The sequence below is a fragment of the Vulpes lagopus genome, chromosome 2 (assembly GCF_018345385.1).
Source record: "Vulpes lagopus strain Blue_001 chromosome 2, ASM1834538v1, whole genome shotgun sequence".
In the NCBI taxonomy this organism is placed as follows: Eukaryota; Metazoa; Chordata; class Mammalia; order Carnivora; family Canidae; genus Vulpes; species Vulpes lagopus.
In genome coordinates this window covers 16,956,674-17,028,762 of record NC_054825.1, presented here as the reverse complement: position 1 = coordinate 17,028,762, position 72,089 = coordinate 16,956,674, and positions in this window count along the sequence as shown.

Here is a 72,089-nt window from a genome sequence, read left to right as displayed (position 1 = left end):
GAGAGCTTGTTAGAAATGCAGAATCTTGGGCCCTAGCCAAGACCTACTGAATTGAAATTTCCATTTTAGCCAGGTCACCACTATGTGATGTGTATGCTCACTCAATTTTGAGAAATAGTGCTCTGGAGTGGTGCTTTTCAGTCTTTGAGATTCATTACAACCATCCAGGGGTAGTGGTGGTGGGATTAAAAATCCCAATGCCCAGGCCATGCCCTATGATCTTAATTAAATCAGAATCTCTGGGGTAATGCCCAGGCATCAGCATTTTTAAAAGCTCTCCTTATTCCAATATGCAGCCAAGGTTGAGAATCACTGATCTAGGAGCTAATAGTCTGATGGGGTGGAGAGACATGTCAACAGATTGAAGTGCATGGTGCTAGCTGAGTTTGAAAGAACATAGCCCAGGTGGAGGACATTAAACTGTCAATGGGGACCAGTTGTTGGGAGCTATGGGAGCTCAGAGCCTCCACTAAGGCAGGTGTTACCTTGGGCAAGTCATTCCCCATGCACACCATGAACCCCATGCCCAGGGTGGTCTCAGTTTCTTTGTCTGTTAAGAGAAGATCTTCAAACTGCCTTCTCTCTCAAACCATCTGAGTAGCCCATAGCATGGCTTAATGAGGGTTTGGTGCATGAATGAACAAATGAATGAATGATCTTATACTATGTGAAGCCAGTGGTGTAGACAACAGATGCACTAAGAGTTCAAGAACAAGGAGTCACTCATCAGTAATACATTCATGAAAGAAATAGGATTTTACTGACGCTCTGGGGCAAGCCTTCCAACAGAGGAAGAAAATACATCCATTTCCTTTTCTTCCTGTTGGGGAAGGGACCCTCCTCGGGCTCAGTGCCTCTAAGGCGATGTATCTATTTTGAACATTTCCCACCTTGATTTATAATGAACACAGGTCCCTATTTCAACATAGCTGTATGTCATTAGCAGCCATTTTTAGAGATCAGCAGGTAGGGGCTTCTCTCCCTTATGGGGCTGGAGGAAAAAAGGTTCCACAACTTTCCACAGCCCCTGCCTCCTGGTGCTCTATGCGGAGCAGGAGCCCAGTTCCTCTGTAACCCCCCACACATTAAAGCTCTTCACTTCTTAAAACAGATGATGGCTTTAAACGCCAGAATGAAGGGTTGGAAATGGACTTAACCTCATCAAACACTTCCATATCTGATCTTACCTTCCGAGCTGTGGATCCTGGCCAACATGAAAGAGTTCCATTTGCAGGCTGACTTTCAATGTGAGTTTTTTTTCCTCTCTGAGTTTTGCCTGTCATGCCAGGTCGGGGAGCAGGGTAGAGATGTGGCTGGTGCTTGGTGGTAGATGGCCTTGTTCTGGTATTTGGGGAGCTAGAGAGATGGAACATGTCCCCCCACCCTCACCCCACAAGGCCTAGTTGGAGGATTTTTGCCAGTTTCCCTGGGAAAGCTATACCTTGGCAATGAGCTGAATGGAGAGAAGACATTTTCTTTTATCCGAGGCCAGCATCTGCGACTCCTTCTTATGTTTGGGGAACTCTCTGCCCTAGGAGTCCTTGGAGGGGGTAGCGGTGAAAGGGGACTGTGCCCACTCCTCAGTCTTCTCGCAGCTAGGTCAAGGGCACGTGACTGGTTTAGTCAATCAGACTCACCTGTCGGGAAACCCCAGTGGTAACTGTAGGGTGCTGTGGCCAAGTGGCAGCACCCTACTCCTCTTCCCCTTTCTTCTTCTTCCTGTCCCTCTCCGGGGTGGGCGTGTGTTGTTGTTTACCTCCAGATGCACCTGGCTCAAAACTGGTTTTGTGTCCCTTGTCTCAGGTGACCCAAGTTGGCACAAAGCCCCAGAGACACTTAGATCTTAGGATGAGACAGGTGGGACCGGGATTAGGGTGAGGCCAGGAAGGCATGGAACTGAGCTGGCAGGGCCTTGCTTGCTCTCTAACAAAGTTTTCCTTTTATCCTGTGAGCAACGGGAAGCCACTGGAAGGTTTTAAATGAGGGGGGTTGTGAGTGCAATCAGATTTTGTGATCAATCTGAATTTTAAGATCATTAGTGTTTCTGTTGGAGAATGGATACATGGAAACAGGAAAGCCAACGTAGTGATTTAAGTGAGCAGTGAGGTTGTCTAGATGAGGGTGGGGACACCTCCATCTCCTGGGTGCCTTTGCTCCATTGCCTACTTCCAGACTCTTCCTTCAGACTCCCAGCTCCCCCTGCTGCCCGAGGGCATGTGTATCTACCAAGGACAAATGCCCTAACCCACAGGTGGGGGTAAAATTTGAGCCCTCAGCCTCTAGTAGGAGGAATTTTGAGGGTGGAGACCCACTGTGTCCTGATAATACAGAAACAAACAAAAAAGTAACACCTGACAAAATATTGTAGTCTTGAAATTTTAAGCTCTTCAACTACAAGGGGCTTTGAATGCCTTTGAGTCCAGATGCCCGAGTGAGGCTTGGTTCTCCCGTGCCACGCTCCGACACGTGGGTGTCGAGTATAAACAGGTTTGACGATGGGAGCCTCACTTTCTCCCCAGACCACTGATCTCCTCTTGGGCAATTCACATGGATTTTCTCCTTTCTTTTGGACTCTGCCCTGCTGTTCCCGCTGTCCAGCACCAACCCTTCTGTAGCTGCCTATCTGGGCCGGGGGGCTAAGTTCTTTTGGTGGGGCTGACCCCAGGATGGACCTGAGGGTTTGGTGCATCCACTGTGCATTCACTGGAGGGAAGCCAGCCTCAGTACTGGGTGAGAATTAGCTGTAGTCCTGCTGTCAGGCTGAGGAGGACGCCAAGTCGCAGGGCACTGCTCTCATTCTCCAAGTGGTGCCTCCCAAGGTGCCTGACCTTCTCTTCTCCCAGGAGAAAGGACCGACCAGAGTGAATGTGAAGCAGAGGGGAGCATGGCTGGAAATGACCTTGGGCTGGGGGTCCCCATAGGAAGCCATCAGCCCGTCAAATCACCTTCCTCTTTGGCTTTGATCTCTCCTGAAATCCAGGTCAAAGCCAGGCCTCAGGCATCTTTCCCGAAAAGCTGTGGCTGATGCACCTTTGCCCGCGTTCCCGGGGCCTCTGGACAGCGTCGGGTCCTCCTGGGTCCCCGCGCTCCTGCAGTGTGGCGGGGAGCTGCCCGCTGGCACAGAGGCCGAGCAATTAAGAAACTGCATTTTTCTCCTCCTCGCTTCCCTAATTGTTATTTTTGTCGCCGCTTTCAAACCATCCCTGGTTTTCATTTCATCTTGCCCCAGCCTGGTGCGCCCGGCAGAAAAAGCCAGCTTGCTCAGTGGGAGGCAATTTTCCCAGCGTGTCCAGCGATAATTCCAACACGACTGCTTTGTACATATAATTATAAAACCAGGGGCCACCAAAGTGCACCTATAGAGCAGAGTCTTGACTGTTCTTGGTTCTGTTTTAATTATTAAGCCTTAAAGCAAAAACTAGGTTTCAAAGAAAACTTTCTGTACAGTCCTCAATAGAGTTAAAGGAGGAACATTTTAAGCTGATGAGCTGACACTTGTAGAAGCAAATATATTAAATAAATCATGATTCGTTTTGGGGGCAAAGTCTGACTTACATCAACTCTGGAAAAAATGGATCTTAATGAGTGACAGTTGGGTGTATCCTGTCACTTCCTGAGGTAATGGCCGCAAGCTGACATTGCTCAGTGGGTGTCTCATACTTCTGAACAAAAGTTTTTTGGAGTGAGATAGACAAGATAGAAATCCCAAGGTGACTGGGAGGAATGTCTAATGAGTGGAAAGACATATTTACTGGCAGCCTGTATGTAAGCTGTGACAGTTGACAGAACTGGATTGTAACAAATATAGTTGATGAAGAAAAGGCTGACAGACTGCAGAGGGGGCCGTGGTGGCGGCGGGGGGGGGGGGGGCGTCCAAAGCCCTGCCTTACCTGAACCCTGTTAATGGTAAGTTGGATACAAAGCTCAGAGTCATGAAAGGGAGCCAGGATCTTGCACTGATGTCTAAACACAGCAATGTGTCGAGCTTGCAGGAGGCGGTAATAGGTTCAGATGTGTTGACCTTTTTGCCCATCGCTTTGGAAGCTGGTATTTCCAGTGGCACCTGGGACCAGAAGATGACCCCAGCTCTAGGGACATATGTGAGCTCTGGGACCCGGGGACCCCACCCTACCCCTGTCTGACTTTGGGTGGGTCTGGGGTCCTCCGTTGACGGATGCCTCACCTGGGCAGCTACCGTGACCAAGAGCCACTGGGCTCCGGCCCCCGTGGGCACCGGTGAGGCTCATGTGGCGGTGGTGGGAGACTGAACAATGAAACCCTCCTGTGACCGTCCATTCTCGAGTGCCTCTTACCTCCTTCATTCTGTGCCTCTCATCCCCTCTTACTCAGTTTCTCCTCTGCCCCCCGCCCCCACCCTGTCCCCAGCACAAAAGGAGTGATTGGCCTCGAAAAGGCAGAGCTGACTGGCATATTAAATGGTGACACTTTGTAACTGACTGGTCAGGGCTTCAACAATCGGCTTGCCAATGAGCTCTGCACTTCTTCCCCCAGGCAAATGTCACACTGAAACTAAACAGGATCTTTTTTCATCCTACATGCTGTTTTCTATGCCACATATTATTTTATAGTTGAAAATAGGCTAACTCTTTAAAATGCACGGAGCCTGCTGTACTTTCATCGTGGGCTCATTTTGGAGGAGAGGCTGGCTGGGAGGGGGTGGGGGGAGCAGAGACAGTGTGTTGAGTGGCGATGAAGGTTTGGTCAACATCTGGACCTTGACACTTTTTTTTTGAAGGAGTGAATAAATGAACATAAAAATTAAAACATTTTAAGAATTGGAAAGAAATGGATGGAAGTGATGAGAGCAAAGGCGACTAATGAGCCAGGAATGTTACCCATCAAGATAGGAAGCTGATTTGTCATTGTCACCAGTTTCTTATTTCGATTGACCAGGTCAAGTATTCCTTAGCTGCAGGTTGATTTTCTATCTGCTCTGTGATTTGAAAAATGGGATCCTTTCCTGGTTGATTCCTCAGATCTGAGTGGAGGGGCAGTGCCCGGACCTTGATGCCCCCCCAATTAAATGGAAAACCCTTTTTAATAGTCTGGGTTAACACGACCCACTTTCTCCAGGTTGGTTCTTGTTAATCTGATCCACTGTCTTGGAAAGAGAGCTTGGGTAAGACAAAGCTAAGTGGAGTCCTTCTAGGGGCCATGAGATATGGGCTGCCCCAGTGTCAAGAATCCTGACCTCACTGACTTAATTCAGTTCAGTGGGTTAGTACTTCCATTATGATGGGCCAACGATTCCTGAAAATGTTCCCTATATGGCTGGCTCAGTCAACTGGGGTGGTAGATGGAAGGGTATTATAACTCATCCAGAAGCTAGGCCTTCCTAATAACCGGACAGTGATTTTTAGAATAAGATTTTGAGCATGGGGGCAAGTGGAAGACCGAGCAGAGGGTCTTGAGGCTCAAGAAAGAGGAGGCACTTGGGCTGAGTTGAGGCAGTTCCATTTTGGGGAGTGATGAGACACAACAGTTCCTCTCTTCTACCCCAGAGGCATAGCTCTATTATTATATATTTGTACATTTCTTAACTTGAGCAAGTTACCTTTTCTTTCTGAACTAGCAGCATCATCATCTGTAGAGTCAAGTCAGTCTAGGTAACTTTTCATGTTCTTCCTAATCCAAATCTTTTGGATTTCATGACCCACCTGAGCAGGTTCCAGGGCCCTCTGCCAGGACATTTTCCTTCAGTTGGTAACATCTTCAGGGCCAGCTAATTAGCCTGGGGCTCCAAAGCCAAGAGACCAGACTCAAAAGAATTGAGGGACGAGCACCCAACAATATCCACCCAAAGCCAAGCCTACTGGCCTTGGCTCTCTAGAGCTAACACCTACCCACAGATGTGTTTCTGATGCTGATGGCTGGTGCTTGGCAGGCTCAGGAGGCTCCTGGTGAGAAGGACCACACGGGGAGGTCTCCAGGAATGGGTGTGGCCTCACTTTTCTCCTGCAGAGAGGATCTCCTTACTGCCTCACTATGGGAGCTGGAGGGACCTGGGGAGGGGCCACACAGTTGTGTTTGGTTCTATCTTTCCTAAAATAGGACAGGAAAACCTTTTCTCAAGGCGCCTCTGGCTCAGTGATTTTTCTCTTCTTCAAAAATCATTTTTCTGTGAAGACCTCACTGTCCATATTCATCATCGCTAGCCCCAGTGCTGGGGTGGAGTGTGCAGGCTGGCATGGCACTGGGAGGCTTGACCTCTGGCCTCTCCTTGGCTGATAACTGTCTGTGCCGAGATGTCTTAGGGCATTATATAGGTTTCAGCTTTCTCTTGTGTACATTTATGAGACAAACCTGAAGCTTTCTGTTGGAAATGGTAGAGGGACCCCTCTGTCTCCCATCAGCCTCTTCAAGACATCACTCCAGGGTCCCCCAGCTTATGGGGGGACATGACTTTGAATGGCAGTGAAGGCCCCTGGCTACATCTGACTTCCCCTCGCCATCTGCCTGAACTTATTCTGAGTGCAGGGCAAGAAGGGATGATCTCTGAGTTCACACCCTCAGCAGGTGGACAGCGTTTTTCCTGTAGGCTGAGGGGTCTGCAGTGGGCTGGATGCAGCATGGTGGGATCTTTCCTTTCCTTGAAGCTTCAGGTTATTGATCACTTGGAAAGCACTGGATTTCTCCTTCCATCCTAGATAAGCACATTCTTGCCATCCTGGCTGCATGAGGTTGTCCCTTCTGCTGATTCGTGGAGACATAAAGGATTAGCCCTTTGCTGTGCTGGCCTTTGTATTCCCCAAGGTGCAGTGGACGGAGAGCAGGAGCAAGAGGAGGTCTGTGCCCAGGCCCCTGGTCTGGGGAAAACCCTGCATGCTGGGGAATAGCATCCCTTGCTTTGGAAAGCAGAGGGGTTGTGTCGCTGCTACGACAGTTCACCTAGAGAATGCTGGAGGTTGAGGGAATCCTGGACCTCAGAGTTGCCCTTCCTTGTACAAGTGATCTGAATCCTCTTTAGAAATGTTGCCGGCTGCAAAGTGGGAGCAAGGCAGCGCAGAAGTGTGAGGCGGCACTCGGCTCCTTCCAGCAAATGAGAGCCACTCCAGCAGGTGGAATTACTCGTAGCTGAGAGTTAAGCCATCCAGAATGCTTGCTACAATCCATGCCCTTTGCCAAGCGCTTCATGCAGTTTTTCTCACTTAATATAGCAACTCTCTGAGATGCATCTCTTATTACTCGTGTTTTATAGATGAGGAAATTAAGAAGAATGCTAAGAAAAGTGGTCAGGAACACGTAAATAGTGAGAAATGGAATCAGAACTGGAAGCTGAAGTTTCACAACTCCCTGGGAACCAATCTGTTGTCCCTTCTGAGCTATGACATCTTTGGTGCAGCCACAGGCCAAGGAGATGGATTGCACTGGCTTCTTGTCTTACTCGGATACTTGCTAGATGTGCCACCCTAGATACACCGATTCCTGCCATGTGCAGTTGTTCTGAAGGCATATGAAATGCTAAACGTTCATGTGCAGTACACACCAGCCATCCTATAATAACAGTGCTGGACATTTGGGGTGCTCTGTGTCAGGTGGGTCCCAACTCCTCCATGCACATCATTGCATCTAAAGGTCACAATTGTTCTGCAAATAGCTCACTTTATCCCCTTTCTCCTAATAAGAGAAATTAAGTTCAGGGGGTCAGGGAATTCACCTGAGATTGCACGGCCAACAGCAGAAGCAGCTATGAAGCCAGGCGGCCTCCCAACCACCAAGCTCAACTTCTTCCTCTTTTTACATTATGTTGTTGGTCCGACACATATCTATGGAATATCGTTTACATATCCAGTGGTGTGTTAGGCACAGAGGCTATAGTGGTGAGCAAAAAATCAGATGTGGTTTCTGTTCTCTTCAACTTCTATTCCAGGTGGGAAGATAGACTATAATTCAATGTGTGTAAATATATGATAAATGTAGAAATGCAACCGTAGAAAGAGTTTATGGAGGAAAGGAGCATGGTGCTCTGTGAGCCTACGGACTTCACCCAGTTGGATGGCAAGGAGGACTTCCTGGAGGAAGTGGCAATTCAGCCGAGATACAAGGGATGGGTAGGAGTGAGGTAAGTAGATGGTGGTGTCAATGGTGGGGATGGGGTGTGCAGGAGCCATTCTGCACAGAGAGAATTGCAAGTGTGGAGCCTCCTGGCAGGAGGAAACGCAGAAAGGTGTGCAGAGCATGGTGGAAGGCAGACCTGGCTATACTATTTGCAGGGCTCCGGGCAAAATGAAAATGTGGGTCTCTTATTAAAAAACCATTAAGAATTGCAAAGCAGTGGGGCATCTGGGTGGCTCTGTGTTTGAGCGTCTGCCTTTGGCTCAGGTGTGATCCTGGGGTCCTGGGATCGAGTCCCACATTGGGCTCCCGACAGGGAGCCTGCTTCCTCCTCTGCCTGTGTATCTGCCTCTCTCTCTCTGTGTCTCTCATGAATAAATAAATAAAATATTTTTAAAAAATTGCAAAGCAGTGAGAACGTGGGACCCTATGTGGCTGCAGATAACACATTATCACATGCCCATGAAGCTAGCCCCAGCCAGAGAGAAGGCTGGGGAGGGAGCTGGAACAGGTCATAGGGCCCTGAAAGCCCAGTTTAGGATTCTGTCTTTATAGATCTGTTTCCAGAGGGTCCCTGCTGGGTAGAGAAGCATTTGGGGGGAGACAGCTGGGTGGACTCCTATGAGGGGGTGAGAGGCCCCGCAATCTAGGGAGGCCTGGAGGCTCAGGCGGGTCCTCCACCTTCCCAGGCCTGGCCTGGTTTTCCCCGGTATGGGAAAGGGACTGTGACACCCACCCACATGACTACCAGAATTTGTGGGCAGAGAACTCGGCCTGGGAGCCTTTTCATGGCCAATTTGCATGGGCCTCACACAAAGGCTCCACGAGAGAGGCTGCTGGATGAGCGTGACTCCCTCCAGTGTCCAAAGCCAAGGAGGTGGGGGCAGGTTGTGTGTGGGAGTTTCTGAAAAGCTTTTTAAAAAAGGGGGACCCCAGAGCTTAGGACATTGAAAACTGAAGCCCCTTTCGCTTTTGTGTTCGATTTCAATGAATATATATATATATGTATGTATGTATTTATCCAAAATAAAGTAAAAGCGGCCAGAACTGTCTCTTCTGAGCCACAGAGAACTTTTCTGAACGCCCAAATCAATGCCTCTGCCCCCTCCCTCCCCCAGCCCGGGGTGTTGCATGCAGACAGACATTTTACTGTAACAATTATAATAGCTCGGCTGGAAATTACCGTCTGGCTAGGCAGCTGAATCTATGCCCGGATCCGGCTTCAAACACAGGTATCAGGGGCAAATTAGCAGCCGACATCAAGTTTTGGATTTTATAGAAAGTGCCAGGTTGGGAGGAGAGAAGCGTAACTGTACCTGCAGCTGAGGGTGAAGGTTAATACTCCGGGCCTTGGTTGCCCCGTCCGGGGCTCCCCTACCCCACGCAGCACCTCGCAAGATCACCAGGCACCCCGAAGCTCCTTCCAGTCTCTCTCTTTAGAGAACCACCCCACAGCATCCACGCTGTCTTCGAGCGCCCGGCTGCGGGGGAGCCGTCCTTCCCCTCCCCGTGTCCCTCTCGCGTCCTCCTGGGGGCCTGGGGTCTGCGCAGCCCAAGGTCCCCCCACTGCCCCCCAGGGGTCCCCCCACTCCATCTCCCGGGGCTTCTCGGTTTAGGTTAATTACACGGAGGACGAGGCATCGACGCCTCCTCCCCGGGCCGGTTGGCAAACTCGACCAGACTCAAAATGAACCTCTTTGATTCCATCTGCAAAATTAGATCAGATTTGATAAAGTAAAGATGTACCCTTTGAAGTATTCCCTATCAACATAAGTGCTAAGAACACTTGAGTGAAGGAATTTGAGCAGTTTTGAAAGCAGCAGCACAGGAACTTCAATGAGGATTGCAGCTAAGGGCATGCCCAGAAGGCACGGGCCTAACTGCATCTATCCTGCAGGCAATAAGCAATTGCTAAAGATTCCAGACTTCTCAAAGTTCAGAGTTCAACACGGAAAAACTTTGTTGAACTTGTGATAGGCTGGGCTCTGCGGTTTGCATTCTGTTTCCAGAGGCTCTGAGAGTCCCGGCAGTTTTTTTTTATTTTTTTATTTTTTATTTTTTTTTCTGTTTCTGTGCGGCCTCCGCTCGGCAGGAGCGAGGCTCTTTCTTTCCCTTTCGCTTCCAGGCCCAGGAATGAATTAAACCATCAGCTGCTTTCCTGGGGGATGGTCCCTCCAGAGCCACAGGGCAGGACATCAGTGGGTGAAAAGTGTCTGTTTATCCAAATGAAAGCCAGGAGATCTGTGTCAAAGCCCCGCTCCGCCACCGTCTAGCTGTGTAACCTTGATGGAGTCCTTCAGTGTGTCCAAAGCCTTAGCGCCTTCATCTGTCCGACATCCCACCTGCCACCAGTGACCAAGTCCCTTCCACGTGCCAATAATACCTTTCTCTTTCACTGAGCGACACCCAAACTGCGTTTTTGGAGCGCAGGGTTGGTGCTGGGGAGAAGATGCTAAGCCGATCACCGTGTGGTCCCTTCTGGGCTGGCAGGGGACCGGAGAGACCTGATCGAGGGCTGGAATAGAAAGTGTCCGGTGTGGAACAGGTGCATGCACAAAGCGCTATGGGATCTCAGAGGAGGGAGCAATTCATTCCACCAGCGGGGCGCCAAGGAAAGGCACAGGGCCGAGAAAAGAGGTTCAGAGCTGCTGAGCTAATGAACAAGAAAGCGTTTCGCTGTGTGTGGAGGGTTATAAAAGGTAAGCTCTTATTCTGATTTCAGGTGTTACGAAACAGCATGCCATCTGGATTCTTCTCTCTTAGCTTGGACTGGATTGACGGTAACTTGGGAAACTCAAAAGAGCGAGAGGAGGCAGTGAGGGCTGGCATCAAATAACCGATGTGGAGAGGAATTTTTTTTTTTTTATTAAAAAAAGAATGAAAGCGTGTCGTGAGAGAGGGCAGTGGGAGGGACCTCAGACTGACTTGGTGCCATGGACGCATGGGGAGGGGTGCGTGCTGCCTCCTGGAGGTCTCATCTGCCTTGGGGTGAGCTGGAGGTCCTATTGTTGGGAAACCCAGGGAGGCCCAGTAAGCACACCTTTTCCACCTGTATTATTTGGAATAAGACTAGTGAGAATAGGCATCCTTGACTGGTCCTGATCTCAGGTGGAAAGCATTCAGACTTCCACTGCTAAACATGATGGTAGTTGGGGGTGCGTTGTAGATGCTGTTTATCAAGCTGAGGAGCTTTGCTGAGAAATTTTTACCACGATTGGGTGTTGGATTTTGTCAAATACCTTTTCTGCATCAATTAATATCACTTGATTTTTTTCTTCTTTAGTCTGTAGATACAGTGGATTGATTTTTGAATGTTGAACCAGCCTTGCATACCTGGAATAAATTCCACTTGGTCGTAGTATCTAATTCTTTTTATACATTGCTGGATTCGATATGCTAATACTTGGTTGAGGATGTTTGGTCTAAGCACAAGGGGGATATTTGTAGTTTATTTGTCCTGTCTTTATCTGGTTTTAGCATCAGGATAATATTAGCCTCATAAAATGAGTTAGGAAATATTCCATATTCTTCCATTTTCTAGAAGAGATTCTGAAAACTTGGTATTGATATGGTGGTTTAATACACCATAAAGGCAAAGCTGGCTTTTTAAAGTTAATTTTCTATACCCAACTCAGAAGTAGTTTTTCTTTTTAAGACTTATTTATTTGAGAGAGAGAGAGTGTGTGCAGAGGGAGAGGGGGAAGGAGAGCAGCAGACTCCCCACTGAGTGCAAAACCTCACGTGGGGCTCGATCTCAGGATCCTGAGATCACAACCTGAGCCAAAATCAAGAATCAGACCCTCAACAAGCTGAGGCACCCAGGCTCCCTCAGAAGTAGTTTTTGTTTAAGTGTGGTTGGGAAGATAGCTTAGTATCCCACTCTGAACCCATGGAAAACCCAGACTAGGTTCCAGCTCACTCTAGAAGCTATTTTAATCTGATCCCCCTGAATATGATTTCTCCTTTACTGTGCACCCCCTTTGGGGTTGTCAGTCCTCACCCACTCCTTGATTCACTCAGTGCACGTGGGGCACGTGCTGCACAGGGCTCACCATGCAACATGTGCCACCTACCCAACCAGCTCCATTGGGTTTCCACCCTCTGTCCCCCCACCCCCAAACCTCACTTCCCCTCTCTCCTTTCTCTCCCTTTTGTCCTTCACCTCAGGCAGAGTTGAGTTTGGAGTCTTCCTCTGCACGGGGCATAACATCATGGCAGCAGCCCCTTCCTTTCTGGTCTTCCCACCATTCCTCCTCCACGGCCAGCACTCATGCTAATGTGTCTGGCATCCTTTTTCTTTCCTATCACTGCTGTAACAAATTAGCACAAATAAGGTGGCTTAAAACAACACAAATTTATTATCTTACCATTCTGGAAGTCAGAAGCTCAAAATGGGTCTCCCTGGACTAAACTCATTTGTTGGCAGGGCCGTGTTCCTTCTGGGGGCTCAAGGGAAGAATCTGTTTTCTTGCCTTTTCCAGCTTCTAGAAGCTGCCTGCATTCTTTGGCTCCCAGCCCTCTTCTATCCTCAAAGCCAGGATTGGCCGGTCTTGTCTCACCTGTATGCCTCATACAATCACTCCCCTGCTGCGTCTTTCACTTGCAAGGGCCTCGGTGATTACCTTGGGACCACCTGGATAATCCATGAGCTGCTCAGCTCCAGGTCAGCTGATTGGCAACCTTCATTCCCTTTTGACATAGAACATGACATAGTCACAGATTCTAGGGATTTGGATGTGGACATCTTTGGGGGTCATAGTTCACTGAGATACATATATTAGGTACCTGGGCATCATTACAAAATACACAATGTTGTTTTGAGTCTGCAAGTAGTCTTTGTTTATATGAATGGAACTGGGCTGTGGATCTCTTTCTGACTCTTACATTTTACTCCCTAACTATGTTTTTAGGTTCTATCCATATATGGATAGAACAATACCCCTGACTCCTATAATGTATTCCAAAATAGACAACCCCCCTAATCTCCTGACTCATTTCTAAGTGATGGACACCTAGATTGCTTCCCACCCCCCACTGTTAAAGACAATGTTGTGATGAATAGCCCATGTCTGTCCCCTCAAGGACCTCCTTGCATTTTCTTAGTTTTCATTAGGTAGTGTTGGAGCACTCCGCACAGAGGCTTCCCTGTCTATACCACCACCAGCAGTGCACTTTGTGCCTGTTTCAGCTTTGGGCTGCTAGCCCCCACCATTTCCCAGCTGCAAAGCAGCCAGAAAGGGGACGGAAAGCAACATTAACTCAGCATGTACTATGTAACCTGCTAGATGGTGCTGTGTTGGATGTGTTATGTAATTATCACCTTTCTTTCTAAGATGATCTCACAGGCTTGATATAATTGGACCCATTTCAGAGATGGAAAAACTAAAGCTGAAAAGGAGTAACTTCTTTGCCCAAGGTCTCACATTTAGTAAGGGCTAGAGCCAGAATTTGAATCCAAGTTGGGCTAAGCATCCTTTCTTTGGGCTCTTGTCATGTCCTGGACACATCTTGCTCTCCACATGCACACAGTAATTCCAAGATCAATGCTTTGTCTGGGAGAGGGGTTAAGGGCATGGGCTTTGGAGCCAGACTTCAGTGCAGATGCTGGTTTGGTCACTTATTAGCTATGTGATTTGGAGTAAGGAGCCTCACTACTTTGTCTCAGTTTTTCTCATCTGGAGATGGGAAAAATGTCCTTTAATTATGTTTGCAAACCACTCAGCCATGCGTGGTGCATCAGAGGTTAAGTAAATGGTAGGTACTATTGCAGTATCACCTGTGTCTCCCCATCTACTCCCACCCTCCCAACCCTGACTCTATGCTTCTCACAGATAAAAACTGTGCTTCATTCACCATAGCAGCTCATACAATGGCTGGCTCACCAGTCACTGTTGAAGTACTCAGCTCCAAAGTTCATTCTAAGTGGAGTTGAAGATTTCCACAGCCCTTAATGTGAAGGGTCTTGGGTCTCCAGGATGCTTACAATGTAAGGGGAGATGAGAGTCTCTGACCCCTCTTCCTTTCATGATCTTTCTAGACCTCACTCCTGTCTTTTTTATAGTATTTATTGCTTCTGGTTCCCATCTCTTGCTCCTGTCTATCTTGTCTCTTAAATCCCTCTTTCTCCCTTTGGGAGCACCAAGGTGCTGTTCCATCTGTGTCGTACAGGTTTCCTGCATTGGTGGTGGGGTAGGGGTCACGTTGCCATCGGCACTGCTTTTCCTCCTCTGCACAAGTCATAGCTTGCCTGTCCTTGAGGAAATCCTGCACCTGTGTGATTTCCTTGAATGCTTAATAAAAATTCGGTGATTAGAGAACCTCAGGCAGCACTTTCTTAAAGAGTCATTAAACAATCATTACAGATGGAAATAGCTACAACCGGCCTCTGCGAGAGGGAGCGTGGGGCTCCTCACAACATAATCCTTTTTCAAGTCAGAACGAATGTGTAATCAAAGCACAAAAGGGAACAGTTTCAAAGTTCTGAGCCTTCTTAGGCAAAACTATAATACATCAACCAGCCTAAACTGGTGTCCAAGATGTTCAGTGAGAATTGACACATAATGTAGTGTTCTAAGTAATTCACCACTTAAGTCGGGAGTTTGTTTTGTTTCTCTCTCTCTCCTTTTAGGGATGTCCTCACAACCTTTCAAGTTTGGGCACTGTTGTCTGTCTTAGCTAAGTTGGAGAAGCTCTGACTGAGATGGGCTATAACTTGATATTTGAAGTAGGTCCTCAGGAGTCTTTCTTAAGGCTGCTGGAGTTCGAAAGCTCGATCCCACATTTAAGAGCCGTGTGACCTCAGCAAAGTCCCCTAATCATTATGATCCTCAGTTTCTGCATTGTGAAAGTGCAGATGATAACAGCATCTGCTGCATAAGAAGCATTTAGTGTTAATGGAATTACTCACCCTTGTTTTTTGGTGTGGGTGCTCCTGGAGTGGAAAGCGTGTCATCTCTGTAAAGGCTTTTGTAGACCAAGACATCAACTCTCCATATTCCACCTGTTACCATGCTGTAGGGTGCATAAGAATCAAAGGGGCTTGTTTAAAATGCAGATCCATGGAGTCTACCAGGAGTGATTCTCATTCTGAAAGGAGTGGCACCCAGAAACCCATCATTTTAAGAAGCACCTGGGTGACCCTAGTGCAGATGGTTCAAAGACTATAGTTCCCAAACACGTGAATTAGATACCCATAAGGAGACCTACGACTATGGTCAGTTTATATCTTAATGTGAATAACTCAATCAGATTGCTTTCCTATCAATGCCTCTAATCAGCCATTCTTGAAGGAATAGCAGTTTTAGGACCTTGGTAGGAGAAAGGAGTGAACCTGGTCACCTGGATGTACCTGCAGAACCTAAATTCTAGATGCTGCTCCCTGGATAGCCAGAGGCAACAGCAGGCAGAGAGACAGAGAGGGGCATATGCTGGTGGATGTGAAAGATAAAGCATAGCTAAGTGGTAATGAATGGTTCCCAGGACCTGCATTGTGGCAAAAACCACCATTTATGCCACTACAAATCTTTCTGAGTCCTTTCAATTATGATGGCTGATTCCTACCAGTGAGAGTAAGTCCTCTCTAAGTTTGTTTTATGGTTTCTCAGACTTACACAAGGGGACTTCTTTTTTTTTTTTTTTAGATTTATTTTTAAAAATTTTTTGTATATTTTTTTTATTGTAGTTCGATTTGCCCATATATAGCATAACACCCAGTGCTCAACCCGTCAAGTGCCCCCCTCAGTGCCCGTCACCCAGTCACCCCAATGCCCCACCCACCTCCCTTTCCACTACTCCTTGTTCATTTTCCAGAGCTGGGTGTCTCTCATGTTCGGTATCCCTCACTGATATTTCCCACTCATTTTCTCTCCTTTCTCCTTTATTCCCTTTCACTATTTTTTATATTCCTCAAATGAATGAGTCCATATAATGTTTGTCCTTCTCCGACTGACTTACTTCACTCGGCATAATACCCTCCAGTTCCATCCATGTCAAAGCAAATGGTGGGTATTCGTCGTTTCTAATGGCTGAGTAATATTCCATTGTATACATAGACCATAGACCACATCTTCTTTATCCATTCATCTTTCTTTTTTTTTTTTTTTTTTTTTTTTATATCCATTCATCTTTCGATGGACACCGAGGCTCCTTCCACAGTTTGGCTATTGTGGACATTGCTGCTTATAAACATTGGGGTGCAGGTGTCCTGCTGTTTCACTGCATCAGTATCTTTGGGGTAAATCCCCAGCAGTGCAATTGCTGGGTTGTAGGGCAGGTCTATTTTTAAGTCTTTGAGGAACCTCCACACAGTTTTCCAGAGTGGCTGCACCAGTTCACATTCCACAAGGGGACTTCTTAAGCAAAGTTACCATTTGGCTTATCTTTTGTGGTCTGTCTTCCTGTCTTCCTTCTTAATATTGGGGCTACAATCCCCAGGATCTCTCTGGCTTTGGAAAGTCAAGTAATTTATAAGTTTAATATGAGGCCATTCACAGGAAAGCTCTGCCTTGGTGGACCTCTTGGCATGATGCTCTACGGAAAGGAAGTGAGGGCAGTGATATGGGCAGGGAAAGTCCCAGACCCTTAAGTTTAGGAAAATATTTGTCTTAAACATTAGACATGCAAAGGCATGTATTTTCTCACAAGTGAAAGGGAATATTTAATTTTACCTATAAAATTACACAATGCAATGTATATGTAATAAAACTAAGTTTATGCCTTAGATGAGTTTAGCTGATTCAGGGTATTGATTGGACAAGATCTGATATCTGAGAAAATTTCTATTTGAGAGCTGAGAGTAGGGCTGAGGTGGTTTGATCAGTAGTAAGAAAAGATATGGTTTACTCCACTATCCTATTTCTTAGCTACAGGAATCAATTTCATTTCCTTAACATTTGCATTTCTGATTTTAAAAGCAATATACACTCCTTATGGAAAACTTTGGGTGTAGCCTTCAAATATTTGTTCTAATCAACACACACACACACACACACACACACACACATACACTCACTCATGTATAGTCACATACAAAGATTTTTATAAAACTGAAATAATATTGGATAAATTGTTTTGTAGCCTGACTTTGTTTTATCTGCAATTATACTAGGAAGGACTTCCTCATTTTAAAAATCAATCAATTAATTAATTAATTAATTTTGAAAGACTTTATTTATTTGAGAGAGAGAGAATATGTGTGTGCATGAGCCAGGGGTTGGGGCAGAGGGAGAGGAAAAAGCAGACTCCCCACTGAGCAGGGAGCCTGCCGCAGGGCTTGATCCCAGGACCCCGAGATCATGACCTGAGCTAAAGGCAGACACTTAACTGACTGAGCCACCCGAGTGCCCCCAAAGTTTCTTATTTTAATGCAAAATTTTAATTCCCTATTTTGATGGCTATATTGCAATATATCATTATTTTTTCATCCCCCCACCCCATGAATCCTCATTATTAGGCACTTAAGCTATTTTTATTTTTCCCTACTACACAGAATTCCTGTGATGAAAATTTACACACATATATCTTTGTACACATTTCTGATTAGTTCCTTAGGGGTAAATTCCTTAGAATTACTGAGTCAAGTGATGCCTTTTGAAGAGATTTAGTGTATGTTTGTCAAACTGCCATTCAGAAAAGTTGTTCCACTTCTCAGCTTCCTGTCACCACTATATATTGCTATTGGTTTTATTTCAATAAATCTTGAACTTCTTTCGACAACTCACATTGCTACCTTATCATTTTCTACCCAATCTCCAAATGGTTGTGAGCTATAGTTTGGATAAAATGATATGTTGTGTCAATTTTCTGAGGTGTAGGCAGGACATCTTATGTGGGAATTATTCATTTTATTGACCTGGAGGATAAGCATTTAGAGTAAGAATCATCCTGCCCCTGCCATGATGAAGAATTAGAACACATCCATCATCTCCTGGTACCCCCTGGAGACCGGTCAGGTTAAGCCATCCATAACTGGGGTGGGAAGCCCTTTACTTACAGAAGGATGAACATTCATTCAGACAGTGCCGAAAATAACCCTCACATCTCTAAACAGATGGGGACAGATGCTCAGACGGGGTTTTGAGTGGGGTCAAGTAGGGTCTGACAAGGGTTGTAGAGTTTGCTCATCTTCACAGAAGTTCCTCTATTTCCAGACTTTGGAATTGCTTGGAGAAAGGATATTTGTGGCATCCCACAGTCCCCGCAGGCACCTGCACTGAAGCCCTCTCTGAACTGATGACTCTTGGGTGCCATGGTGACCCCAGCACCAGTGCGCTGTGAAAAGGATGAAAACTCAGAATAAGCTTTCCAGGAGTGGACGTGAGCCAAAGCCTGCTGCAGCTGCTAGTGGTCTATGTCCGTGTGGGACACACAGGGCTGTCCTGTGGCGGCCTTCTTGAGAATACCTTGTTGTTCCTCTCTGACTGAAGCCAGGAGCAGCAGTTTAGAGCAAAGGTTCCGCCACCTTCCCCTCTGAGTCAGGAGACATGAAAGTTGTGAGTTCTTATTGGATGTATTCCTGAGGCTCTGGTTGTTGAGATCAGTAGCCTGGGAGTTCAAATCAGCACCTGGTCAGCAGGGCAGAAAGCAGCAAGACAGACAAGGGGTTGGAAGAAAGTTCCAGAGTACAGGAGGCAAGGAAAATGTCTGCTCCAAGCCAGAGAGCAGTCAGAGCTGACCTCAATTGGGAGCTAGGAGGCCTGGGTTCCAGTCCTAGCTCTGGCACCATGGCACCATCTACCTGTATGACCTCAGGTAAATCATGGAACCCTTGGGGCCTCATAATCCCCAGTGTCCAACAGAGGACATTGTTGGCCAATGGAAGGATCCTTATAGCTTTGGTTGTTCAAGGAGGATAAGGAGGTTTGGGGGAAGATGCAGAGCAAGAGGAAATGAGATCTTTAGAGCAATGCTTCCCAACTCTTTTCATGTGTTGATGCTTACATGAAAATACTACTACCAACTGTCCTTCTGGAGTAAATGGGGGAGGCTTCCCTGAGCTGGAGGCACCACCCTGGGGGCTCCGGCTGCCTTGAAGGCTGAGGATACTGCTAGCTCAGGCACCCCCAAGGGGATGCTTTGCCACAGAGGACCCGAGTCCTGACAATATGGCGCACACCTCATTCCAAATAAACAGACTCTACTGAACATGAGATAAGGGTGAGATAACCCGACCAATGCTCTGCCTTCACTTGTGGTGACTTCTTTGATGAAGATTTCTTGGGAAATCTCAAATTCTAGCAGATTTTAAAAATAAAGTCCCTGCTTGCTGTTGCCACCTGTTGGTGGGGGTGGGGTGGGGTGGCCAGGAATTGAAGTCCTTTGGGGAGGGGAAAAGCACGGCTGCTAGGGAGGAGGGGAGGCCAAAGTCCATGGATCTTACCAACTTGATCAGCGCTTTCATCCCGAAGGCACCCCTGTCTCCTCTCCTTGCCTCCGGTCTTGGGGGGCCAGTTCTTGAAGCCACTGGCTTGATTGAAGTGTGGACAGGACATCTTGAGGATGAAGGAATCAAGCATTCCATTTGGGGGTCCTGCCTGTCTCTCAGGCTTTTCCTATTTTGCAATAACAGCCTTTTTAGTGCGCCTTATTTGTTTTTCCCATCCACCCTAAGCAACGATGAGGTAACTGGGCCAAGATAATTGCTGCGCACCTGCAAGACTCAGGCCTGGTGCCATGAGCATGGTGGAGCGAGCCTAAGACTCCTGGCCGCACGGATCAGCTGGCCGTCCTGCCCCCGCCTCCTGCACACCTGCAGAGGCCTGTCACTTGGGACAGGAGGGCCTATTAGGGCTCTTGTAATTGAGATGGGGTGAGGGAGTTTACAACGGCTCCGGAGTGGGAGAGAGGGAGCCGGCTTAGATGACAGGAAACCGTCTCCTCTGCTCCGTGCAGCAGATTGAGAAAGGTGGCCTGGGTAATAATGGGGTTAGCTAATCCTGATAGTAATAAGGGTAGGAGAGTCCATCATCATAATCACGGCTAATGGATTCCAGATGGAGAAATATAATTGTTCTCATTAACATGGTTACACGTACACACACACACACACACACACACACGCATACCCATGCACGCACACTCAGACCCATTCCACCCACGTACCTGACTTTGATAAGCACTGTCAGATAAGAATAGCCCACACCACAAAGCTAGATGGAGGGCATTGTCAATTATTCCTTCCCTGTTTCCCCCTCCACAACATCCGTGCATACGTAATGGTTTCATTAACCTCGAGACTTCTGCAGATGAGTTGAAAACCCAGGCTTACACGGCCAATTAATTGGCCGTACATTTTGCACAGAGTATGGAACTACGTTTCCCTTCCTCTTAAATACTGCCTGACTTTTCGGCTGTATTTCATAAGTGTTAATGTAATGTTGCTGAAAGGAAATATGACCAAAAGCAGGAAACATTCCCCCCCGCCTCTCTGGGATGCAGCTGTTCATTTGGTTTGGGCTGTTAATTCAAACCACTCCCAGGTGCCTATTTCATATTATCTCTTGTTTAGAACAAAATAAAATGAGACTGTCAAAACCTTTCTGCCTCGCTCAGCGCTGGGCTCCACAGTGCCGTAAAGAGACCCGTTGCAAGGAGGCCACTGCTAAAACTTGGCCGTTCCTCGGACGGGGGTGCAGATGTGCCAGGTGAAAGCTTGACCTGCAACCGATCCACCTTCCCCAGAAAGGTCCTGTCGGAGTCCTGCTCAGGATGCATTCCTCCCGCTGGGGCTTAGCCCTCGCCCTCCCTTGCCAGGAGCACCATTCCCACTCCGTGTCCTACTCTCTTCCAAAGCCTCCTCCCCGAATCTCTCCCTGAGCACTCTGCTTTTCCAGGTTAGATGTATAGTAGGTGCTCAATAAACAGGAGGCATTATTAATATTCCTACTTCATGAAGCAAGTCAGTTGTTCAGTGCTCATAAAAGATTTAATAGAGTAAGAACTCTCACGGGGACTTGCCCATGATTTGCGGAATGCCACCTGCTTCCCTAAGGTGGGCATTTCTGTCTGCTGTTTGCCTTTGGCCACTCTGCCCTCGTGTCAGAAGCAGACTCATACAGGGAATCAGACATGGGGAGGACAGGCAGCTTTGCTTGGAGTCTCAGGGTCTTTCCCGGGAGAAAGATGTGTGGCTCTTAGGATCTAAGCTGTTAGGATGTTCAATGTCTGCTTCCTTTTTAGTCAAAGTGATGTCTCCTTTCCAGCACACAAGAAGAATGGCTCCCATCGGTGGTTTTTCACAACTGAGGTTTCTGGGAGTTGAGGTTAGGTAAGTACCAGGTACTCCTCTTTGTGAGAAATAGTCCTTCTTACTGAGTGAATTAGAGTCTCGATTCCAGGCTCGAATCCACTCGTGGCCTCTGGTGGTGGGAATATGGACATGTCATGGTCCTGCCAAACCTTGGTCAGCTGTTGTTTGACAGGAAGGAGGTGGATCCAGTGTCTTTCTTTGGTGGCTTTCTGGAAAGGCCACACCACAACATGCTTCATACAGGCCCCTGGATCTCTCTCTCTTTCTCTGGAAGACTTTCTCTGGAAGACTTCTACTGGAAGTCCCTGGCTTCCGTAAGAGACTGCAAGCCAGGGGAGGGTGAGGCCAATGTGGCCACGACAACATTTCATAAATGAGGGAGATTTCTGGAAAACAGGATATCGATAAGTGGTTGCCTGAAAATGTTAAGTGAGATGCCCTTTTATTATCACTGTTGTCATTTTTAAGCATCCTTAAAAGGCTCTGGCCATCTCAGACTGGTGTCTGTGTTGTTCTCTAAACTGCTCAGAGACTAAGAGCATCCGTGCTCTGGAGAAGAAAGCATCGCACCATGTGTTAAGAGAGCACGTTTTGTATTTTGAGCCACTTTTTCTGTAGCCTGGGGCCTGATTGATTTTAGGTTCAGCCTAACATCTTGGCCTGAGATCCTGTGGAGAGTTGGAGAGACTTAAAGAAACAATTCAGACCCAAAGCCCTTGTTTTTTGCGAATTGACCTTCCATCTGTTGACAATCAAATATTGAACCTATTAAGAGTGGCAAGTCCCCAAGCTGGGAGGAAGGAAGGAATTTCCCAGAGTCCCCGGAGACAAAGGACCTTTTGACTACACCTGGGGGTGAAGGGTGACCAGCCCAGGTCAGAGTCAGCCTGGATCAGATGTGCGGGAGCAGCTGGTGGGATGGGAGTGGGGGTCTGCCTCGCTGAGTTCTGATTTGCCAATGAGGGGACAAGGAGCAGGAGAGCCTAGAGAGCTGATTAGCCAGGAGAGACTCCAGAGTGCAGGCCCGGGGTCCCTTGCCTGGGCTCCTTGTGCCCCTGAACTGTGCTTTCCCATAGTCTGTGCTTGTGACTGCCCCCCTCCCCTTCCCCCCGCCAGACCTTCAGCTCCTTAACAGCGAGCAGAAGCTGTGTCTCCCTCATCTTTGAATGGCCTGGTATGTAGCAAGAATTCATGGAGTAAATAAGTGTAGAAATCCAGAAAAGGGGTTTCTTAAAGTAGGGCCATAGCTCTCTGCTACGGCATCTTCACGTGAATGGGGAAGGTCACCCCCTGCACAAACAGAAGCCTCTGGGCTCACAGGTTGAGGTGAAGCACCTCCTCTCTTGTCTGAGTGCACTCATACAAGGTACGTTTTGAACAAAAGCACACGGTGGCCATCCTTATGATTTAGAAATTGGGGCTGATGTCCCGGGCCTGAGTCTTTGGGACACCTGGCCACGGTGGGCTGGTGGATGCCTCTCTCTCAGTGGGGTCAGGAAATGGCCAGAAGGCAGCATCTTAGCCCAGTGCAGTGACCCCAACCTTAAGGTTTGCATGTGGGCTGTGTCCCCAATAGGCTTGTCTGACTTCCAGCTCTTTCTTTCTGCCCCAACCATCTTCTGCCTGTTCTCTTAGCCAGGGCTCTCCTCGATGTCTCTTTAGCTGGTGAGTTCAGCAGTAGTCTTTCGGTTCACACAGACCTGGGTTGGAGTCCTGGTTCTGCCCCTTGCCTACTGTGAGCTCCTCTGAGGATATTTAATCTCACCAAAGCAAGTCACCTCAGCCACACAGCGGGGACTTGGCGAGACTGTGTGAAGTGGTGTGTCCACAGAGCCCAGGACCATGTGGGGCACAGCAGTCTTTTCTGGAGGCGTGGAGGAAGGCCCTGCCCACTCCAGCTTGACCCTCATGACCACGTCTGTCTTCCATCCTGCCTACTGCAGACCCCCGTACAGATACCACTTATATTTTTGCTTCTAGATGGCTCAGAGCTAGAGCCCTGGGAACAAACGGACCCAGCATGGACTGCAGGCCCATCATGCTATGGGCTTCGTGCTGGGTGCCTCCTACACATGAATGGTCTCATTTTAATCTTCACAAGAACCTCTAGCCAGCTGAGAATACTGATGGATGGCTATTGCACTAGTGATTGGACGAATGGGTGGTAATTGTCAGTGACATATCTTTTTTTTAAGATTTTATTTATTTGTTCATGAGAGAGAGAGAGAGAGAGAGAGAGAGGCAGAGACACAGGCAGAGGGAGGGAGAAGCAGGCTCCATGCAGGGAGCGTGACATGGGACTTGATCCCGGGACGCCAGGATCATGCCCTGGGCCAAAGGCAGGCGCCAAACCACTGAGCCACTCAGGGATCCCCTCTTTTTTTTTTTTTTTTTTTATTTTTTCAGTATCTAGACAGATAGCCCCTGTCTTCTGCATTGTTCTAAAGGATCCTTGTCCTTTTGCCATATCTCTTCCTGTCTTATCCTCAGGGTGTCCATCCAGAATAAGCCACAACCGTAAGGATTCGGTGAGAGAACCATATTAATTTCCCTGTTGACTTGAGGGAAGTAAAAATACAAAGCTCAGAGCAGAACAAATAGATTCTGTGAATTTCTCAACTCAAGCCCATAATCCTAGCATAGGAATAATAATCCGTATATTTATATTCTTAGCTTTCCAGAGAGACAGTGGGACCAGGTCGAGGGAATGTACAATTCTCGTTTCTTCTCATAGGAGTTACATTCTTGTCAACCAGGCAAAAGGAAGATAATCCTATAGTCTAGCTATGAAGAAGAATGACAAGCGGTTTGGGCAAAACTTAGTTTCTATTTCTATCCTGCCCAGCTCTTTGTATGATTTATATCAGCCATTGAGTGACCCTTCCTGCTTCAGCTTATTCAGCCAAAAAAATGGGGTTCTATTCTCTGCTAAGCTGGCTTCAAGGTTAGGATTTTTGAGGAATTTTGCCTTGCATCAGTGGCTCCTGTGTGGTGCACTAGGAATATGTGCAAAGGAGGGAAGAGGAGCTGGCAAGCCAGCAGCTCTCGTTTTCTCTGATACCAGCCTCACACCTGATCTTCCATTTCTTGACTCTAGAGTTCTCAGGAAGCATGCTAGGGATTTCATTCCAGAAAGCTCCCTGTGGAAGCCCACCCCAGGGAATCAATCTGCTATTTCTCCACTTGCTGAATGGAAATAAGAGCAATCCCTCTCCTGCTTCCTTTTTATATGGTGATGGAGAATGAAATGAGCTGGTAAAAGGGAAAGTGCTTTTAGAACAGGAGAGCCGCCCTCACCAACCGAGAGTAGTGGCAACGCCAGTCGCTTATTCCACTAACGTGCCCTTTGCTTATAGGTAACTCGTTTGGCATTGAAAGTATTGTGGTCCTGTTTATTTGGCTTGTATTTTGTGATTGATTTCTCAATTTAACATGGGTCGATGGATCAGGAGCGTCCCACTGTTTGAAACATCCAGTGTTACTGTTTCTGAAAACCCTAGTCTCTAGTACTTTGCAATATTGGTCCAAGTTCACTATCAGCAAGAGTATCTGATGACATCAGGGGGAAGACAACCTTTTCACCAAGGTGGGATGTAGGTAGGGAAGAGGAGACAAAGGAGAGGAGGATGAAAGTGCCAAGTATTGTAGTTTATCCATGAGTCAGGCCAGGGATGAATTAATCATGACATGCTCGAAGAAACCAAACAAACAACTCCCCCCTCCCCAACACACACACCAAACAAGAGGGCCTGGCTTTCATTTAACAGTCAATCAAGTGGTGAAAAAACATTAGGCCTCCTTATGATGAAGAAACCAAATATTTCATGTAGTCGGATCTGCATTGAGTCAAGGAGAAGAGGCAGCGTAATGACCGGGCTTGAGCATGACCATTTGGCTTGTAGCAATCATCAGAGCCTAGGCCTGCAGCGAGAAAGTGTCCAGAGCAATCATCAGAACCTAGGCCTGCAGCGAGAAAGCGTCCAGGGATGAGCAGGGAGCCACACACGCACAGCCTCATGCTCCGTGCAATGTAAACAGCCAGTCCATCTGGGCACCTCATGTTCTTGTACCTTAGAGCAGGGAAGAAACAAGGCTTGCTGAAAGATGAGCTAAGCCTGGGGAGTGAGTTGGAAGGAGCTGAGGATGATGAAAATGTTTGGATAGAGCAGTGTCTCCTCCAGCATGGGGGAAACGGGGCTGGGTGGGTTGGATACCTTCATTGACGTGAGGTTTGCATTCTAGAAACAGAGTGCTCAGGATCTGCTCTGGCCGTGGAGGGGTAGGGTGATGGCTGGCAGTAACAGCAGGAGCTGCATGTGGGGAGTTTATTGCTGGTTGGAAGAGCTGTTTGGCCACCGCAGGCAAAGTGTGAGAGTGGTTTTTTTCTGCTTAGCACATAAGCTTTCTCCTCTTCTCTCTTTTGGTGTCACAAACTGTCTTCCGTGCCCTGAAGTCTGCATCAGTTCTAATACTGCCTCTTCCTGGCCATGATTGGTTACGTAGTTAGCATATGGCTCAAGCAGGGCCAATTGGATCCTTCCCTGAGACAAACATATGGATGCTGGGAGCAGGAAACGGGCCCTCCCTCTGGTCCGATAGCTCAGCTTTGAAGCTGTAGTTTTGGAGTTTCTGGTGGCTAGCATTTTCTATGTCATGGAGAAAGCCTGTCCGCCACAGGAAAGAACTAGGTTATCATCCAGAGAGAAGCAGAGTTGGGAGGTAGAGAAAGAGCCTGATGACTTCACTTGATCCCCTGGATCCAGTCACGATTGAGGCCAGATGCACCCTTATGTTCCTAGTTAAATGAGTCAAAAAACTCTTTTTGTTTGTGTGAGCTCATTTGAGCTGGGTTTCTGTCACCTGCACCTGGCTAGTCTGGAAGACGACAGTGTGGGAGTAGGGTTAGGGGCGAAGGTGGGATCGAGCAAGTGAGAGGTCAAAGAGGAAGAGGAAAGGAAGCAGAAGACAACATGACCCAACGGCCCTCATTAGGAAGTGGGGAGCTACTCGGGTTTTCCGAGGCTCCATGAAACCTGACCTCTGAGAGAGGACGCTCGGTGTCTAAAGGCAGATCTGCTTTCTTTGGAGAGTCTGTTTCATGGCTCCTGGAATGCACATGTCCACGTACATTCAAGTCCCCTCCCTGCTCCCTCCAGGCCACTCCTTGGCTGACCAATAAGACCCTTCAGGAATGTCATTAGTTATGATGCTGATGTTAAGCTTGGGGTTTGGACAAACTGTGATTCCTAACTTTAACCCTTATCAGCAGAACAGCCTTGGGCAGATTACTTATGTTCTCTATCCTCAGTTTCTTCGTCTCTAAGATGGACCTAATGAGTATATCCAATTCACAGCATTGTGGGGAGGATCCCATCACCCAGTGCCCATGGAGAGCTGTGCACGATGCCTGGTGCCCAGTCATGGGAAACAGCCAGGAGTAATACCTATTCAATATATCATGAGGGGAAATGGTAAAATCGACTATGAGATACCCAGACTGAGGATGAAAACTGAGCAATTTAAAGCATGAAGATGACTCAGCGACCTAGGAGACCTACATTAGGACATTGTGAAGATTTTTTTAAGTGACATAATTCAATAAAAAGTCTACTTTAAAAAAAAGCCTTAGAGTTTATATAATCAAAATAATTGAAAGCAGGGATGTGAGGAGACATTTGTACAACCGCGTTCCTAGTGGCATTGTTCTTCACAATAGCTCAGAGGGGGCTGCAACCCAGGTGTCTACCCAGGGGTGAACAGATAATCACAACATGGTAAAAAGGAAGGAAATTTGGGCACATGGTACAATGTGGATGAATCTTGAAGATATTATGCTAAGTGATATAAGCCAGTCACAAAGGGCAAATACTGTATGATTCCACTCATGTATGGTGCTGAGAGCGATCAGTTTCATAGAAACAGATAGAACAGTGATGGTTGCCAGGGGCTGGGGGAAAGGGGAGGGGGAGTTGTTGCTTAATGGGTACAGAGTTTGTTTTGCAAGATGAAAAAAAAGTTCTGTGGATGGATGATGGTGCTGGTAGCACAACATTGTGAATGTACTGAATGCCACTGAGCTATACACTTAAAAATGGCTAAAATGGTATATTTTATGTTATGTATATTTTACCATCATTTTTAAAAAGGAAGTCAGAGTCATGTGTATAGTAAAAATGCATTTTCATTGTAACAAAAGAAAGTAAGTTTTGTATATGTGTTAAGCAAAGCAAAAAGCCTGCATGACTCATACCAAGTGGTTACAGGGCTTCTCTGTGGGGGTGAGTGGGACTTGGGGGGGGGAGCAGTGTTACTGTAGACACTTTAGTATTGTCTAAATTGTTACCACGACCAAATATCGTTCTTGCCATTTCAATGAATAATATTAAATTGTAATCTATTTGTGTTTGACACTTTCAAAGTGCCTTTTAGAATATGAAATGCTGCAGCTGCTTTGGAAAAAAAGTTTGGCAGTTCCTCAAATGGCTAAACACTAAGTTACCTTATAATCCAGCAGTTTCACTCTTAGATATATACTGAAAACATATGCTTGCACAAACCTCATAGGTTCACGTTCATAGCAGCATTATTCATAATAGCCCCCCAAATGGAAACAACCCAAATGTCCATCAACCGATGAACGAATAAACTGGCGGTATATCTACACAATGGACTATTATTCAGTAAAAAAAAGGAATGAAGTCATGCTCTGAGCTGTAGCATGGATGAACCTTGCAAACCTTATGCTGAGTGAAAGAAGCCAGACACGAAAAAGACCACCTATTGAAGGATCGCGTTTTTATGAAACGTCCAAAGTGGACAGGTCCTCAGAGGCCGAATGTTGATCAGGGCTAGAGGTGACCGATAAAGGGTGTGCACTTTTACAAATCACAGTGATGAAAACCTTCTAAAATCGACTCAGGTGGCAGATGCACAGCTCGGTCAATATCCTAAAAGCCATGGAGTTGTTCACTTGGCATGGTTGAATTAGATGGTATGGGAATTCTATCTCAGGAAAGCTGCTGTAAAACCAAACCAAACAAACCAAAACAAAGTCTTTTTGTAAGTTATAAAACTAGTCATTGACATCAAGCTTGGGAGGCAGATATTAAAATGAGGAAATAGACCTAAAAAAGCTGAGATCCCTTGAGAAGGAGAAGAATTACTCAAGTCTGGCAGGATAATCGTGGGGTTTTTTTTCTTCTTTTTATAATTCCCACCAGTAAAATGTCCCACAAAAGATGAGATCAAAAGGACATGTGAAGAAGGAACCCAAATGTTCCTCATCTAGGGAATAACCTGACAAACCGTGATACACCCATCAAGAGGACTAGTACTCACCAATCAAAGGACACAAACAACTGATATGCACAACAACCTGGATGAGTCTCAAGTGCATTAGGCTGAGTGAGAGAAGCCAGACTCCAAGGCTAGATACCGTATGATTTCATTTATACGACATTCTGGAAAAGGCAAGAACTGTAGGGACATAAAACAGATCAGGGGTTAGGAGTGAGGGAAAGGTTTGATTTTCAGAGGCACACGAGGGAACATTCTGGAATGGTGGAAATGTTCTATACTTTGATTATGATAAAGACTACGCATCAGTAAGCATTTATCAGAACTTGTGCAACTGTACACTAAGAACAGTGGATTTCACCGTGTTTAGTAAGTTATAACTGGGGGGGAGGGTAGGACACGAAGAACACTTGGGTGTTCAGGTGGGTGGACAGGCAACTGAGAAGAGGCATCTGGCCAAGGAGTGGGGGCTGTCACTGTCGAGTGACCCTCATGTGACACAGCGGTCAGTGAGGTTTCCCTGCCTTTTGGAGACGCGGACTTGCAACCCCCTGCAAAACAGTTAGATGAGGTCTGCTCTCGGGGCTCATGTGCCTCCAGCGTGTGCATACACATGGCCTGTTTGCCTCACATCTGCCTACAGATGTTTACTGGTTTCCCCAGAACCTATTCTCACCAGGCGGGCCTCCCGGGGGGCTTGGCTGACTTCACAGAGGTGGGGGGTGGTGCCCCAGGAAGACCTGAGCTTGGGTCTGCCCTCGGGCCCCTTCCATTTCAGCGCCCAACCCTTCCCCTATGTTTGCTGCTGGGGGCTCCAGATTCTTTCCCTTTGTTGCACAGAGCAGCTGAGCTTCCCCCTACCCCCCCACTCCTCTCCGGAGAAGTGCTCCAGCTGATCCCGGCACTCAGCAGAACAAGGGGCCTTCTTTTCATTAAGAATCTCTTTGGTATTATAAATAGCAACCTATCCCCCTCTTTCCCTATTATACTTGGTATTTGGGATCCAGACATCAGCCAGGATGAGCACAGCCCATGGCTTTCTGAGCACGCTGAGAGGACCCAGCCCTGGCTCCCGGCCTCCGCCAGCTCCAGGGGCAGGTTCCCCAGATGCTGAGCCATCTTTCCACCCCCGGAGCCATGATGATGACAACGACGACGACGACGACGACGGTCACTTGCCAAGGCCGATGGTCCCTTGCTAACGCTGCACGCATGGAAAGGCAGGTCCCAGCCTGAGCTCGGGGACACTCCCGTTTTGCCCCTGCCTTCAAGAACCTGCCTTCACAATTCATTACAGCAATTTGCATTTGGTATTTCCCCTTGTCCAGGCTTTTCTTTAGGCTCACCGCCTCCCCTTTCACTTCCTCCATTTGTCATCTCTGTCAGAAAACAGGCCCTGATTGTTTCAGGCCCAAAGCCTCAGCCCGGAGCAGCCCCAGCCAGCTCCCCATCCTGGGGCTCCTGCCCAGCCCGGCTGCGGGGACCCCAAGAGCCACCTGGGGAAGGGCCTGCTGCTGCCCCAAAGAGGCCGCTCCCTCTTGGACATCAAGTCCTCCAAGTCGGGGCCTTCTTCCCCCTTTGTCCCTGGGCGAGGGTGGCACAGTTTCCTCTTTCCACGGCGGCTCTCTGGCTGGCAGATCAATGAATGCAGGCCCAGCCCGCAGGCTGCCCAAGCTGGGGTGCTGTCCGCAGTCCCCGTGGCGGGCCCCGGGAGGGCCAGTCGCAAGCAACAGAAGCCCCAGTTGAGTTACCAGCCGTGGTGGCAGCAGCTCCGATCGGACCCATCCACTGTGGGAATGGACTTCCACCTCCAGCTCCTCTTCTCCCACCCCCAGAGCCTCCCACCCTCAGAGCTGCCTGAGCAGCCAGCTCTGAGGCTCCCTGATGCTTCTAGATATAAAGAACCAGTTATGGCAAGCCATAAACACCCAGGATCTAGCACGGCCCCCGTTAAGGCTGTAGCCTGGGGCTGTGACGGGTGGCAGCAGAGAGCGCGGCCCCCCTTGTTACAGATGGCCCGACTCTACCACCCTGCTCGGTGATAAAACTGTGGGCAAGAGCAGGACCAGTTGGGTGTCTTGAGGAGGCTGTTTCTTTTCTTCCCTTCAGTGAGGCTCTTAACAAACTGGTGTAGGACTTGCCCCAAATGGGTGCCTGGTGGGCCTGGGGATATTTGCTTTGGAAATGCCCCGCACGACAGGGTCTGTGAAAACCCCTCAGCAGCAGAGGTCCCCAGCACCCAGCCAGGTGTCCAGGGAGCCGCTTGTTCTCTGGAGGGTAACCACCAGCTCGGGGGTTTTCGGAGAGGACTTGGCAGCCGTGACTGGGGTATTGGGAGCAAATATTAATCCCGTGAGCCACTCTCCCAGACAGAGTGGAGTCAACACTCCCTGTTTACGAGGACTTCCGCGACCCGAAGACTGGTTCATGTACCAAATTCTCATGTGCTGCTTCCTGGCCTGCAGAATTCCTAGCTTGTTGGGTTGGGTGCTCTTCTGTATAGGGACCTGTGCCATGTTGCCCAGCTTAGATGGTCAGCTCTAGGGGGGCAGATGGCTAAGGCCCAGCCCAGCATAGTACTATGCTAGGCGTTTCCAAGGAAGTGGGATGGATTTGCAGAGTCCAGAAGCATTTTGATCACACAGTCATATATGTACATTTACACACACATACCCCCCAACATACACACATACATCATAGATATTTCCATTATACCTCTGCCATGTTGATGTTCCTTAGATAATCTTTTTTGACTTTTTAGGACCACGTGACTGTTTCAGGGAAGAAAACAGCCAGGCCTCCCCGCCCCCCAGTCAGATGATCTTATTTAATTCTTTCAACTTTAAATTCTTATTTTGTCTCATATCAATATGACCACACCTGTTCCATTTTTATCATTCCTTTAATTTTTAACCTTTGTGTCATTTGTTTCCAGTTTGAATCACAGACAGCATCAAGCTGGATTTCAAAAATCTGAAATTCTTGGACTCTCCATAAAAAAATTTTGTCCGTTCACGTTTATTGAGATCAAGCATATGTTTAGACTTCTTTCTGACACTTAATTTCATGTTTTCAACTATCCATAAGTTGATGTTCGTCATTTGCTTTTGTGTGTGTTAGGATAGGATTTTTGAGTTTGGTTCAACTTATTTTTTCCCCCCTAAAGTTTAGAAATGTCTTGTCTTCTGGGGGTAGGAAGACCCCTACCTAAGAAGACTGGGAGCCATGAGACAGGGCTTGATTCTTAGTGTGCTCATGAACTACTTGTATTACTTTGGGTAAGTTACTTCCCCTGTTTGGACTTCTGGTGCCTCTACCACAATGAGATAGTGGGATGAAATGATTTTGAAGGCCTTATCCATCCAAGTGTTCATGTGGTATGATTTGTGGAGCTCTAGAGGGACCTTTGGTCTGTCCAAGGAATGTGTACCTTCAACACAAGAGGGATCATCTCCACCCCCACCCTTTAGTGAGGCATCTAGCTCTCAGGTAAACTCAGACTTGAACCTCATTGGCATACCTCATTTTCCCAAGGGCATGTCAGGCTCAGTTCATCACTCGTCTGGGTTGGTCACGAGTAGGATATTTGTAATTCAGCATTGCCTTTGTAACAATCCTCAGTCTTTAGCATGTTTTATTATATGATAGAAGCATTTGTTGTCCACCAACTACAGTGTACTCCTTATATTTCCTTACAGTTAGGCTAGTCAGGTGACTCAGCCTGGCCAACGGATTGTGGGCCAAAGTGACTTCTCATTAGGAAAAATGTTTCACTTTTGGGTCAAAGCATTTTAGAGCTAGTACCTGATTCCCTACTAGTCTCTTTTCCTGCAGTGACCAAAGAGACATACAGATGGTAGAGCTCCTCAGTCTGGGTCCCTGAGTGACTGTGTGGACCAGAGTTCTCTACTGACCTCCTTTGGACATGTAGCATTAGCAAGAGATAAACTTATGTTAAGCCACTGAGGTTTTTTGTTTTAAAATTAAATGTTTATTTATTTATTTTTAGAGGAGGGAGGGGCAGAGAGAGAAAGAGGAATCTTAAGCAGGCTCCACGCTCAGCATGGAGTCTGATGCAGGGCTCCATCTCACAACCCTGAGATCATGACTTGAATCAAAATCAATAGTTGGATGCTTAACCAACTGAGCCACCCAGGCGCCCGCCCCCCTCTTTTAAATCACAGGTACCATAGCCCATTCTAACTAATACATATCACAAGTATATCGAGGCTGTTATTAAGCATGTTAATAATTTCTGTCTTCTCAACTTGTATATAAAAGGTTCGAGGACAGAGAATGACCAAACTATTTGACCCATTCCTTTACCCTGGCACTGGTAGCTTAAGTTGCCAGAACCCTATGACAAACTTGTAAACTTCTCCCACTTGAGAAATGTACAGAGCATTAGCTGGAGGCACTTCTCCTCCTGTGTCTCCTGTTTGCGAAATATTCATTCACTTTTCATTGCACATGGGATAAGGTTCAGAGCATGCTCTGGCCCTGCCTCCTGCTCCAGGTCATTTCTCACTGCTCTCCGCCATGCTTTCTGCTTTATCACATTTGTCCTCTCAGTTCCTCACACATGCTAGGCTTGTTCCATCCCAGGACATTTGCACAAGCTGTTCTCTGTGCCTATCATGCTATATCCACAACTTTTCTTCTGGGTAATTCCTAACCATTTTTCAGGTTTTAGCTTTCTTAGGGAGTATATTTTTTATTTCAAATATAATTAGCATAAAATGTTATATTAGTTTCAGGTGCACAATATAATAATTCAACAATTCTATACAGTTCTCAGTGCTCATCAGGGTAAGTGTACTCTTAATTCCCTTTATTTCACCTGTCCCTCCACTCTCTTCCCCTCTGGCCCCTAGGGAATATTTTTAATGTCCTCCCTCATGCTAGGTTATATGGTTCTACAACATTCTCTTCCTCATGTCACTCTCGTGGTATAATTTCAAATGTAATTAAATAATGAGCTGTGCAATTATTTGCTTAGTGTCTGCCTCTCCACTGAATTCAAAACTCCAAGGGATTAGAGGTTATGTTCATCTGGTGCTTAGCACAGCTTCTGGCACAGAGAGGGCATAAAGGATGATGATGATGATGAATGGTCAGTCCTTAGGATGTCAAACATTTCCCCCAAACTTCAGTTTGTAGGAGAAGCACCTCATAGACTTTAAGTAAATAAAAGATAGATAAATAAGTAAATAAATAATATATATTTATTATATATAACATATTTATTCACATATAAATATATGTCCTTTAAATTGTGGTAAAATATACATAACATGCAATTTGCCATTTTAACCATTTTCAAGTGTACAGTTCAGTGGCATTAAGTACATTCTCGTGGTTGTGCAACTATCACCACCATCCATCCACAGAACATTTTCCATCTTGCAAAGCTGAAATTCTATACCCTTAAACAATAACTTCCCATTTCTTCCTTCCCTTGATCCTAGCAACCATCATTCTACTTTCTATCTCTATGAATTTTTCTGCTCCTGGAGGAAACACAATTTTCTCTAGGAAATTAAAACACAAATTCCTGGCCCTGATTCCCCAGATTTCAGATTCAGTCAATCTGGGGTACAGCCTGAGAATCTGCATTGCTAACAAGCTCCCAGCTGATGCTGATTCTTAGAGCCAGAGACAATACTTTGTGAACATGGCTCTGGAGAATCCCAGGGTAAATATATCTTCTGTAGCCCCTGAACACACTAGGAGTTCAGAAAATGCTGATGATAGATGGGTTGATTACACTCAACTGCCCATGGAGGGACAAGTGAGCTCCTTCAGTTAAGGCATAGGATCTCAAATCTGCTCATTGTATTCTCCTGGGAGACCTTTTAAAAATTATGAATTATCTGTGCCTCTTTGTAGACAAATAAACTAGAATCTCAGGAAGTGAGGTCCAGGCATTAGTGTTTATTGACACTTCCCAGGTGATTCTGTTGTGAAGCTAGGATTGAGAATCACTAGGCTAAGGAAAGAGGTTGGGGAAGGATGATCAGAAGAGGCAGTTGGAGGGGATACCTACGTGGCTCAGTCAGTTAAGTATGTGACTCTTGGTTTCAGCTCAGGTCATGATCTCAGGGTTGTGAGATAGAGCCCTGTGTCAGACTTCACACTCATCATAGAGCCTACTTGAGTTTGTCTCCTTCTGCCCCTACCCCTGCTCACACTCTACCTCTAAAACAAATAAATAAATCTTAAAAATAAAAAAAGAAGAGGTGGTTGGAAATTAGAAAATTAGAAAGACAAACACCTTCCAACACCAGAGGAGGGGAGACATACCTTCTGAGTGTAAAAACCCATTCTCTAGGGACCAATAATGTTTTCAGAGATCTAGAGTAATGGGAAGAGCTATCAATACAGGAGCCGACCTCTTTCCAGCCAACTGTCCTCAGTGCTGTTATTTTGGGACATCACCTCACATTTCCACAAGTGTACAAAATCATCTTCCGTGTACACTGCAGCTCTCTCTTACATTTGCTCGGATGCACAGCTGTGGCCGTATAGTTTTCTCAGCAATTTTGGACTAAAGGTCTTTTCTTTATTTATTGGCTTAAAGGAGGGAAACTCTTGGTTAATATGCCGCCCACCTCACTAAATTAAACCTGGCTAAGTCTTCATTCTGCAAAGAAATCTGTTTACCAAGATCCTCCTACTCTGGACCATCAAATCCTGGCAACATTAGTGATAGGTCAGTGCTACTCAAAGTGTGGTCTGTGGACCAGTGTCAAACATAACGTGGTAGAGTTTCAACACAAGATAGATACAGAATTTGAGACTCAATATTTACACACATGTATGGCAATCTGACAATGAAGTGGCATCTCAGTGTGTGATCAGAAGGCTTGTCTTAGTGAACAGAGAACTGACCAATTCAGGTATTGTTGCCTTGGGTGACAAGTTGCATGTGGTGGGAGCTGGCAATATGTGCTGTGGGGTAGGGCCATATATTGGTCTACGATTAAACTCAACTGCTCTTTCTCATTTGTGTATTCCAACAGGACTATCTATTCTGTGATTTTTTTTTTTTTTTGGCATTTTCTTGATGACTACTAAAGTGGAGCTCCTTTGCTTATGTTTATTGGCCTTTTGTGTATCTTATTTCTTAAAAGTGGCTGTTCAAGTGTTTTGCCCATTTTTCTATTGGGTTCCTATTGGATTTTTAATCTTTTTCTTATTGAAGAGTAGGAGTCATTTCAATATTCTGGATATGGTACTTTTGTTGGATATATGGAACAAAAAAAATAGATGGAATAGGTGGAATTAAAAATTTAAAATAAGGGATGCCTGGGTGGCTCATGGTATGATCCTGGGGTCCCAGGACCGAGTCCCACATTAGGGTCCCTGTATAGAGCCTGCTTCTCCCTCTGCCTATGTCTCTGCCTCTCTCTCAGTGTCTCTCATGAATAAACAAAATCTTTAAAATAAAAAAAAAATTAAAATAAGATTCTTCACACAGTTTGAGAAGCAAGACCATGGGGATTTACCCTGTGGTCCTATTCATGAACAATGAATGCCTACAATGCCTTGCAAATTTATTTTTAAGAGATTAAAGAGAAGAGTTAGAATTTACATATAATATCCTTAGTCAGGACTATTAAAGGTGCAAGAAAAAAACTGCCCGATTCAAGTAGTTTTTTTTTTAAATAAATTTATTTTTTATTGGTGTTCAATTTGCCAACATATAGAATAACACCCAGTGCTCATCCCATCAAGTAGTTTAAGCAAGAAAAAGGATAGGTCAGCTGACAAAACTGAGATGAACTAAGGCATAACTAGAGCCAGGTATTTAAGGGGGAGTGTCTCTCTCTCTCTCTCTCTCTCTCTAACTCTTACCCTACATTCTCTATGCTGATTTCATTCTCTGGCATATTCTTTCTTTCTGTTGGAGAGACTGGCCCTAAGAAACGACACTTACATAGTTCTTACTTGTCCTAGTTTGAGGGACACCTTCTGTCTCCCAGAGTCCATATAAATTTCCCCGAAGGATCTTGGTGGGCCATGTTTGGATTATAAGCCCACCAAGGGACCAGCCAGAATTACCTCATGGGGTGGGGGAACAGAACTGTGAGCCTGAGATTCCTACCAGAAAATATTTGGACTCAAGTACAAGGACTCAGTACCCAAAGGAAGAAAAGAATGCAGAATAGATCCACAAAAAGAGATGTTCACTACCTCAACTTCAAAGGCAAAGGGGAAGGGATCCATGTGTGGCTCAGCAGTTTAGCTCCTGCCTTTGGCCTGGGGCACGATCCTGGGGTCCCAGGATCGGGTCCCATGTTGGGCTCCCGGTGTGGAGCCTCCTTCTCCCTCTTCCTGTGTCTCTGCCCCCCCCCCCTCTGTGTCTATCATAAAAACAAATAAATAAATAAATCTTCAAAGGCAAAGGGGAATCATGGAAAACACAGGAATGAGGCTTAGTGATATGTGTGTATATGTTTGCAGAGGTGGAAGGAGGTGTAATGTGAAAAGTGTATCTGGCATCACTGGGTGCTAGGATCAACAAGTGACTGGTGGCAGGGAAAAACATTAGGTGAATATACATTTCAAAATGCGGTTCTCCATGACTCTCTCATTCACTTATTCATCTACTTAGTTACCCAATAAATACCTGTTGAGCACCAATCTTTTTGCCAAATCTTCCCTCATAATGGTATTATTGTGATACATGAGACAGCATTGTCCCTGACGTCATGGAACTAATAGTTCAGTGATTAAATACAGCAAAATAATTCTTTTCTAAAAAAAGGTAATGTAGCCTTATCACTATGCAAGACATGAGCACAACCAGTGGGCTGGGCCATGCTAAGCATTCAGAAGATAGCAGTTTCTATCATGAGTGATCTCTTCCATCAGAGACTAGGGAGGAGATAATCCCTGCTAATAGTTGTGGAATTTATCTCTGAGCTTCCTGGCAGCTTAGGGAAAAAGGGAAATCTGTTGAACTATCTCACTCTCATTGTCTGGTGCCAATTCATCATGGAAAGGTAAGCGTTTCCTTGGGTTCAGTATTTGGAAAAATTTATTAAATGTGCCTATATAAACATATATTGAACAACATCATAAGATCATCTTCCCTAACCTGACAGAAAGAACAGGAACTTCACACAAGTATTTCACACAGCAGCATTTCATGCCTTGTCCCCATCAATTCTCTCAAATCAGCTTCAAACAACATGGAATCAGAATGACATCACATTCCTGGACATAAATGCTCTTCGGGAAAACTTTTTAAAACTTCTTTCTGTTGCTTCTATATCCTCTTGTATATAGTGGAAACCTATGTTTCCACTGGCATATCCTCATGTCCCTGAATTCTGAATATTTATTGACATGTCTGTTTTCTTCACCTTCCCTCTCCATTAGATTTCCATTTCTTAAGGGCAGGTCCTGTGCCTTTTAAAATACTGTATTTCCAGTATCTATCATTATGACCAGCCTGAGAGGGTGGATGTGGTGGGAGTGGGTGGAAGGAAAGAAGGAAGGAAAGAAGGAAGGAAGGGAGGAAAATAGGAGGAAGGAAGGGGGGGAGGAAGGAAAGGAGGGAGGAGAGAAGGAAGGAAGGGAGGGAGGAAGGGAGGAAGAAGGGAGGGAGGAAGGAGGAAAGAAGGAAGATGGAAGAAAGAAAGGAGGAAGGAGGAAGGGAAGGAGGCAGGGAGGGAGATGGAAGGACGGGAGAGAGAGAGGGAAGGAAAAACAGCAGGAAGGAGAAAGTGAGAGAGGAAGAAGGAAGAGAGAGAAGGAAGTTGTCTCTCCAAGGAGGGGAAGGAGCAACTCATCAGAGCTCCCCAGACCAGGCTGAAAGAGGCCAGTTGGGTCTAATAGAGCACAGGAAGTAAGTAACACAAGGGGACTAGTAGGAAGGCTGGGCAGGAAAGTGTAAAGACTAAATTAAAAATTGTTCTGTTTTAACAAAACTTTAAGAATTTGGCATATTCAAGACAAAATCAATACCCAGTGGGGATTTCCATCATTCAGTTATGATAAAGAGCTAAGGAAGTGATACTTGTAGCACACGTTTTATTGTCTCCCCAAGAGCTGTGGGGATCCCTGGGATCTGCTGCTCCAGATGGGCAAGGCCAGCTGTGGGGTGGTGATCCCAGTGGTCTTGTCCCCAGCAGATGTGGACAGTGTGTGTTCGGGTGGGCGAGGTGAGCACCAGGGCCTTCCCAGTTCTCCGCTGCCCTTGGCCTGCTCTGATTTTGATGGTCCCACCTTACGGCCCATCAAAAATATTAAAAGCAGTCACATTATAGCAAAATTTATTTTTTGCTATAAAGGAACTTCAAAAGATTCTTATGATTTTGCTTTTGATATGATACGGCTCCAAGTAACTCATTTATTTTGTAATTAGTCATGGTTTCTCAGGTTTTGAAGCTAATTGTGCATGGCAAAGCAAGAAAACCTAACCTACAAATTGCATTCAAATGCTGTAAAATTTGAATGCATTCTACACTTAACAAGTAATGACATTTGTATATATCAATTAAGCATTTACTTGTCTTTAGTCTGCACTTTGCTTTTAGGGGCTTGGAGCCAATGATAGATCTCAAGCATCTGTGTGAGCCCTTGCAAAGAATGTGGGCCCCAGGCACCGTGCCTGGAGCAGCTCATGGGTAAAATGGCCTCATATATGAGGCTGGACGAACCTCTCTTTAGATGCCAGTGATTTGTTATTAAAAGGACACAGTCATTTTGCTTTGAATTCAGGACTCACAAACACCTCCCCTTCAGCTCAGGGCCTCATTAAAATGAGGGAGTGGTAAGTTTTATACCCAACCGTCTAGTTCTAGAAGAGCTCTGCTGTGAGGATACCAGACTTAACATTGTAGACCAGAGTCCACATCCCAGCTGTTCTCCTGGTAACTGAGACTCATGAAAGAATCCTTATAACACCATGGGGTCTTAGTTTCCTCATCTGTGAAATGGGGCCAATGACAGGAGCCCATCATCACTCCTAGGGCTGTGTGGAGTTTCCAGGGTAGATAATCTACAGTAAAATTATTTCTCGAAGAACACCAGCTCTTAAGACAGCTTAGGACAGTCACTCTGAAACCTGGCTTCATTTTCAAATCACTGCAGGGGCTTTTAGAAAGTACTGAAGTCTGAGTCCCACCTGACACCCATTAAATTGGAATTGCTGGGGATCGAGAGCAATAGTTGTATGTTAAAGGCAACCCCTTCTGATGACGCTAATGTGTAGCTGATGTTGAAGACAGAGGTGCCCAGTGGGGACACATTTGTGTCCGTGGAGGCAGCAGCTGTGCCCTAACCAGGCTCATCCTTTGGCATGAGTTTGGCTTGCTCTGGCCACCCAGCTTCTTGGCAGTTGGTTCTGTGGATCTGGGAGAGACCGTCGGGCTCACGGACCCACGTGCTTTCCTGGCACACCTCCAGGCTTTGCATCCCGGGCTTGCAGTTGCAAGGAGCCATGTGGGTGAATTGGGGCCCCTGGATGTGGGCAGGCCTGAGACACCCCACTTCCTGCCCTTCCCCGAAGTCTTGGTTTCCTAGGGCTGCTGTAACACATGACCACAAATGAGTGGCTGAAACAATGGAAGTGAATTTTCCCACAGTTCCCGAGACCAGAAATCAGAAACCAAGGTGTCAGCAGAGTTGGTTCCTCCTGGAGGCTCTGAGGGAGAATCTGTTCTTTGCTTCTTTTCTGGTGTCTGGTGGCTCCAGAAATCCTTGGCATCCTTTGGCTTCTAGATGCATCACTCCAATTTCTGCTTCCATCTTTCTATGACTTCCTTGTGTCTGTCTTAAATCTCCCTCTTTTCTATTATAAGGATACCAATTTTCACATTTAGTGCCTACCCTAAATCCAGGATAATTTCATTCCAAGAACCTTCATTGTGCCTGCAAGATCTTGTTTGCAAACACAGTCCCATTCACAGGTGCTGGGGGTTAGGACTTGGACACAACTTTTCGGAGCTCGGGGAGGACATACCAACCTACTACACCCAATGAACAAAACAAAACAAAGAAGCCCTCCATAGGTCATCCTCCAGCTGTCTCTCCCCACCAGGAGAGCACCGGGAGGTCTTGGAGGAGGGCAGGCACGCAAGATGGAAGGAGCCTGACCCCTGCATGACCACTGAGCTGGGATTCATAGGAGGAAGTTGTATGTACTAAGCCATTGCGATTTCCAGTTGTTTGTTACAGCAGTTAGCCCTTCCAGACCAACAGGCACATTTTGACAGTCTTCCAACAGATTTATTTTCTGCCCAAGCCAGCCGATGAAACAAAGTACATCTATAGACACTAAGCTTCCGCAGTTTGAAACCGGGAATCCCTACTACTGCATTCTCCCCCCTGCCTCTCCTGCATCCTCTGGCCAAAGGCTGCTCCCTGTTAGAGCGGGAAGACACCTTGGAGACCATCTCTTCCAAAGCTCTTGCCTCAGTGATGAGAACATTGAGACCCAGAGCCAACCAAGGTTCAGTAGTGAAGGGAGGACCCAGCCTCACACTCTGTGTTAGTCTCTAGGGGCCGCTGTAACAAACTATGTGGCTTAAAACAACAGAAACTGGTTCCCAGCTCTGGAGACCAGGTGTGAATCCAAGTGCTGGCAGGGCCATGCTCCCTGTGAAGGCTCTGAGGGAGAAGCCTTCCTGGCCGCTGCCAGTGGTTGGTGGCACCAGGTATCTGTTGGCTTATAGCCCCATCGGTCCAATCTGCCTCTGTCCCCACATGGCCTGGGCTCCTCCTCTCTGTATCTCCTTTTTGTATTTTCTCCTCTTCTTATAAGGATACTTGTCATTGGATTTAGGGTCCACACCCAGTGAATCCAGGATGATCTCATCTTGACCTTAACTTATTCATATCTGCCCAGACCCTTTTCCCAAATGAGATCACATTCACTGATATGGGGGGTTAAGACTTGGACATATCTTTTGGGGGGCTACAACTCAGCCCATTACTCAGCCTAGAGACAGATGTGCTTGCAACCATCGTCTTCTTAGCACTTTCTCTAATTCTCTTGATTCTCATCAATGTACTAAGTGTGGGAAATAACGAAAGACTCCACTGGAATTGCATTAATATTTCCATCAGGATGGAAATACCTAAATCAGGCTTTGGTGCCTGGCTTACAAGAAACCCACATTCTCATTGGCCATGAGTTAATCTTGCATTTACTGACTTCCCACCACGCAGGTGCTATTGTAGGTGTGATTTCACTTGGCTCTCGAAACCACCAGCAGGAGGGCTGCCACTGCCACTATTTTTACATGCAGGAAGATTAAGAATGAAATTGTTTGACCAGAGCAGTCCGGGTGGCTCAGCGGTTTAGCAGCACCTTCAGCCCAGGGTATGATCTGGGAGACCTGGGATTGAGTCCCATGTCGGGCTCCCTGCATGGAGCCTGCTTCTCCCTCTGCCTGTGTCTCTGCTTCTCTCTCTCTCTCTCTCTCTGTCTCTCATGAATAAATAAATAAAATCTTAAAAAAAATTGTTTGACCAACTGACCCTAAGACAACAGTTCGACTGCAAGTTTATTTGGATAGTGCTTCCAGAAAGAACTGGGAAGAGAGAGGAGCTGCGAGATGAGGAGGGGAAGGAGCCAACACGAGGTGCACTGATGGGCAGGTTAGTGGTGCAGGCAGCTGGGCTTCCGTCCAAACGGGGACCTCTGAGTGACGGTGTAGAGCCCACGTCAGATGGAGAAGCTCTACTCTATATCCACTGACTTCCATCTGATACTGGTCTCAAGCTATTTCCAAAATGCTCACTCCCTGGCTCTTCCAGCCCCGCTGCTAATGGGCAGAGTAAGCTCTGGTGGCTGGAGAAACCCTCACACAACGAGTTGCAGGTTCTTTTAATAGGAAGCCATAGGTGCCAAGGGAATGGACAAGGGCCGGGGGCAAGGGTGGCACGCAAATGCTCTTTGCCTTCAAAGCCTTTGCTCCTTCCTCCATGTTCATCAAACCCACTTGGGGACAGACGTGTGGCCTCATGCCTGCCCCACTGTTGGCTCTGCAGTAAGTTCTTGCTGAAATCCCCTGCTGTTTGCAAGACTTCCCGAAACCTAAAGTCTTTGAGATCAAGTCCAGAAGATTCTTCCCTTGGATGCGTCTGCAGTGTGTGTTTTTGTGTGATGGGTTCTGTGTGACCCAGTGACATGCATCATACTTGAAATATTTCCACTGCTGACAAAATAAATCAGCTTTCCCCGCCGTAGCGCTCAGCTTATTAGGGGAAAATGGAAAAGGGGCATTAAATATTAATGCTGCATATTTTCCTCCCCCTTGGCGCCTTCTATGCCACTGATCACTGCCCAGCCAGCACAGCCTTCTGTCTTTTTTCTCCTGATGATGGTAGGGGACAGAAGGGACCTTTGACAAGGCAGTGGGGGACAACAGTGTAAAATGGGGCTCCAGCTGGTTTTCTAGGTTCTGGCTTGGGGACGTCTCTGTCTCCACCAGATGCCAAAGATGCACCAGGAAACTTCATCCCCGGTGGGAAGCTTGCCACTCTGCTAGTTTAGCTCGGAAGCATCCACTGTACGGAGAAAGCAGTTTCTCGAAGGAAAGGTGGTTTTGGAGGAGGCAGGCTGGAGAAACAAACCTCAGAGAAGCCGTCGATAAGTCCTGAGCTAACAGACTAAGGAGACCCCTGGCTCTGCCCCCTTGATGGTTCATTTTCAGCAAACATTTGTAAAGATACCCCCCCGCCCCCATCCCTTAGGCCAGGCCACCGAGGAGGGGCATGTAGGCAGCTTTCGGGAAGAAATCCTCCCAGAGATGTTGGTGTTTCATCTGGCTAATTTGTGGAACTCTCCATCCAAAAATAAAAAACGAATCCTTAAGAGGAATCTTTTAGAATGCTGGGACGACGGAAACCTTAGGATTTTTTTTTTCAATTAATTTTGTATTACACAAATAATGCATTAGTTCAATTAAATCATTACGCAGAAGGCTGGAGCAGCGCTCCCACACCCCCTCCTTGGTCCCGGGGCCCTCTCCCCACCGCCTCAGTGGTCCTGGAAGGATGGTGGCAAATGGTCAAGGGGAGGAGGCTGAGATTTGCATGCGTGCTTGTTGTTTTTCATGCTTCTTCTCAGAAAAGCTTCCATTAATTTCAGGTGAACTCTGCTGTGATTTGGCCTTGTGCCTGTTCTCTCTTGTCCCTAGACGTCCTCCCTCCTCCACTCAGGCCATCTACACACAGGCCCCATATATCTCTTCCGGGGACCATTTCAATTCTCTGTGCCAGAGCCCAGGAGCCTTGGGGGCTCTGTGTCCTGTGGTGTCAGCAGAGCCAGCCTGGCTTTCAGCACTTCCCACAGTGGTCCCTCTCTGCTCCCTCCTGGTCTCCCTGGCCCCAGGCCTCCTGTGTCTGCCTGGGGTGGGGGTGAGGGTCCTCTCCTCTGGGGCAGCTGACACATACTTCGCTGGGTGGTCTCTGGCCCTTTGCCCGTGCTGTTCCTTTTCTCCTTCCTTCCCTCTTGATCATGCCCTTATTTCAAGACTGCACGTCCTCTGGAAGCTTCCTCTTGTCTGTGCTGGTGCCCTGGACCTTTCTTCTTAGGGCTCATCTGCAGTTAGCACTGGAGGTTCTAGGAGGAAAGGTCCTGCACTGGGCTTCATTTGTTTCATTTTCTCTCCAGCCACAGAGGGTCTTGTAGTCAGGGTCCACGTTTCAGTCACTCACATCATCAGTGCTGTGGGGAGACCTCCTGTTTCCCAGGCTGGGTCCCTGGTGCTTCAAGTCCATCCTCTTACTTCACCCCATTCCTGGTTTTGGCTAAGGATCTTGGACTGGGGGAGCTTATGTCCCTTGTCCATACCTGCAGCGGGTACAGGTCAGAGGAGGATTCAAACCCAGGGCGGACCCCCGAGGGCGTGGATGATAAGGATAAATGTGTGACGTGCACCTGCTGATGTACTTCCCCTAATTTTGCTTAACCAGCGACTGTCTCCCTAGAAGCCCCATATCCGAATCCACAGAGGATTCTTAGAGGGGGTGAATGCTGGAGTCTGCTCGCCCTCGGCCCAGGCCCTCGGTGAGCTAAGATGTGCAGGGGCTTGGGGAGGGCTGCCTCTCCAGCGGGTGTAGGCCTCCAGGGACCAGGCAAAGCTGTCAGCAGTTTAGGTTAAATGAGCGTCCAAAGGCCAGCGCTGCCGAGAGATCATGGGAAGACATTATCCACGGTTGTTTACAAGTGAGAGTGAGAAACTCCTTAGTGGTTTTCTTGAGGAGGGAAGACATGTCCCTTGAGGGAAAATTAGGCAAATTGTGTGCCTGTTTGGGCCACACGGGCTCAAATCCTCACTGGGGAAATTAACTTGTCACTGACTTGGCTGTCACTTGGGCTCTCTGCGTGGCCTCCGTGTTTCAGCATCCTTGCAGCCGCGGGGAGATGAGGTGCACAGGTCCTCACACCTCCGCACTTGCACCGGGGGCCAGGGGGCTTCATTCAGGGCACTTTGCAGGCTGGCTGGAGTGTTCCAGCTATTTCCACAAAGGGCAATGTAATCTGTCCCCTCTCCTGCACCTGCCCAGACTCCATGAGCTCCCCTCCACTGAGCTGCTCTCTGTGTGTTCCACCTCTCCTGCTCAGAAGAAAGTGCTGAACGGGGCGCGAGGTTGTCCGGTTCCAAGAGGACTCAGGCGACATGTGAAAAAATGGCTCAGTGGTCAAGTCAATGTGGAGAATGCTCTTGCAAGAGTCTTGCTGCGGGACTTCTCAGAGCCTTCAGTGTGCTAGTGTGTTCAAGAACTCTCCTAGACGGGGCTGATATCACTTCCTCAAAATCTTCTTTTTAGAATAAAACACCCATTTCCAGAGAATAGTGGTTCCTTCCTCACTGTGGCCCACTGTCTCCCTATCCCCCCTACAGCTGCATATCCTCTGGGCCTCTGTTTTCTCATCTCAAAGCATGGGGGATGGAATTTCTTCAAGGAATTGAGAGTAAATGAGATGCGGTTCTTGGTGCCGAGTGGGGGCATGAACAACATTGGATTCCTCTTCCTCCCACGTGACCCAGCACGGTACCCCTGTAATGCTGCACTTCGCTCAAAGCTGGTTCTAAGGCCGACCTGCATGAAAGCTATTTTCATATGCATTTTTTTCCTTCTCACACCAGATTGTGAGCCGCATGAGGGCCAAGGCTGTATCAGTCATGTGGCATCACAAGAGTCTACAGATCTCTTAGAAAATCCGCCATGTGGGATGGGGCCTACACATAAATAAATGACCTGAGGAGGGGTAAGTGGGTCCTCTTTTACTTTTAAATTCAGTGAAACTTTGCTGTGCATAGATAAATTTTAAACACTCTCTGATTTGGTGGAGGGTCAGTCTTTTTGTTCTGGTTAGGCCTTCAACTGATCGAACAAGGCCCACCCACACAAGGCAGGGCAATATGCTTTTTCCGACTACTGATTTAAATATTAATCTCACCCCCCTCACCCTTGAAGAGTCCAGAATCATGTTTGATCAAATATCTGGGCACCCCATGGCCCATCCAGTGGACACATAAAATTAACCAACAAAACTTCCTACTTGTCAGATTCGATCTTGATTCTTCAACCTTCTTATTCTGCATATTTCAAATAAAATGCTATTTTTCGCATCACTTCAACTTCTGCCTCTTTTGCTCTCTTCTCCAGGTCCCTGAGAATTTCCTAGTCTGCAGTAGAGTCCAGGGGTTTTGAGCTTGTGCTGTGGAGCCTGGCTTTAAATCCTGGCTTCTTTGTTTGCTAGTATTTGACCTTGAAGGTTGCTCTCACTGTCTGAAAAGTGGGTCTAGTTAATATTTATTGTTGAGAAGTCCTTGGTTCTAAAAACACACTAAGAATGGCTCCTGTGTTTTAGTGACCTGTCCCGGGGTCTGTACCCTGTCTCCTCTTAAATAACCGTGCTCTCCAGAGCTCTCTTTTCTTTCTTTTTTTTTTTTTTTACTCTGGCCTCCCTTTCTTTGAGAATGACTGCTCAACTGGCTGAGCACTACCTTCTACTGCCGGTTTCCTGTATAATCTGTGTATACCAAACCTTTATAAATCTCAGATCATTACTTGGTGGCCAATAATATCTCAGTTTAGAAACTTACATAAACTTTTATCCAAAGCCATCAAATGACTTTTAAAACAAATTATTAACCTTCCCCCTTGCAAAAATCCACACTTAAAATCAAACTTTTATCTTACATCAAAAAATACAATATGAGTTTCAGCTTATCCCCCATTCCCTGCCCTCTGCCCACCCCTCCACTTCCGATCCCCACCAGAAATCTCCACAGGTAGAGAATTTCAGTTAATTTTGTAAGATTTAGATTTAACAAGAAAAACACGAGTCCAGTTCCTCCTGGCCAAAGAGTGTTTCCAGAAGGTTTGAAGGCATAACTGTCTTGTCTTCCAAATCATGGATCATCCTCCAAAGTCTTTAACTGCAATCAATTTTTGAGTTTTGAAATGTCGCCTGATTTCCTTACTTCCTGTAAAGAAACAAAAAACAAAAAGCGAGTGTGCACATACACATATATTCCAGGAGAGCTGGCACTTCTTACTGTGAGCCACTTATCGTGATCCAAAAGATTTACTCAGAGGCATAATTAATTGGAACTTATTTCAGTAGAACTTATTTCCCTTCATCTCATTACAGAAACAAAAGAAGATTATAGGCCAGGGGATCCGTGAGGTTTCAAGAGAGCCTACTGATGAATGAAGTTGGAAGGAGTTGACACACGGTCAGAGATGGTTAACATCCAGAAATTCTTACAAAGAAACGGCAATTCTTTCCCATTAATCCCGCCTTGCCTCTTTGATCTTGAGTGGTACCATGGCTGCAAGTTAAGTGCAAAGCCACCCTGGCATCAAAGAACCCCAATGACCTTGCCCCCAGAGAAGGGTTCTTCAAGAATGCAGAAGATTAAAAATAGCAATGGCAGTAATAATAAAAACAAAAACAAACCAACCAAAGTTCAGAAAAATGTGAACAATCAGAAAATCTTTTAAGACGATTTTTAAGCTGGTTTGTTGTACATCTGCCATCCATGCTTGTTGTGATGACTGCATCCATGTGAATTTATCACCTGGTCAACGTGGAAATGGACCGGGTTGGGCCTGGAAATGTTGGGTCACATTTGCCCCTTTTTGTAAGGTGAGTAATTAATTAAATGAAGGAGAGAGTTGGAGGAGATGCAGTTTGGGAGGCACTTGATGGATTTTTTTAGTAGATGATCTCCCTTTGTCCTTTGTTTTTCTTATGGTCTGTAAAGGTTGCCGAGGCCCTCAGAACCCCAGCAAGGAAGCCTGTGGAGGTTAAGAGCCCCAACATTTGTGGCAACTATTCCAGATGCCCACGACGAGAAGGGGCTCAGGAGACCTACACTCTCATTTGTATCCTCTTTGGACCCAACAGACTGACTGAGCCCCAAATCTTTTTAACATTCTTTTAGCTTTGGAAGTGGCCACAGGCCATGAAACATTCCTTTAATTCTGGAAATGGGGAGAGAGGGGGTAATACGGCTGTAGAATAAGGATGTTATCACCCAGCACGGCTGGTGGTCAGGCTTCATGCTCAAAATTGTCCAATTAAAGAAATAAAAAAAAAAAAGTAAGCTCTGTCGGGAAAAAATGCAAATAAGACGGCTCAGGGTTAAGATTTTGAGTGGTTTGCTGGTTAAAATTATGCTCTTGTTTATGGGGGAAATGGATTTTTTTAAAAAAAATCTATATACAGTTGGGTGAATTAGGCAACCATCTATTATGTTATTGAATAACAACGTAATCCATCATAATGGTGGTGAGGCAGGCCAAAGCCATTCCAGATTCAGGAGACTCCTGCTTTCTCGCTTTTTCTACTTTAGCTGTTGGCAGAACAAGAGTTTGGGAGAGTTGTCCCTTTCTTTCTTTCTTTCTTTCTTTCTTTCTTTCTTTCTTTCTTTCTTTCTCTCTCTCTCTTTTTGTTTCCAAGGGTGATGTCTCATATAGTGCTCTTGCAACTTTTAATTTTTTTAAGATTTTATTTATTTACTCATGAGAGAGACGGAGAGAGACAGAGAGGCAGAGACACAGGCAGAGGGAGAAGCAGGCTCCATGCAGGGAGCCCGACGTGGGACTCGATCCCGGGTCCCCAGGATCAGGCCCTGGGCCAAAGGCAGGTGCTCAACCACTGAGCAACCCAGGTGTCCCGCTACTTTTAATTTTGAGGGGCTGGGGTGGGGTTGCAGGAGCCGGGGCAGAGCTGGGGGTGTGTCTGTGTGCCTGCACCGAGCACATCCCGAAAGGCTACTTAGAGTGGATGCTGTGATACACCCCCGGGGTCCCTCTTTAGAACTGAGGTGCTTATTTGCTCAGCTGCTGGCAGCCTCCTGCCTGGATTCAGAACGACACTAGGGGCGTCCCCACTCCCCAGCTCCCTGGGGCCGATTGGAGGCCTCTGTTGCGACTACACCTCAGCTCAACTTCTCCGTCCGGGGGACTGCTCCCCGCTTCCCTCCCACCCCTCTGGCGCCCATGGAGGAGCACTGCCCCCCACATCTCCTGCAGGCACGTGTCCCAGCCACACCCCAGGGAGCCTGCCCACTGACCAAATGTCGCCTCCTCATTTCAAGCGGGCGGTAAACGAGAACAGGCCAACGCAGCGCGGATGTGCTGTTGTGTGATCACCAAGGCACCTGATTTGACACAGTCCCTGATGTTTCTGGAAACAGGGCTGGTTTTCTCAGGACCCCTGAGAGCGCGGACTGGGGCCGGGCAACCTCTGGGGGTTTGAGATGTTGGAGCGTTTCCACCCGTGTGGCCTGTCATTCTGCCTCAAATTCTCCCCTTTTTGCTACTCATTTCTTTTCACCCGAGGGCTTTTCGGGCTTTCAGAGGCTCCCGTTGCAAATCTCTTAGAGATGCAGCGAGGTTCTGTGGAGAGAACCCACGTTCAAGGCCCAGCTCTGCCAATTACCAGCTGTGTGATCTTAGAGCTGACAAAGCACACCTGTCTGCGCGGCGGGAGGTGCGTGTCAGCAATGTCATCTGCCCGCCTGACAGCCGTTGTGGGTCCAAGGAGAGTGTGGGGGGGACCAGCGGGGGCAGGGGTAGAAGCCCAGGCCGCGTGGGGAGGGCCACACGTGTCAGGGAGCAGCACAGCTGACCTCAGCCACGGCCACCGCCGGGCTCTCCAGAGAGGGGCTCGGGGGAGAACTTAGGAGGGCCCCTGGGCAGATTGTCTGATGGGGGGCCCGGCTGGAATCGAGTTCAGATCTCGCCTCTGCCACCCATTTGGGCAAATTACTGAGCTTTCTCTGCTTCAATTTCTTGATCCATATAATAGAACGATTGTTTATAAAGAGGAAATGAAGAAAGTTAGACAAAGTGTTCAGGGCGCAGTTTATGAACTCAAGGAATGCTAGCTTTCAGGAGGGGCACAGTGGGCGGACCCCCAGCTCTAGGACTGGGGTGAAAAATGTACCAACTCTTCCTGAACCTCAGCCTGATTATCTGTGAAATGTAGTCATACCGCCTATTCCATATGGTGGTTTTGGAAGCAAAAGAGAATGTATGCAGGGGCACCGGGTGGTACAGTCGGCCAAGTGTCCGACTCTTGAGTTCAGCTCAGGTCAGGATCCCAGGGTTGTGGGATCGAGCCCTGCATTGGGCTCCAGGCTCAGTGTGGAGTCTGACTGAGATTCTCTCTCTCTGCACCCCCCCCCATTCTCAAATAAATAAATGAATCTTAAAAAAAAAAGAGAGAGAGAGAGACTATATGCAAAGGGCCTGGTACTAACAGAAGCTCAGTAGTTACTATTATTGTTGTTATTTTTAGTAGGTTTATTTTTTGTCCAGGGTCCCAAATACATAGTAGCTAAATGATAGACCAAAGGAGAAGGCGTGGATTGTTCCGTACAGACAGCTCCAGACAGAACAGTCCCAGCTTTCTCACTGATGGTGGGAGGCTCCCCAGTGTCCTTGCCTGCCAAGTTGTTTGTTATTTGTTTCCTAGCAGGGAAATAATACATGGAACTTGGCCACCGTGGGCTAGAGTCTGTTTTCTGGGAATCACCTGATGCCAGGATCTGCAACCTGAGTGCCTGCTCCAGAACAGGGAGCCCTGCCAGGCCAAAGACAAAGGCTCCTTTGGTCCCTAAGCTGGCATTAGCCACTGCCTTGGCTGGGTGTCTGCTGATGGGTGTTCAGGTGTCATGTGACCATCCCTACTCGGAGATCTTGAGATAGAGACTTGGGCCATTGCTGGGCATTGAGTCCTACCCACAACTTTGTGAGCACATAAGAAAAAATTGCATTTTCACTATAAAACACCTCAACAGATGGAGTCAATACCAAAGAAATCTGCCATGCTCTAAGGGAAGCAGCTGGTGTTGTGGTGCCATAGAAAGAGCACTGGGCTGGGTCCTCTCAGGTGACTTGAGTCCAGGGATCATCTACTGCAGGGAAAAGAAGCTCTTTTGATTTAGTTCAAATAAAAAGCAGGGGTCTTATTATGAGTATTCAGGGGCAGCTCTTGGGACCCAGTTGCAGGAAGTTCAGGCAGGCATCACAGCAAGTGGGAAGTCGCATCCCTCTCGGGCCCCCAGGGCAGCCTCTTTCCACAACTCCTCGGATCCCTGCTCGGCTCACCTCTCCACAGAAGACTACCCCTGCCAAGCCAACTTTCTGCTCCTCTTTACTTCATTTGCCCATGGCGTTGGCTGACCTTGGCAATGATTCTAGACTTGATGCTCTCGGCTCCTCATTAGCTCAGTGACATAAGTAGAGACCAATGATCATTTTGCTTCATTCCGGAGGAAAGAAAATTTGATGGGTTTAACTTGGGTCAGGTGTTAGCTCCTGCTCCAATCAGCTGTGATCAGGGGAAATGATCCCAGGATGATGCCACAGCAGGCTCTCTAGTAAGCGGATGTAGCTGGTAAAGAAATCATGAATATTTGGAAAACTTAGTTAAGCTTTCTGGGTCTTACTTTCCTCAACTGTAAAATAATACTAATTATTATTATGTTGATCATTAAGCATCAGATTAAATCATTTTACATATGGAAACCAGTTGACCTCCACAGCCCCACTCTGGTAACTCTTCAGTCATCTGTGGGCACATTATGACAATCCTCACCACCAGCTCATAGGATAAAGGACATCCATTCTCCAAGGAAATTCTCTCGGGTACTGCTCCTGGGAACTCTCCTGGGTCCTCCCTGAGGATTGCGTGTACATTCTACAAGTCTACCCAGGTGGTGGCTCTTGTTCCCAACCTCCTTGTTCTGCATTATTGCTTCTTTTGAGCTCAGCTGGGCATCTCTTAGCATCCCGTTGTCCAGGCTGTTGACGCTCAAACCTGGTATATCTTTATCCCTACCATGGATGTGCGCTCCTTCCTTCTGTCCCCAAAGCATGCCTCAAAGAGAATGCAAATGATATTTGCACCCCCCCATTCAGTGTTATCGAATTATGATTGACAAATAAAAATTGTATATATTTAAGTTGTACAACATGATTTTTTTAATGGAAACGATGTAATGTCACTGAATGTTTGAGGACAACAGAATTTAACAAAAAGACAAAGCTTGGCCATGTGTAGCTTCTACTGGGCTTTCATGAGGCCAGAGGATCCAAAAGATACCCTGAGAACATTTCTTCTGAGGGCTTCAGGCCACTCTCAGGGAGAGAAAGAGCTTCATCCTCTCTAGCCCTCAGTGCCCCTCCTCCCTTGGCCGGGAAGCCTGGTAGTGGGATCATCCGTTACCTCTGGAGGAAATGCCCACTCCCACCTGTCAGGCTGCTGTCTGATCACAATCACCATCATCACAGACCTTTCTGGCTTCACCAAATCTCGCTTCTTCACTTTAAAAAGCCCCACAGGAGCAACTTAACAGGCTGGGCCCAAGCTCTGCAGGGGTAGGTCTTGGCACTCCATCACTTGTGAGCTCATTTTTGGTCAAAAAAACAAACTGATCTCCCAAGAATATACAGTGATTTTTCAAGCATTGGACACTGAAGTTCCAAGTTTTACAGAAAAAGAATTTCTAACTTTGGGATTCATCTGGAGAGTCTCCAACTGACATTTGTAAATGGTATACATTAGGATGAGAACTGGCCTTACCAGTAGGACCAAACAGGCTCAGCGATGTGGCCCTTTCTTAAACAAAGGGAGTGTCTGTTCCAAAGACACATTCATTTTTCCCCTTCATAAACTACAGAGACTGTCTGACATTCCCAAAATGGATGCGTTCCAGCCTCAAATATTCAAAGCCCCCAGTCTCTTCCAAGCGCCTTGTTCTAATAAATTACTTTCTTTGATGCTCCCAGCAACTTTGTGAGGTGAGGTATTCCTACCTTTATTTTACAAATAAGGAAACTGAGGTTCAGAGGTGGGTGATAATTGGCCTAAGGCTAATGGGTGGCGGGGTTGGATTCAAACCCAGCTTGGAGCTTCGTCCTACCTCACCTTGTCCCGTGACCCTTTCTCATTCCAATGTGCTGAATCTGAGGTCCTGGTGATGCTGGGAAGCTCTGGCCCTGGCGTGTGGAAAGACAGCCTGTGATTTGCAAGAGTCGATGCCAAAGGACAGCACAGGCTCCCTGACTTGCTGTGCTCAGTGCAAAATGGAAAGGTGGGCTTTTGTCCCAAGACCCAAAGACTCGAAGACCAGGACGGCAGAGTGTTGAACCGAGCACTGGTCCTTGTGAGTCTGGGTCCTGTGTGACCTGGCAGCCTAGACAAGTCACCTTGCTCCTGAGAGGAGCAGGGGCTGCAGAATGACCTGGTGCTGAGGAGACCAGGTGGTGCTCCCGTGAGCCTTCTCCCCCTGCTCCCTGGTCCTGTGGCATGCTTGTCAGAGAAAGCGAGAGACCAACAGCTTGTGTGCACCAGATAATTTTTTTGCAGTTTAGCTGCTTTTATTCCTCCCGTATTGTTGTTTGGAATAATTTGTGTGGCTTTTGAGGAAACGGCTCGAACTGCTTTGGGCCTTAATAGGATATGAAGCGATCAGAGGCAAGGGGGCCTGGTGATCAAAGCGGAGCTTTCATTTGGCGCCGCAGGTGTGGCCTGGTCCTGTGTGCTCCTGAGGGGGGTGCGCTGTGGAGGGAGGTGGCCAGAGAGCTGTGCTTAGATATAAGCCAAGAATGACATTTGGGAACAGAAAACTCAAGGTGGAAAGTGAGAAAGAAATAGAAAAAAACAAATCCCCAGTCCAACCCCTAGCACCTGAACAAGGGGAAGTTGCCAGAGGAAATGGCCATGGGATTGCACATGGTTAGCAAACCCTGCTGGAAGACAGGATTCCCCCAATTGTTTCCCCCAGGAACAGAGGCATTTGGGCACTTGGCTGGGTCTCCCCCAGAGGTGGGAGCCTGCCATGGGGGCTTGATTCTGAAGCCTCCCCAGTTCTCAGGTAACTGTTCTTTGACCTATACCTTCCAAGGTCTGCTTCTGGTTCTGTGACTTTTTTAGGGTCCCTGGTATGGTGTAGACAGCCTGGCCTAGCCTTGGAGATACAATGGCTAACAGTGAGGTGTGGCCATGCCCTCGTAACAGTCTCAGCTGGAGGGAGAGCCAGAAAAATGAGTAGGTGGGGGTACAGACAAGAGAGACATTGAGGAGAGCATGGAGGAGGGATGCCTCACCTAGAGAAGGCCTCTCCCTGGGAAAGCAACACTCCTACAGAAATCTGAAAGATGAGTAGAATATATCCAGGTTTTGGGGGGATGGTGGGGGCGAGGGAGGGATTTGGGGCTAAAGGGAAAGCATGTGCCAGGAAATGAGAAAGAGGATGTTGTATTTGCATGGTGGACCATGCAGGAGAGAACTTTCTATCAACAAATGTTAGTTGAGTGCTGCTGGGTGCTTCCGTGCTAGTGAGCCAGCTGGCACACTGGATCGTGCCACTCTCCAGCACATGCTTTTCCAATCACAGACCCTTACCTGCTTCTCTGTTCTCTTGATTCTTCCCATCTCATACATCGACTGGCTCCCTTCCTTGGATTTATTCCATGTATTAGCAGAATACAGGTAACATTGGAAGAAGCAAGAGAGGTGGAAATTAATTTCACTTTCGTAAGATTGCCCAAGAATAAGGGGTTGGTTGATGAGGTGGCTCTACAGAGGTGAGGACCCAGATCTCTTATTCCTCCACCATCCCTGAGGAGCCGTTCTTGAATGCATGCTCCAAAATGGCATGCTACATGTCAAATCCCCAGAGGCAAGACAGAGAGACAGAGGAGCACACACTCTTCTTTTAAGCCTGTGGCATGGAAATCAAATTCCATCATTTCTGCTCACATGCCATTGGCCAGCACTCAGCCATGTGACCACCTCTAGCTGCAGAACCATTTGGGAAATGTAGTCAAGCTGGCTCCCATGTTCAGAGGAAAGCTCAGAGGTAAACGGATCTTCAGACAACTAGCAGTATCTATTCTGTTCTGTTTCTAGATTTGATTTTGGACATCTGTCTTTTTTTTTTTTTTTTTTTTTTGACATCTGTCTTTATACACTAATATTGCAGTAGCAACTCCTGTTTGGTTTAGCCCTGGGCCCCTCATCTCTCATATGGACATTAGGAAGGCAGAGAACAGCAGTGGTAGAAAGCTGTCATTCTGTGCCCAAGCTAAAACTTGCAATAGAGGAGTCAAGAGGTAAAACATTTATTGGATGTTTTAGGTCAATAAAAATTCCTCTTCCATGATGCCTGAATGGCTCAGTGGTTGAGCATTTGCCTTCAGCTCAGGGCATGATCCCAGAGTCCTGGGATCCAGTCCCACATCGGGCTCCTCACAAGGAACCTGCTCCTCTCTCTGCCTATGTCTCTGCCTCTCTCACTATGTCTCTCATGAATAAATAAATAAAATCTTTATAAAAATTTTTTTCTAAGGGCAAGGCAAGGGAGGTCTGCTCATTTTATTTAAGAGTTTTGTAGACTAGATTATATGCAAAGTCAGTCCTCATTTGGGCCTTAAAAGCTCTCCATTAAGCAGGGACAGTGAAAGCTGTGGACTTGCCTGTAGCCTTTATCCGAGGCCCAGCCTGAATTTCTCAGGCTTTGTTCCTTCGAAGGAAAGGGAAGGAAAAAACTGATGGAATGACAAGGAAAGCTGGCGGGTGGCAAATGCATTCCCTCAAGAGAAGCCTTTGGGAGTGTGAGAGGTGGGCTATCCCTGAGTGAATGGGTCCAACCAGACAGATGATCCAGATAATCCAATAAAACACTTCTTGCTTTTGTGACTAATCCAACAGTCATACTCCATTTTCAGGAGCTCAAACCATCAAAAGGTGATTCTGAGTCTTGATGTTCACTTTCTGGTTTGCCTAGAATTAAATTTTCATCTCAGCCCTATCTGCAAGCTGCCTACTCATGTTCCAGACAATGACAATAACATACTAAGTAAGAAGAAATTAAGAAAGGAGCACGAACATGTGATCCATTCCAGAACCCAGTGCTTATTATTTGGGGTTTATTGGCAGCTTTGGATTATGCATGTCTCACTATTCCCTGCCCTCCTAGTCACGCTAGGTAGCATGGAGGTTCTTTGTGTATGTGCGTCTGGCTCAGATTGAGATGACTTGAGGAACAAGTCCCCCTCCAGTCCTCGTGGTTCCCAGCATCAGGTTGGTGCCTGGCATGTGGTATATATTGAATCAATGTTTGTTGAATTCATTCTGATAACCAAGGTTGACTGTGATTCTTTTCCAATTAATCACCACTGCCATTGTCAGCAGCATCAGTTAGCAGAATGCCATGTTTCTTTTTTTTATTATTTTTAATAAATTAATTTTTATTGGTGTTCAATTTACCAACATACAGAAAAACACCCAGTGCTCATCCCGTCAAGTGTCCCCCTCAGTGCCCATCACCCATTCCCCCCCACCCCCCGCGCTCCTCCCCTTCCACCACCCCTGGTTCGTTTCCCAGAGTTAGGAGTCTTTATGTTCTGTCATGCATTCTACTACATTTTCTAGCTGTGACTCCAACCTCCCCCTCCTCCACCTTCCCTCCAAGAGTCCCCTGCAGCCTTTGAAAGTGGAAAGAGTGCTCATCAGAGGCTGGAGGAAGTCTGCACATCATAGAAATTAACCCTATGGGACAATTGGCAATTTCTTGCCAAGTAAACCTACAAATGCCCCTTAGCCCAGAGCTGCCCTCTTGGATATTTATCCCAGAAAACTAAAACCTTCTGTTTAGACAAATACCTGTCCATGAACGTTGGTAGCAGTTTTATTCATAACAACCCGAGACTAGAAACAATCCAAATGTCCTCCAGTGGGTGAGTGGTTAAATGCTCTCTCGTATATCCACACAGTAGAACACTCCTCAGCAATGAAAAGGGACAAACCTTTGAGATACACAATGTGTCAGTCTGCTAGGGTTGCTGTAACAAAGTACCACGGAACCAAGTGGCTTAAGCAACAGAAATTTACAGTCTTACTGGGAGGCTGAAAGTCTGAGATGAAGGTGTCCATAGGGCCTTTCTCCTACTGAAGGTGCTAGGGAAGGGAACCATTTCCACCCATCTCCTAGTTTCTGGAAGTTCCTTGGCTCGTGGCAGCCAGATTTCAGTCCTTCATGGTGTCCTCCCTGTGCGTGTATCTGTGCCTCAGTTTCTCCCTGTCATAAGGACACCAGTTCCCACGAATTAGGAGCCCACCCTACTATAGTATGACTCACTCTTAATAGCTGCAGGGACCCTATTTATAAATAAGGACACTTCTGAGATAGTAGGGGTTAGGACTTCAACATGTGACTTTGATGGGGACACAATTCTACTCAACATGTCACAACATGGATAAGGGCATCATGCTAAGTGAAAACAGCCAATCTCTAAAGATCATGTAACACACAGAAAATGACAAGACTCAGGAGATGGAGAACTGATTGGTGGTTGCCAGGAGACAAGGACAGGAATGGGGGGTGAGTAGCATGACGGAGTCTCTTTGTGGTGATGGAATAGTCTGGATCCTGTTTGGTGGTGGTTTTATGATCTAGATGAGGGATCAAAATGCATTGCACTACATCCCTCTCCCCCCAACTTGCAGGGATACACACAAAAACCGGTGAATACTGAGCAATGTTTGTAGTCTAGTTAACGGTATTGTACCGGTGTTGATTTTCTGGTTTTGATATTGTACTTGTTACATGGAGATGTCACCATTGGGGGAAGCTGGGTGAAGAGCTCACAGAACTATTCTATCTACCATCCCTGCAACCTCGTATATATCTGTGATCATTTAAAAATTAAAAATAAACTTAACAATATGACTCTGTTGAGGAATGGGAGGGAGGAAATTAAAGACTGGCGGGGCGGGGGGTGCACATTAGGTTAAAAAGCTCATCATAATCCGGGAGTCTTTGCCTCCTAAATTCCATGATGTTTGCCGTCACTCCACCTTCCTTCTCTGTTTCCCAAATGAGGAGTCATGCTCAGATGTCATGGGCAGCAAAGGGCAGAAAACAGATATTTATTTATTTCCCTCTAGATGTCTACCTAAGACTTGATTTTCTAGATTTTCAGACTGGTATTAGGTGAAATCTGGACTGGCAGCCCCCATCAGGACCTCAGTTTCTTAGATCGGCCGTTGCGCGACTCATGCACTTATGTCACTCCTTGAAGTCCTTGTGCCAGTTACCTCCCTGGGCAGGTTTCGCTGTTCAAGAAGTTGGGAAATAATAATTTCTAGATATTTATAATGCTTGTTAGCATATGAAATGATTTGAAAAGCCTGCTGGAAAGGAACCTATTGAATTGATATGTATTTAAAATATTTTCCTTCCTCCCTCCTCTCTCCCTCTGTCCCTGGGGGCCTGGCTCCTTCTGCCAGGCTGTGGGTGTCCTGTCCAGCCCTCTCCCCCCACCACCCAGGACCCTTCAACTGTGCACAGAGCAGCGCCATGCTCCCAAGCCAGACTTACTCTACGCCCTCACCTGGATCAAACTCACTCCCGGAAAGTTGGCTTTGCAGTTCCCAAGCCTTGGTTCAGATGACCTGGGTTCCAGCCTGGCTCTGCTGCACATACTTAAGCTGAGTCACTTCTCTGTGCCTCAGTTTTGTCAACTGTTCTGTAAGGGTAGATCCTTTCTAGCTAATCTTGAAGGCTGGAATATCCTAAAGCTTTGCCATTGTAGTTGATGGGAAGGTTTCATGCAAATGCAAAATTCTGTTATAATGACCTCATAATAATAATTTAATAGTAGTTAATTATTAACATATTAAGCACCTCCCATTGATTAAGTGCCAATATACCTTTAAATTCTTATGGACCTCCTGGTGCTATAGCAAGCACATCCCATGTCTGCCTAGCAGATTGCCCCTCTGGCCCGATTCACTCTGACTTCATCTCTAAAGGCTAAGGAATCTTTATCTCTGAGTGTTGATCCAGGAGACCAAGAGCTTTGTTTGATCCCAGAAGTCCACATCAACATTTTACCCATGATCCCTGGGGTGGGAGTGTGACTGAGCCAGGTTGACAGGCTCAGAGAAACTGATTGTGCCCACCTCCTCTCAGGTCTGAACTCCATGACATCACACTGGGGCTTGATATTGGCCATGGTGAGTATTTATACCATGGAAGTCAGCAAATTATACAAATCAGAACTATGTGTTTGTTTCCCCCCAAAGCCAGTCTTCAAGCCTAGGCAGATCCATTACAAATGGGATTTCTGAGGGGTACATTAAGGTCTCTCTCAATTCCCAAGGTGGATGGGAGGATTTGGCCACCAACATAAAATAGTAATTATGAATGCCCTTGAGAAATCTGCTGTGGAGCTTGCTGTCTGGGTTACCATGAGCAATTACTGTCTTCAGGTCTCTATTCCCTCCCCTGTAAAAATGAGGATATTGATGAGATCTACCTCCTACCCTAAAAGCACTTCTCATGTTAGCTTTTCTTTTTTAAAAGATTTTATTTATTTATTTATTTATTTACTTACTTACTTACTTACTTAACTTACTATTTATGAGAGAGGGAGAGCACAGGAGGGAGGAAGAGCAGAGGGAGAGGGGCAAGCAAACTCCATGCTGAATACAGACCGACTTGGGGCTTGATCCCATGATCCTGCTGAAATCATGAACTGAGCTGAAATCAAGAGTCGGACACTCAACTGACTGAGCCATTTGGGTGCCCTATAGTTTTTCTTATTGTACTTTTGGTTGCTACTATTTTTATTATGAGATTCCTGGTTTCTATAGGAAGGTAGGTTTTAAAACAGTTGACATCCCATTCTTCTGAGAGATAATCCCGTATAATGTTGAGAGGACAGATTCTAGATGTTTCTACCTGGGTTCAAATCCTTACTCTATTACTTATTAGCTGCGTGACCTCAAGCAAGTTGCTTAATTTCCCTGTGGCCCAATTTCCTCATCTGTAGGGTGGAGATTATAATAATGCCTACCTCTTAGAGTCACTCCAAGGATTACATGAGTCAGTATGTTTAAAGCACATAAAGCCGTGCCTGACTCATGCTAAGTACTATTAGGAGTTTGCTATAATTATTCTGAAACTGACTGTACTGAGTTGAAGATCATCCCCGAGGAATTCATTACCTTCCCAGAACCTCAGAAATGTGACCTTCTATGGAAACACGGTTCTTGTCGATAAAGGTAGGTATAAGATGACAGTGCTGGAGGAGGATAGGTGCCTAATCTGAGTGGTAAGAAGAGGCGAGACACAGAGACAGACACACACACAGGGAAATGATGTGAAGATACACAAGGAGACCAGCGCGTGGTGGCAGAGGCAGAGATTGGCTTGAGGCCACTGCAAGCCAAGGAAGGCCAGCATGGTTGGCAATAACCAGGAGCAGGGAAGAGGCAAGGGAGATGCTCCCTGGAGCCATCAGAGAACAAATGACCTTGTCGACACTGTGATTTTGGACTTCTAGCCTCCAGAACTGTAAGACAATATATTTTGTTGTATGAAGCTGACCAGTTCCTGATAATTTTTACAGTAGCTGCAGGAAACTGATACAATGATCCTGTTGGAAGGTCTGAATGAAATTGAAATACTGTTTACCACAGCCTCCCTTTGGAACCTCACTAGTGTTTTTTGTTTTTGTTTTTAAGGATTTTACTTTTTTTTATTCATTTATTCATGACACACACACACACACACACACACACACACACACACACACACACGGAAAGGGAGAAGCAGGCTCCATGCAGGGAGCCCCTTGCAGGACTCAATCCCGGGACTCTGGGATCACGCCCTGAGCCAAAGGCAGATGCTCAACCGCTGAGCCACCCAGGTGTCCCTCTCACTAGTATTTTTAAATATCTTTTCTGCCTTTGCTCTGTTGGCTCCTTTTTTCCCCAATCTCTCTCTTTTTCAAGTAATCTCAATGCCCCAATGTGGGGCTTAAACTCATGACCTCAAGATCTAGAGTTGCATGTTCTACTGACTAAGCCAGCCAGGTGCCATTGCCTGATCTTGGGGCTCTTTCCCCAAGTTCAGGGGTCCAATAGCACCTGAACTCCTTGCAGCCACAAAATGGGGTTTGGGGGTAACTTGGCCAGGATGTGTGTAAGGACTGCTCAGGTTTCACAGTGTCCCTTTGTGAGGTCTGTGGGCTACCCGCAGAGGCCCCCTAGGATCAACCCCCAAATATCTGCCCTTGAAGGATGACAGAAGAATACACCAGCTTGAAAGCTGAATCTGAAATTACGAATTGCCTTTAGATGGGTTCACTCATTTTGTATTGCCTCTTCCCATCTGAGATGGTACCTCTCTCTGCCAGAAATTATGTTTTGCTGACTCCGTTCTGAGGGCTGAAGGCTGAGATTTTCTGAGCCCTATTGAAATGTGACTGGCTTTTCAGTAGTACGTGGACATTCCTATGTGCCACGTACTGATGTCATAGCCTGTACCACGGTAGCATTGTTGTTCCCTAGTATTTATTGAAAAATATTGTCAGCTTAGTATGTTCCAGGTCATTGCTCTGAACATTTTTTTTTACATTATCAAATTTTAGCTTCCCAGGGACCTTGAGAATGGTCATGATTTTGCCCATTTTATGAAATAGAAAACTGAAGGCATGAAGTTCATGTGACATACTCAGGATCACTCAGCTACAGGCAAAGCTGTGAGTTTTTGAGCACCTGATGTCTAATTCAAGGTGCAATCCTTTGGCACTAGGCCTGTGTGTGCAAAAGTGTGGCCTGTGGGACCTGGGGCTTCTAGATGCTCATGGAAAGGGGTCCTGTGGTAAAATATGTTTGACAAACAGTGGCTGCAGATTATAGCTTCTTCCTTAGGAGCCAACTTCCTTAGGGAAGCCAAATAAAACCCTAATGCACAGTTAAGTTTGAATTTCAGATAAACAACAAAGAATTTTTTAATATGTTCAACTTATCAAGTATGCCCAAATAAAAAAAGATAATAATTTGTTTGGTGAAATTTATATAATATACCATGAACCTTTCTTTCTTTCTTTCTTTCTTTCTTTCTTTCTTTCTTTCTTTCTTTCTTTCTTCTTTCTTTCTTTCTTTCTTTCTTTCTTTCTTTCTTTCTTTCTTTCTTTCTTTCTTTTCTTTCAATTTTTTAAAAAGATTTTACTTCTTTATTCATGAGAGACACAGAGAGAGAGAGGCAGAGACAGGCAGAGGGAGAAGCAGGCTCCTTGAGGGGAGTCCAATGTGGGACTTGATCTCAGGATGGGAATCACGACCTGAGCCAAAGGCAGATGCTCAACCACTGAGCCACCCAGCCGTCCCCCATGGACCATTTTAAAGTGAACAATTGGGGGCACCTGGGTGACTCAGTTGGCTAAGCATCCAACTCTTGATTTTGGCTCAGGTCGTGATCTCAGGTTGTGGGATCGAGACCCACGTTGGGATCCACACTCAGTGTGGAGTCTCCTTGAGATTTTCTCCCTCTGCCTCTCCCCCCTCATCTCTCTCAAAATAAATAAATAAAATCTTAAAAAAATAATAAAGTGAACAGTGCATGGCATTTAGTGCATTTGCTCTGTGGTGCAACCCCTACTTCTAACTAGGTCCAAAGCATTTTCAACACTCAGAAGTAAAAGCCCTTATCCCTTAAGCAGCTTGTCCACATTTCTCCCACCCCTGGCTCCTGACAACCACCCGTCAGTTTTCTGCCTCTATGGATTTCTCAATTCTCAATATTTCACATGAATGGATTCCTACAATATGTGTATGTATTTGGCTTCTTTCATTTAGTGCGATGTTTTCAAGGTCCATCCACTATTGAAGCATGCATCTCTGTCCTTCATCCCTTTCCACAGTTGGATAGTGTTCCTTTGTATGTGCATACCACAATTTGTTTACTCATCATCTGTTGATGGACATTTGGATTGTGTCTGCCTTTTGGATAGTGCAGAAAGCCCATGAGCTTGATTTGTTTTCAGTGAGAATTTCTCACTAGTGATGATACCAGTGGGGAAAATGAAGTCTCAGAGACTCAAAGTAACTGCCTTTGGATCAGACAGTGGGGAGGAAATAGTCCATAAAGGGGGGTAATAGGAAAGGGTTTTGTTTTGTTTTGTTTTAGAGAGAGAGAGAGAGAGAGAGAAAGAGAGAGATGGAGAGAGAGAAAGACCATGAGCAGGGGGAGGTTGCAGAGGGAGAGAGAATCTTAAACAGGCTCCATACCCAGCATGGAGCCTGCTGTGAGGCTCAGTCTCACAACCCTGAGATTGTGACCTGAGCCAAAATCAAGAGTTGGACACTTAAGCCAGGCGCCCACCAAGGAAAGTTTAATGAAGATATTATTGACGGAATTTGCCAGCAGGGACAAGGGTACCAGTAAGGGATGGCGAAGCGCCCAAAGCTTGCAACAGCTGAAAGCCACGACTACCTTTCAGTCTGCAGGAGTGGAGGGAGAGGATGGATGCCAGGATCTGAACGGGAGGGGAGGACACTGCTACCTGGCAGGAACCAAGGCCTTCAGAAAGAAACCCTTCAGCTGACAAGCCACAGCCTGGGGGTAAAGAGTGGGGACCGAAGCTTCAGGATCTCCCTTTCCTAAGCCTCCCTGGTTCCATTGGCCACACACAATGGGGAGCCGAGGGTGAGGGAACCAGCCTCTCACAGGCCAGGGTGGAGAAGGATGGAGAGCGTCTCGGGGCAAACCAGATCTATAGAATACAGCTTTATTCACAAGCCCCTGAGTTGGGACTTGAACCAGGGCTTTCTGACCCCAGATCCCAGGCTTTTCCACTTGTAAGTGCTGGCTGGCCCACCTCGGGCGCATTGCTGTTACGCACCTCTGTTTCCTGCAGCTGCCCTTCGCTTGCCCGGTCCTCCGAGGGATCCAGGGTCTGCAGAGGGGGCTGGGCTGCTCCTTGGCCTCCCTCCCCACCCTCCCTGTGCATCAGCCCCAGGGCTGCTCAGGGCTGAGCGGTGCTCCCTGTCTCTGCACACCAAGTGAGGCAGGCTTGGGGCCTCTGGGGGATGGGGGCTTTTTCCCTTGTTTGTGTTCATTCTGAAGCCATAAGAGAGCCACGGAGAGAAAGAGCCGAGCAAATCAGGGCCTGGAGACGGCTGTGAAAGGGGCCCAGGGAGACAATGCAGTGAGTGCTCAGGGGGCCCAAGGCAGGGCTGGGCCAGCGTGGAGCCCGCACACAGGCCTTTGTGTGCCTTCCTATTGACTGTTACCCAGCCCTTGAATGGGCTCTCAGTGCGGCTCAGAAGAAAACCCAAACCCCCCACCCAGGCCCACAGGGCTCCAGCCTCCACCTGTGCTCCTCTCCGCTTGCCTTCCTTCAGCTCCAGGCATACCAAGCCGCTTCCCGCCTCCAGACTTTTCCACCTGCTGGATCCGCTGCCAGGAGTCACCTTCACACTCCCACTGGAGGCCCCATGTGAACCTGTCACCTCCTTAAAAAGGCCTTTCTTGGTCCTAACTAGACCTCTTTTCCCCCCACCAACTTTCCTTCTTGACACCTGCACTCGGTTCGAAGTGCCATGAGGACATGGCACCCTCCGGCCTTCTAGAACACTACTGGGGCCCAGTAGAACCTGGCAGATGGCAGGGACTGGAACAGGTTCGCTGAATCAGAAAGTGGACGAAATATTTTAACACGTCATCTGCTTAGATTTGACCTATTTGGATTTCTGATTTTAGATAACGTACAAAAACATCTCTGAACAAGGACTGAGTGTTATACACTGTGTTCTGTTAGCCAAGGTTCTGGCTTTTCCTCTCCTGTGGCCTCGACAGCTGCTAGGATAGAGGAACACCCATCACTAGTGTGCCGTACTCACCATGGGCCTCCGCGGGCTTGCACTCTGGCGACCACATGGCCCTGGCACCTTGTCCATATGTCTTCTTTCCCTCCGTTCTACCTCCCTTCTCTCCCTGTGGCAGGTGCTGGAAAATATTTGATGATTTTGATTAAATGACGTGGTGCTGACCTTCATCTACTCTGCCAGTAAAGCGTACCCTGCTGGCACCAGCTATAACTGGTAGCAATTGAACGTGAAGTGGGTAACTTGGTTCTGATTCAAATCTCACCTCAGTTTATCTTATTGCTAAGATCTGAAGTCTCTTCTATTTTGAACTTTCAATGTTTGGATGGTGACCCAAGGGTTTCGTGGTACAGGATGGCTGTGGGGTGCATCCCGGGAGGATCTTGGTGAGACACTCTGGGATGAAATGAGTGGCAGCCCGAGGAAAGGTGGATGAGCCTTCTGTACCAGGTGTACCACCTCCAAGCTGAGCAGCTTGGGGAATTTCCTTGCCTCTTGGTCCTTCAGTTGCCCTACTTTTCACAGCTCTAAATGAAGATGTCTCAATTGTAGAGGTCCACCAAGGCCAATGTTCTAGTGACCCATCACCACCTTACCTTTGTGGGTAACTCTGCCTTCTTCATCTGATCCAGAAATGTCTGAATAGAGCCGTGGCCAAGGTACCCAGTGGCACAGCAAACCAAGTGGACAGATGAAAGCTCATTAAGCAACTCCTTTCCACCCGTGAATACAGTATTTGCTTGCTTCCTTGCCTTCCTTCTTTCCTTTCTTACTTTCATCCCAGTCCCTATTCTTTACTTTCTTCCTTTTCTTTTTAAATTCAAAACGGTGAGGGGAACAACCTTCCAGCTCAGGACTCAACACAACCATTAGGACTTGTGTGGTCTGTTCCTTAGCCCTGGACGTTCCGGAATCGGTTTGTGTGCTTTGGCAAAAACCCTGCAAAGATGGCCCATCCCATGGTTGAGCTGTTCATAAAGAACACTCTTGTCATCAAAGACATGCACTTATCATGATCTTCCGCGAAGGAAACAAGTGCCGTTGTCCACGTGGGCCCGGTTGTTTATAGGTAATTCATTTACTGTTGTGTTTAGCAAGCAAGACTCCTTTCAGTCCAGGGCTCAGGATCCATTTAGTTTTATAAGTTAAGCCAAACTCCCTTTTTCTGTAAGTGCCTTTTTTAATTCTTGGATAAAATCAATCAACCGTGAAATGTCTCTATTGAAAAATGATATGACCGAGCCCTCCCTGAGAATTCAGGGGTTAAAATGTGGTTTGAGGCTTAAAGGCCCATTAAGGTACTATTGGATTATGGTGAAATCCTTCTGAATGTGAACTTTACTGCATTTTTACTTAGAAATGTAATCCAGCTCCAGGTCCTCAACGCACAGACGCCAAGCACTGCTTGTAGAATGCATTAGTGCTGCTGGAGGCTGCAGCCTGGCATGGCAGCTTGAAAATATGATTCCTTCAGTCTTTACTGTCAACAATCTGGAAAGGGAACCATTTCCTCACTGGTGCTGGGAGAAAATGGTAACCTAATTATTAACGAGGGAGTGTTAATAAATTAATATATGACATGGATAAGTTACACATGGATTTTCTTAGGACTCCGCCATCTTGGTTTTGAAATATATATCATAAGATTTTGTTTTGAACTGAACACGCTCTCTCCTCAAATTGAAAGCCTACATTTGCAGATGAAAAAACCAGGGCCTACAAGGGAACTGAGTTGTCCAAGGTCACCCAGTGGTAATGCCCCCCTCAAACTGGGGATACTGGGGTTCAGTGAGTGTGAGGGTAAGAACTTTTCAGGAGATAAGTTTTTTGACCAGAAGTTTTTGTTGTTTCACAGCGAAGGACTGTGTGAGAGAGGGATGGTTATGCAAGCTGGGTTGGAGGCTCAGCTCTGTCACTTGTAGTCCTGGGTCATGAGGCAGATCCCTAACTGTTCTGACCTTTACTTTCCTCACCTGTAAAATGGGAACGATGTGGATGACAACTGAGACTGCCTCGTGGATAGTGGTGAGGACTCCGTGAAACTGTGTAGTCAAGCTTAGCTTCATATGTGGGTTGGCATTAGGTGAAATCATGGAATCATGATTCCATGTGATTCCTTGATTCATGATTCCACGAACCAATCATGATTCCATGTGATTCCTTGATTTATGATTCCATGAACCAAGCACCATGTGAAGGTGCTTCTCAGCTACATCTCAATTAATTCAGATTCGTACTTAGAGTCAACAGTCTCAGAGAGAAATTAATGTTCTATGTTGTCATGTACTGCTATCAGTCTCTGTGTTGAATTTTTAGAGTTTGAAAAATGACATGCATCTTTGCCCTGTGTAGGGAGTTCATAGTGAAATTCTCCAAAAAGCATCTCTCAAATGAGCCAAGATTGATGTTCATAATGGCCAGATGGGCATGTCATAGAAATTAAGAATTTTGGAATATAAATGCCTGGCACACAGAAAGCAACCAACACGCATCTGTTGAATTAAATTACACTGAACAAGGAGGTAGGGAGGTCTTGCCACCAGATCTAACAGAACCCAGGAAACAGACGCTCCATTTAAGCCTTTTATCCCATGGAGCAGGGATGACAAATACACTTTCAAATCCCATGCCCAGGGCAGACATCACTAATCCATCCCTGCACTCTCATCCTCCAACCTTAATTTTGTTTATATGTGTGATTCTCCCTCTAGGTAATGGGTCTTTGGAGAGTGCTTTATTTACCGCAAAACACAATAGACATTTAATACTTGCAGAATGGATGAGCTCACAGGGGTTTAAAAAGTTGGCCAAAGCCACACAGGAGATTTGGCACTAATTGGGTTTGACACCAACTGAGAAACAGACACAGGGGCAGGCAGATGGAGATGAAAACAACACCTTCATTATCTTCATAGGGAGGTTGGAGGATGTTCCTTGTGTCCATGGTAAGTGGGCAGCGATGACGTTGGTTATTAAATGGTAACAGCCAAGGGGAGACGGACTTACCCTCTCAGACACAGGCAAGCAAGCCCAAGGTCCAAAGCACACCTCAACTTGGTATTACCCCCCAAAGCAAAGCCTAGTGGTCAAACTTAGGGAATGGAAGGACAGAGCTGAAGCACAACTCTTCTCAAGTAGGTGAATCCCAAAGAGAGGCAGAGGAAGGGGCAGAGCCATGCATGCCTTGTCTTTTCCCCCATGCCCCATCAGGTTAAGTAGCTCTTCCTCCTTTGGAGGGGATGTGAGGGGTAAGGAGCCTGGAAGTGATATGTGATGTTGAGTGGTTTCCCCCAAAACACGAGGAGGAAATTAGTGATCCTCTAATAGACCCTGGGCAGGAAATAAAATATTCACCTGATGGGGTTTAGCACAGTACTGAGTGCAAGCAGTAAGTTCACTATGATTCTTAGCTCCCGGCCCACATGTTACTGCTCTGAAATTCTTATAAGAGGCCTCAAAATACTATTACTTGGAAGTAAGTGAAGAGCTTCCATTATAGTTGGGCCCACTCAGTGTATCATCTCCCCTTCTCCTACTTTATCATCTACAAGAAAAGGAAAAGCACATTTTTGAGGAGCTGAACTCCCAGCGTGCATGAGGACACTGCAGCATGTCAAGTAGATATTGACTTTTGAGCTTGCACTAGCTCAGTGTGATCAATGTACACCATCCCGACCCTTCTCTTCACCTTGCAGAGCTGGCTCAGCTCGTAGCCACGACTTCAGGGGGCACAGGGTCGGATTGTTCTCCACTCCACAGCGGTGTCACAGCCCTCATCTGTAGTGTAGAGCGCTGTACTAACACAGCAGACAGAAGCCCCACAGGGTCAAAGAGGGCCACAGTTTCTGCTCCAGCTGGGCCTTTGCAAAATGCCTCTCTGGGCTTCTTTTCTTCTGCAGATCATGCTCTTCACTGCCATATCGCCAGCCACCCTGCCTGTTTTCAAGTCTGGAGAAATAGCAGGGGAGGTGATGCCCTGAGCTATCTGCACTGAAGGAGCATGTTGTATATTGTGTGTGTGTGCGTGTGTGTGCATCCACATGCTGTTGGTGGCTGATTCTCCATCTACTCTATCAAGGCCAATAGCAAGGTGGGTAAGAATAACATCAGCTTAGGTGCAAACTTGACCATTTAACTCCTAATGTTGGACAAGTGAGTGACTCTTTATACTTCAATTTCCTCACCCATAAAATGGTGAGGATGACACTTGTGTCCACAGTGTTTATGAGGTACATAAAGCATTTAGTATTCAGCACACAAAAACAATCAAGGTTTAGTATTTCCTGATATACTATTAATACTGTCATTTCAGAATGAATTTGAGATGTTCTACAGGAAGTACATGCAACGAAGCATGTAATTAAATAAGAATTTCCAGTAAGAGAAAAATAAGAATGGAAAGAAACCATGAGGACTAAGGCAAAGATAAATTAGAACAAGAAGGGTAGGTTGTGATGGGAGGGGGGTAGTGGATGAGAAAGCAAAGAAATGGAATTCAAAAACTCAGAGTATAAAATCATAGATAGTTGTTATAATAATAAGTTGTCAGTTTAGTACTGAGCTTCCTGACAGCCAAATCAAAGAGAGAAATGAGTCAGATAGTGTGGTGCAACAATAACTAAAAATTTAGAATGGAGAAAGCTCTAGATCTAGCTCATCTACTTTCTTTCCTGGAAGTTAGCAACATAAAATTCTAGATTAATCATTGTATTCTTTTTGGAGGGTGTGTATGTGTGTGTGTGTGTGTGTGTGTGCATGTGTGTATCTGTGTACATACCATAAACAACTGTCTGTAAAATTAAAGTTGTTACTAATTGTCAGGATATTACCTCTTATTCTTAAAGTCAGTGATTGTTTCATTTTGGTCATTATATACTTCACATTGAAAGGTTACTTCTTCCTTTATCCTGTTGCCTATTTTGCTTCCAAACTTGAAGGAATTTGTAAAGGGAAGCTGTTCCTCTTGACTCTGTAACTGAAGCTCTCTGGAGAAACCCACTCACCCCATTCCCACTGAAGACTAGGAGAGGTGACTCAAGACTGTTCTCGGTATCGGACTGGCTCCTCCTGCTTAGCCCTGAGTTGTTCCTGAAATGATTCTGTCTCTCCTTTCTTCTGAGCCTGAGCATCCAACACGGTCTATGTCCCACGTGCAGCTCTGCTCCTGGGTCCTCCCAAGGGGGCAGTCTCGTTTGGTCTTCCTGTCTCTGCTGGTGGCTTAGCGTGATCTTGATGCCTTGTGGTCATGGGTTAGCATGATCTTGCTGCCTTCTGTAATCAGTCTGAGAATGGGAAGTCTGATAAAGAATCATGAGGAACCCTAACCTGCGATGGGGTGCCGCCCCTCTGGATCACCAAGGGCATAAGGATTCAGACAAATAGGACATAAGGTGTCAGAAATCTATCTCGATCTTGGTCATAATGCTGGGAAGGCAAGTGGGGTAGATGGCTTCTCTAAATGGCTCTGGGTGTTCCCTCTTTCATGTCCTGCAACCAAACCCAAACACTAGCTATTGGCAGCCATAGATAGTGAGGCTACCATGGTTCTGAACACAGGTGTGCGCTCGCTTCAGTGCAGTTGAATGAACTTGAGATCAGAAGCTGCTGTGAGCTGAAATCCATTGCTGTCTTGATGCTGAAGCCATGATTCTCACTGACTGGTCCCGGCCCATGATATGACAGGGACACTAAGGCACACATGTTCCTGGTGGGCGGGGAGCGGTTGGAGGGGTCAGAACTCCTCTGGTAGATAACTTGGGCTGGAGGATTCCTTGGCCGCCTAGCCAAGTTTTCCTCAGACTACATAGCAATCTAAGATGCTACTGCACTAACTAAATAACTTAGCTGACTAACTGTGGTCTGAGAGGTCTCCCAATCTCTCCTGGCTTCCTTCCCACTTTCTCTCACAGCTCCCCCAGTGAATTTCTTGTGGCTTGACCCCATCTTGATGTCTGCTTGGGACTAACACACCACCTACAGGCTAGATGGGGCTGGATTTTGAAGAGGTCTCCTCCACAGCTCTGATGACCCAATCTGGCTGTTGTTTGAGACTTCAGCTGGGGCCCCTGAAGAGTGCATCTCTACTGACATGAGGTTCCTCACAGCATGGTGGCCAGACTTTGGAGGCTCCAAGACAGGATGCTTCAAGGAACAAAGAGGAAACTGTGTTGCCTTTTCTGACCTAGACTCACAAGGCATATGGCAGCGCTCTGCTACATTCTATTGGTCACAAGTGAGCCACCATCCTGCCCAGGTTCAAGGGGGTTGGGGACATAGACCCCAGGTCTTTTTTTAAAAAATTTTTATTTATTTATGATAGTTACACACACACACAGAGAGAGAGAGAGAGAGAGGCAGAGACACAGGCAGAGGGAGAAGCAGGCTCCATGCACCGGGAGCCTGACGTGGGATTCGATCCTGGGTCTCCAGGATCGCACCCTGGGCCAAAGGCAGGCACTAAACCGCTGCGCCACCCAGGGATCCCAGACCCCAGGTCTTGACGGGAGACATGTCAAGGTCCCATTGTAGAATAGGACCTGGGATGGAAGATACTGTTGGAAAAGACAGTCTGACAAATTAGGTGAAGACCTTTCTATTGCCTTGTAGCAAACCATCGCAGAACTCAGTGGCTGGAAACAACAATTCTTTAAAAAAAAAAGAAAAGAAAGATTTTATTTATTTATTTATGAGAGAGAGAAAGAGAGAGAGAGAGAGAGAGAGAGAGAGAAAAGCAGAGGGAGAAGCAAGCTCCCTGCAAAGTGGGAGAGACTGATGTGGGACTTGATCTCAGACCCTAGGATCATACCCTGAGCCAAAGGCAGACGCTCAACTGCTGAGCCACCCAGGCATCTCACAATAATTCTTTTATTCTGATTATCTCTAAACTTTCCAAGGGCTGACAGGGCTTGGACAATAGGTTCTCACTTGGGGGTCTTCATGCCTTTCCAGTAGCTGAGCTGGAATCATTCAGAAAGGAAGGCTTCCCTTCACCCCCCGGACATGTATAGTGGGTCATTCTGACAACCAGCTGGAACTCCAGCTGGAGAAATCAGCTGGAACAGCCACATGTGGCCTCTCGAGGTGGCCCAGGCTTCCTCTCTGCATGGCAGCTAAACTCCAAAAACAAACATCTTGAAAGACAACCTGCAAAAACTGCATGCCCTCTTATGATCCAGCCTTAGCAGTCACACAGCATCACTCCCCGCCGCCCCACATTCTACTCCCGAGAAGGAAGTCACTGAAGCCAGCCCTAAATTACAGGGAGGAGCACCAGAACCTCTTGAGGGGGACATC